The following is a 72,089-nucleotide window of genomic DNA, read 5'->3' on the forward strand; positions in this document are numbered from 1 at the left end:
TTAAGTACACTTCACAATAGGGGATCTGACTTGTAACTGCAAAAGGATTAAGAATATAAACAACAGCAAAACCTATTTATAGGCTGTGTGGAAACTGACCAGCTCACAATCAGAAATATGGTAACAACAGCTACAACTAAACAAGCATGGTCATCGTAGTATGAAATGTTTTTTTTTAGACCGAAAGGGATACTGTATGTTTATTTGGCTTGGCAAAAGTCCAGTTTTTAACTTGAAGGCAAGAAGAAGTGGAGCAGAGCAAGAGCCAGCAGGCCCGACAGCAGGCCTGGAGAGCGGGAGGTGCTGCTGTGCATCATGTGGAATGTGCGTGTGTGTGTGTGTGTGTGTGTGTGTGTGTGTGTGTGTGTGTGTGTGTGTGTGTGTGTGTGTGTGAGTGTGTGTGTGTGTGTGTGTGTGTGTGTGTGTGTGTGTGTGTGTGGAGAGGGGAGGGTTGCAGGGGGCAGGTGGACTCTGGTGCTGGGGGTTCTGGGCCCCTAGCAGGTGGATGTTCAGAGAATAGAAATTAAAAGAGGAGGGATTAAGGGGATGAAAGTAAGCTAAGGATTACTTGTCTCCTTTTCTCCACCAAAGATAGTATAGAAGCCAAGTGTCTGAATACCAAAACATCCATTTGTGTATTACCCAAGACTAAATGTTCTTTTTTTTTTCAAGCATACAGACATTTGGGAGACCGATGTCTTAAAACAGGAATTATATGTAATAAGATTATCCTTTATGCAGGTTAGCAGTGGTAAGAGAAAAGGTGGACTAATCTTTGCCATTTTTTTAATTTATAAGCATAAATTCCTATTTTAGGAATGCAAATATTTTTTCATAATCAATTTGTCAATAATAATCCAAAAATGTCGATGGAATCATTTGCTGGCTTTAGCTCCATACAGACATGAGTGTGTTATCGATCGTCTCATCTAATTCTTGGCAAAACAGCAAATAAGCGTATCACCAAATTGTCGAACTATCTTCCGTGAAACGATTAATATAAGAACATAATTGTTTCTCATTATTTTTCTGCCAATCAGTTAATGGGGCTCATTGTTTTAGCTTCACTTATTTGAAAATACTTTTATACTGAATACATGAGTTTTATATTGTGCGCAATTAAGAATGCTGTAAAAGTCATACCGTAACAATTTGTAACATCTTATAAAAGATCAGTTAACTCCAATAACAACTTAGCCCTCATTCCTCTAATTATTGTATGAGTTGACAGCACTCATTTGGAATACGTACAGGTCTTTAAGTTGTGCCTCTTCCCCCATTTTTCTGACAGAAAATCAATATGATCTGATCACAATTGCAATGAAAAGACTCCTCCACCCTCATGCCCCACCCGGTTAGTTTGTTTCTGTTGTTGTGTATTGGTGAACATGGCCTCTGCTGTAGGTCATGGCACACAACATTATTTATTCATGGCCGGGAACGATAGATGCGGTACAAGCTTCTCCTGAGTATTGTCCATCTGTTCGCTGGCCTACTGTACACACTAATGTAGTATGTGGGTCCTCAGGAGGCGTACTAATAGCCGTTCACGTGGTGTTAACGCTTCACACTATTTATCTGTGTAATAACACTGCCGTTGATTATAATTAGTGCCTCGTCGTTGAAATGTGATTTATCTGTCCCCGAAGAAGTGCAAGACAAACAGCGAGTAAAGTGTGACCTTACCGGTTTTATTTGATCACCACTGCGCTGACAGCAGTTCACCCTCTCACAAGACACCTCTAACATGGGAAAACCTCAGGTCTAATTGCTCCTATAAGACACTCTATAATCTGTCTCTGAGGACTGCTGTACACGTCATTTTACACAAAGCTGCAGATAATTTAATTTCCACCGAGGGAGCTTTCACTGTTAGCCTGTAATAGAAAAGGAAGATTGCTGCCAGATTTCCAACACAAGTGACTCTGTATCACTATGATCTTGACATTGAAGCACCACAACCAGTGTCTCTCTGATTGTTTTTCTTCTGAACGCAAAGGCTGTGCTTAAGTTGCTCAAATTTTCCCAAGGCATATTCATACATTTCTTGGATACATGTGATACTTTATCAATCCTTGTGCAGAACTCTGTGTTCTGAGCCATGATGAATTGTCTCACTATTCACAATATAGTTTTTAATTTTCCACAACATATATTAGGCCTTAAATTATCTACAACTTATATTAGGCATATTTTTAAAAATACTTTTAAATTGAGCCCACTGCAGATTCACAGTGATACATGTACATTATGTTGCTTCCATCTGTCACCAGATGCTGTATTTTATGTTGCAATGAGAGCTTTCTCCGAACATAAATTAGAAGAAAAAGGTGTGAGATTCAGCTGTCATAGGATGAAATGTAACAAGGTGGATCGAGTGCAGACAGTTTATATAATAATTTTCTTTGGTGGAAAGATAATACTCTGTTTCACAGTCTTGATGAGCAATGCATTAGCAGATTACTCTGCATAGATAGATAATAACATGCTTTATCTTGTACGGTATTAATGCACTGTAACATCTGATCATCTCTGGGGACTGGATCTGTGTGGTTCTGTTACCATCTTTACCTTAAAAAACACACACACACACAGCAGTTACAATAGACTGCAGTGTGGAGGGGTGTCTCACTTTGATCTTTAAATACCCTCTAACGTTAAGGCGCGCTCATTGGCTTTGATTTTACAACTGCCGGGCAAAATGCAGACGCTCCCTTGAATCTCCCCCTCTGTTTGCCTAGTTGTAGTACAGCAGAGAATGCGAGAACACCTATCCTCTCTTTTTATTTTTTTCTCTCCCTCCAACACCACCACCATCTGTCCCTTTCTTCCATTTCATGTGCTCACGCCGTCTCCACACCCCTCTCATAGCAACAGCACAGCGCCGCCGCCCCCCGCGCCTTGCAGTGGATTTTTCTTCCCCTGGATCTTCGCCTCGCACCAGGCAGACGGTCCCTTGGCCCTGACGGTTCAGTGTTCCCCCCTCCCCCACCAGCCGTGCTCCTGTTTCACTCAAAGATGGCGTCGGCTCTAGAACCCCTGGTCTGTGGCTGCATTTTTTGGCTTGTTGTTGTCTCCGTTTCGCACGGTTTTGGCACCTTCTCCTCGGCGGCTCGGCAAGAAATTCCGGTGAGTAGCAGCGGAAGCCGGATGGGGGAAACGCGAGATTTTTTTTACGCGGTCTGCTTTTCGCGAGCTTCCTTTCGGAAACCAGAACCGGACCAGCTCGGGCTTTCTGGGGAACCGCGAGAGGTAGAGGGGAGAGAGGGGTACGGAGGGGATGATGATCGCGGAGGCGGGTGGGGGGGGAGTACGGAGGGGGGAGCCGAGGCCTAGCTCCTCCGCTCCAGCGGCCTTGTCTTCTCCGCACCGCAGGCTGTAGCGTTACGTGGGAGGGCGGCTGGCGGAGGGAGGAAGTCGGCGAGGTGGGGAACGCTTGTGGAGACGCGTCTTAGCGGGCAGAGGCTCCTCGCCCGTACCAATGGCCGAGGAGGAGGCCGGAGGACACTGAGTGCTGCAGAATCTGCGCCTATGATGTCTTTATTTTTTGCACTTGCCCGCTAGCCGAGATGGCCGTCTGCAAGTTGCATTGTGCCTTTTTTTTTTTTTTTTTTTTTTTTTTTTTTTTTTTTTTTTAAATCAAGGCCCCGAATCTCACGTTATTATCTGAATGACATTCAAATTGAGATTATTCGTTGTGTTTGCTGCGGTGTGATGGTTAGTATTGTCTGAAATATCGGTCCAACAGGGAAACGTTGTCTTTTTTTTCAGCCGGAGCGCTGGCTAACTCCTCGTTTCATGCTGTTTACGTTTCGGGTTGGAGACTAACGTTGGGAACACCATCGTAACGTTAGCTAGTTCGGTGGCTAGTCCCTGATGTAGCTCGCTAAACAACAGCAGTTAGCGGGAAGGCTTATTGTCAGATGCTTATGGGTCTAACATCATGTCAGCGAGAGTAAACGGCACCGTGAGAAACAGTTTGTCAATGCGGCAGTGGATTAAGCTTCGGTTTTTAGCTAGCTCTTCAGCTAATGTTTGCTAACGGTCGGTGTTTTGACTGTATCGTGTTTACCATAGCAACCCAACTAAGTTAGCCAACGGTCAACTTGCTCGTGCAGATTTTAGGATGGTGTTGTTTACCCTTTGGTACCTCGTCATTTCTGTCATTATGACGCATTTGTGCCGTTTCGAGTGGCTGTGAGAAGTTATGGTCGTGACGTTATCTGTTTGTTGTCGATTTTGGTTTCCTTCTGGCTGTGATGAGATTGTAATTGTTGTTCACAGAAGTGATTAGCAAGCTCTCAGAAAGGGGGGAATTACCATGGAGGGGATTCCTCTTCCCCAATTTCCAGTTTATTAGCAGTGGCCAATCCTCATGGTACTTTCTATGGGCATGCATGGCTTTGTTTATATGTTCGTGTGAGGGAAAAGTGTGGTTTGTCACTGCTGTTTAGAAAGCAGCACCCTCTCTAAGGTTATCTGTATCTCATTCAAACGCACTGTCGTTTAAAAACATAACTTATAACCTTTAACCATATTTTTTCTCACATTGAAAGATGTTTTATGCAAACGTTTTGCTAACCTCTGTGTCTCTCTATTTTTTTGTTTTGTTTTTTATATATTCTCTGTAGGGTTTGTCAGCTACCAAAGTGTAATAGGCATGAAGGTGATCGGTCGCGACTGCTCCCTGGGTTGAGATACCTGTTCCGTCCCAGAGGTCAGAAGCCCGGGATGCTGGAAGAGTAAAGGACAGCGAGAGACGACAAGTAAAGACGAGGAAACGTGGAAGCTTGTTGGATCTGGTGGAATGTTATAATCTACAGAAAACATCATTACTGTATTGCCCTTCATCATTGAAGCACTAATTTCATGTCTTGGAGACCGTGATCATCTTTAACAACTCTCATTAAGAATTGGCTAGTTTGCCAGTAACAAGAAAACTGTTTGAGCAGGTTTTATTTTCTGTGAATTGGTGTTTTGGGACAGAGCAAGTGGGAAACACCTTTTTTTTTTTTTTTTTTTTTTTTTAAAAGCCCTTCTTATTGTTGTGATCTATTCTACATTGTGTGCTGTGGGAGTTTAAGTTGCTAATTCACCTGCTACTTCCTCCACTCCCACTGCTTCTCGTCAGGGACATTCACCTGACTAGGAGTGGGAGGGGGGTGGGCTGTATTTTACTAGGTGGAGAGTTGGCTCAGGGGGTTTGTGCTATGGTCAGCTGCTTATTACCGTGCTGCTCATACTCAGCTTCTGAGGGACTCTCAGTGCGACCCCAGGACAAGGGATAGTACGCAGGCAGAGGGCAAAGAGAAAGAGGAGGAGGAGGAGGGGGCGGCGGCGGCGGCGCTACGGCGCAGGCCAGGTGTTTCCTTGCCTTACAGTCCCTTTTTTGTGTGTGGTCAATGCGGTAAGGCCTTAGGACCCCTGCACCAACCCAGACCCTAGACATGGTGAAACTGGCCAACCCAATGTACACTCAATGGATCCTAGAGGCCATCAAGAAGGTGAAGAAGCAGAAGCAGCGACCATCAGAGGAGCGCATTTGCAATGCAGTGTCCATGTCCCATGGTCTGGATCGCAAAACCGTTCTGGAGCAGTTGGAACTCAGTGTCAAGGATGGTACCATCCTAAAGATCACAAACAAAGGTCTCAACTCCTACAAGGACCCTGAAAACCCAGGGCGCTTGGCTCTGCCCAAGGCCAAATGTAGTGGCAGCTCTGGAGGAAGTGGAGGAGGTGGTGGTGGCGGCAGCAGCAGCAGCAGCAGTGTCGGCGGAGGTAGTTCTAACTCCTATTCTGGGAAGAAACCGGGACTTGACTGGAACAAGTTGATCAAACGAGCACTGGAGGGGCTCCATGAGCCCGGTGGCTCCGGCTTAAAGAACATTGAGCGCTTTCTCAAGTGCCAGGCTGATGTGGCGGCCTACTTGTCAAGCAGCGGCACTATGGGGTCTAGTCTCTTCCACCAGCACCTGAGGGTGGCCCTGAAGAGGGCCGTGGCCCATGGACGTGTGGTCAAGCAGGGTCCACTGTTCCAGCTCATCAGCCGTAGCAGCTGCCTGGATGACGGGACCGGGACAGTGTCTCTGGGATCACTGCCACCAGTCCGGTTGTTGCCCCACGAGAAAGACAAGGTAATGTCTCTGCCCGTACATCTGTCACAAACAAAGAAACAAGGCATGCATTCACCTTAAATTTACACACATAGGCCGTAAATAACTGGGCATTATTGACCGTGGATTATTGGCTGGATATAATCGTTATCATTTGGATGTTGCTGATCACTGTTGACCGCAAAAGTTTTAGTATGTATGCATTACACATGTAAAAAGAGTAAAGCACTTTGTTGGCATCACATGTGTCTTATAAGAGCAGGAATATCCTGTCAAAACAACTGCTGCTCAATTAACATTTAGGTGCAACAGAAAGAAAGTGAGTGGGATCTGAGGGGGAAAAGAGAGAGAAAACCCCTCTCTTTTTGCAATCCACACAAAATGTATTTGACTTGCATAATAGCCGATGCACACAGAGCTATCAGCTGGCAATATCTGAGTTGGCACTACATTTTCTCTGCTTGTTCTAATTGGTCATGGCCCTACAGGGCTGTAATTTACTACAGCACAGTATGGTCTTTTACTCCGTGAGTGTTATTTGTGAGTTTTCATCCAGCATATGGCGTAGTGGTTTACACCAGATAGCACATTGCAAAGTTTTTTTAGAAGTGGCTGAGAAGGGTTGCGCAACATTTGTAAGATCAGACGTATGCTAGAGTGAGGATTGTTGCACAAACTGGAGTCTGCATCACTGTGTTGAAGACGTTACCAGTGTGTTTTAGAGAGAACGAGGGGTATCGGGTACATGTTGGAAAGACTTCATTGAACCAATTTGGTTACATTATCTGGGTGAATATGTGAGTGACAGAATCCCAGGTGTGTGTGCTGTGGCCCAGGCGAGCAATACTAGAGTGATACTGGGTGGGCGTCTGGTTGGGCCAATTCTTAGCAGAAGAGGAGGTCAGGGGAGAGAGTCACATGGCTCCCACCCTCCTGCAGGGAGTGTGGACCAGCTGCAGGGCTGCTCCTTGGCAGGAGATGGGTGGAAGAAAGAAAGGAAAAGAGGGAAGGGGAGGAACACAGACAAGGGAGCGAGAGATGGACTGTAGTCGTGCCAAAGGAAGAAGCCTGGATGACGCAAGCTACAGGCCTCCTTAACCAGAAGGGGAGAGAGCGGCAGAGAAATAGAGAGACAGAATAAGTTAGAGAAAGAGAGGGAGAGGCAGACTTGCAGGCGACAGAGGAGAGAGGGAACACACCCACTTTTGTAACCTGATCACAGAGAGCAGGCGGCTGCTAACCTCTGCTTCTAAGGGCCAGGGCAACACACACACACACACACACACACACACACACACACACACACACACACACACACAACTGCATGCAAAGACAGAAACACAATGGCAGACACCGTCATAAACACAAGCTGAGTGCATTCTGACGCAAGACAACAAACACACAACAGTTTGCTTTTTATAAATCCTCTACTTTAAATGCCCACCGAGGTGCAAACATCTAACAGCCAGCATGTCAATAAACCTGTTAGAACTACACACTACTTTGTGCCAGCCTTGTGGCCCTTCATTTGATCATATGTCACTCAGGTTATTAGACAGCCAGTGGATCAGGAGTACCTAAACACTGTTTTGGCTAGCTCCTGGCTTTATCTGGCCTCTGTGTGGTTGTGTGTTCAAGTCTGGGCAGCTACAGCAGCTCCTGGTATGGACACGCACACGCACACGCACACACACACACACACACACACACACACACACAGACACACAGACACAGTAGGATTAGCCTAGAGAGCAGGCTGGAGTCACATGGGGTCTGCCTAACACAGTGACCTGCTTGGCTGCAGATGGCTTAAGACAAACCGACATCAACCTGCTCTTTCTCTCTGACTCAGCTACTGATCGGCCCGCTCCTCTGCCTCACAGAACCAAATGAAAGCACAGACAAAGTAATGCTTGCCTCAGTGGGAAAACAACGTTTGTACATAAGTGAATTAGTTTTTCATGTAACTTCAGACTGCACCAGAAAGGCAGAGTGAATTTGTGCATGAGCAATCAAGCCCACCCTGTTGCATCAGTGAAACTGTTCACCGGTCAGAGATTATGCATTAAACGAGTAGACCTGATTGAGGAGGTTTTGTTGTTTTGTGAGTCTCATCTGCAGGCTAGATGGGGCATGGGGAAGCAGCTGCAGCAGTGAGGAAATTGACAATGGTGTCTGGCATTCACACAAGCCTGTTTACTCTTCTTCCCGGCTTCTGCTTGTGATGTTGCTTTCATATATCTCTCCAGAGAATGTAACCTTATTGCTGCTCAATCATGTGTGTTTTTGCGAGTGACTGTTGGTGTGTGTTATTGATGTATATGATAGCCTGTGCGAGTGGCATTTGCATCAAAGAGCTAGAAACTGTGTGTGCACGGAAGACGCAGTCGGTGTTGCATGATCACTCTCCTGCATTCTCCTACTCTTCCAGTTGTGCACCATTGCCCTGCCTGATTGCTGCACAATTATGATTTCCCAAGGAGAGGCGGGAGAGAGAGTGAGTAAAGGCAGGAGGGGGGAGGAAAATCAAAACAAATGGCTAAGCACTGGCTTTGACCCCATTTGTGGAGAGATTTGTGTACCCAAAACGCTGATGTTTGTGTCGGAGTGCTCCATTCAAACGGGATCTCAGACCCTATTTCTGGCTCCCCCTCTCACCCTGATCGGGTGCCATTGCCAGGTCATGAAGGGGGAGGTGAATCGGGGGCGAAGTCAACCAGGGGTCATGGATATATAGATGGCAAACCTCATTGCCTCCCTGAGCGCCCGTTAGCAGTATGAGGCTACGGCCATTAGATGGGATGGGCTTGACGCTGAGCTTTTGTGTGTGTGTGTGTATATCGGTGTGTGTGTGTGTGTGTGTGTGTGTGTGTGTGTGTATGATGTTCATCCTGTCATAATAGGCAAGAGCAATCTCCCTGCCCTGCGGTTGCCCCCTCCTCAACAGCTGGAGCGGGGTGAACCAGAGTTCTCGATCTTGATATGCAGTGTCACGGCGAGGACGTGTGAAAAAGGGGCTCGTGAACAACATCCACACACATTCACGTCTTCTGCTTGTATGCAATGTTGTGGTCCTGATGCTTTCCCTCCAAAATGTCCCACTGACCTTGTAACAGGCCAACTGGCAGCTAGTGATTGTTGAGTTGCTCCATTAAGAATCAAGTATTATGTACCCTGACAGATATATATTTATCCACTGTAATTCATTCCACTTTCCCAGTATTGGACCAACCCCCACCTGTCTGTCCAACATCACACACACACACACGTTCGCCCTGCTTGTGTTGGCTCAAGGTGAAGACATCACGTATCGTCACCAGGAGGATCGTGAATACAAAATGCCCTCAGACATCGATTATATGCCTTGCGTGCAACCTGCTTCTTCGTCTTTTTTCTTGCTCTTCCCTTCCCCCATTGCTGCTACATCATGTTGTGTAGTAACAGGAGATGGTTTTGTGTGTTCACTGGATGGATGGAAACATGCTCAGCGTTAGCATCACACCACAGGAATGCTGGGAAAATTACTAAATAGGAGGCCATGAAATTGTTTTCCATGACTAGTGTGAACTTAAAATTTCATATTTTTAACTGATCCATTTTTCAAGGAGGAGGTGGAGAAATTCGTTACTTTTTTGCCTCAATTTTCTTGTCAGGTATCTGTTGTTTCCATTTTGCCAGAGCCCTGGCCTCAGCTGACCCATGATTCGTGCCTAAAAATGAAAGAGCTTGTTCCTCTCTGATGGCACCAGCTCATGCTGCACAGCTACCACAGGCCCGGTTCTTGTTAGACAGTTGGCCTGACACACCAGCGGAGAAATGGAACAAAACCGTAGAGCATTCATCTAAAGGGTCCGTTCACGCAATTCACAATTAACATTCTTTTGTACTCTGCTGCCACCTAAAACAAAATCAGGGGTAATAGATTTGAATTTGTGGTGCGTCTGGACTACCAGTATGTCTTTTGTAATACAATTATGATAAAAAGAAATCTCCAGATTGAGGTCAGTTGATGTTGTGTTCAAATTTCGTTTTTGTTTGAAGGAGATGTATAGAATAGATATTAGAGCATTTACTGGTGGGGACAAAATGAGTTTGGAGCCTTGAAATCCTGAACTGATGGCACATACACTAAATGAGTTTAGGGTTGGCAGATTATGTTAATGTTTGCAATTTCAGCAATACAAATGATGATTTTCCTTAAAAGGAAACCAATGAGTTGTCCTGTCTTGGCCAATGAATCAATGTAATAATCAGGACATTACTCGATTTACTAAAATAATCAATAGCTGCAACCCCACAGTTCTGTGTCAAATACACGCTGGACATTGTGTTTATGCAGTGCCGATTCCTAACCAGTGTGTAGGCTTTTGTTTTCAGTGAAGGCGTTCAAATGTGCTCCTGTTGGTGAAAGGAGAACAACCAGGAACAGACGCTGCGAGCTGTAGTCGCGGCAGCGCCTGCGCCCAGGGGCAGCAGTTACCTCGCGCTCACCAGTGACTGTGATGTGAATGGCATTTGGCACGGGAAGTGTAGCTGTGTCTGTGTGAGGCCTTGCGTATGGCTAACCTCACCGCCCTACAAACGGAGTCAATGTGTTGAGCAGCTGTGGAGGTGACGGCTGGAGATCAGCCAGCGCCGCGCCGTTTGATGCAGTGATTTAGCTCTGTGCTCCCTGGCTAACCTCAACGTTAATGAAGGGTGATGCTTGGCTAAAGGGAGGGTGCGTTGGCACGACACATGGTCTTCCTCGGGCTGTTGTGGATTTCACGTGAAAATGTAGACCAGTTACATTCAAGTAATTTCCAAGCAGGTGGGGCTCCAGGGATTTCCCCTAACCGTCAACTGATATCACTTGAACGTCCATGTACACATGTTTGAATGAAAATGTGACACTGACTCGTGCTTAGTGTGTCCAATGATTGCAAGTGCAAATGTGTTTGTGTGTTGCCTCTGCTTGCACGGTGCGCTTTGTAACAGTGATCAATGAGTTTGTGTTGGAGGTGGGGGCGGCCATAAGGGAAGTGTGGTGGTGGGGGTTGCTGAGATTGGGCTCCCATGTTAATGAGATTCTTGACTTGAGACGAGACAAGGACAACAGCAACGCTTTTCCTTATTTCTCTTTTCTCCCATAGCCTTTTATCCTTTCTCCTCCTCCATTTCTCCCTCTCCTTTTCGTCCTTGCTCCATTGTTCTCTCCTTCCTGTCTCTCTCTCCTGTCCTCTGTCTTTGGACAACAAAAACCAATTTATGTAAAGGGGAAACTAGGCCATCACTAGATATTAGATATAGATACAGAACCAATTATCTCTCTTTACAACGTCTCAGACAATGCTACATGTTTTTTCTCAGGTATTGACTTTGACCGTTTGAAAACTAAAACTAGGCTAACACTGGAGCACACTGGATATGGAGTGTTTGACAACACTGTGCTCAAGTGATCCATAAAGCACGAGTGGGTGTGTCAGTTGGGTCAGACCAAGGTACCATCACCTGTCTGTTTGTGTGTAGGCGTGTATTTATAGAGGAACCTGTAACTTGTAAGACATGTTTGTTTGGCATTTCAAGTCCGCCCAGTAGATGCAGCTAGTAACAGCTACTAACAGTTGCCACAAGGCGTGTCTCTTTGGCGCCGAACAACGGTTTGTTCCTGAACGCTTCTTATGTTAGGGGGAAAAAAGAAGTGCATGCCAAAGCAGCAACACGCAGGCTTAAAATAGACACCAACACATCCACACATCTTAAGTCGAAAGTCGTCCGTGTCACTTAACAGTCGGTAGATGTGGGGAGATTTCTCGAGCGATGTTGTGGTGTAGGAGCAGTCCTGGCAGCAAATGCTGGCGGAGGTAGAAAAGGCTGAAACTGGGAGGAAAAACAGCTCTCGGGAGGAATTTGAGGATTGTGTTTCACTGTTCCAATATCCCTGTCATGGAGTGAGGATTAGCTTTTCAATTTTTAGTATCTGTCGGAGATTAATTTACAGTGGCAGCGTGTGTGTGTGTGTGTGTGTGTGCTCTCTCTGCTCGTGTTTACTCGAGCGCTCACATGCCGAGTGGGAGCAGTTGACCTCCTCCAGCGGGGAAAGGGTTAAGCATCAGAGCAATGATTGAGGTGTTGGTCGCACGCAGACTGCTCAGAGGACTGCTGCTGCAGATTTTTCTCTCTTTCTTAACACTTTCCATTTCCTTCACTCCCCTGCCCTCTGGATTCTTATTTTCGCTCCCACTCTGTCTTTTTTTTTTCACGCTCTCCTTTCTTCTATCTTGCTGCTGACTTCCATTTCTCTCCAGTGTTCTTGTTGGTTTGTTTTGCATCCAAATGAAGCTATTATCATCATGCATTCAGGTCATGATCAGGAGTTTTGGAATCTAACGTTATAACCCAGTACATGAACACAATCTCTTACACCTTTTTACCTGTGAGCATGTAAAATGGTTTCAGAAATAGAGAGCTAGTGCTTGTACATTTATCCTCACGTAAGACTCTATCTTCCTCTTTGCACTCTGCGCTTATCTGCCTTGCTCTTCACTGCTCATTCTTTACAGCTCTCCTCCCTCCCTTCACCTCTTTCTTCTTTTACTCCCTCCGCACCTTTTGTGTCTCTTGCTCGCTCTGTCCCTGTGGTGGAAGGTGGGTGGGTAGGGGGGTATCGGGTTTGTTGGAAGTAGCCTGAGTCAGAAGGAAATGAACCCAATAAATCAAGCTCTTGTCCCCGTCTCCTCACTGCCAGGACCTGCTGCCTACCCAGCGCTCTGCAGCCGTGTGCGTTTACACTGTTAGTAACTGTAGTAACACCATCTTCAGTGAATGTCAAGTTGTTGTTTCCCCATTGAAATGAATTATTGGACTGTCCCCTGTGAGCTGAAGCGCGTAGAATGATCTCAGATGTGTGCCTCCTGCAAAATGTTTCAGTGTTTTGAGTTCACAATGATATAAAACGTACAGATTAGAATTTTATCTTAGTTTGTATTCATCATGGTGAACAGCAACGCTCTTGAAAATAGACTTATTTTTATATTTTTCAATACATTTTGGCGGCTATTTTGTATGAGGGTATTTTGAGGAAAAGATGTATCTCCTAAAAATATACTTAATTTGTGTTTGTAGTTTGTGATTTCAGTATCTTTCTGCTAAGTGAATACTAACACATTTTCAATCGCTACGTATTTATTATGTAGTATCTTCAGTGTTTAAAATATTTGGCTTAATGGGCTTTTTTGTGGTTTATTGTCTATCAATTTGAAAAATTAGTAGGATAGTTATGTTGTTTTTTTTTACACTGATTTAACCGAAAAAGAGTTTTTTTTTTCGAAGTTGAAAGAAATCTCCACCTCAGTTTTAACTAGAGTTGTGAGTGCTGTGACACTGCTCATGTTCTGTCTAGTTTCATGAGGACTGGATTGAGATTAGGATTATCTTGTCCACTCCAGCATGTTTTTTTTTTAAGGCTTTGACTTAATGTGTGGCCATGTAGTTCTTTGCAGTTCTCACCTTTGCTGCAGCAACGTTACCCGCTACCTTCAGTGGCGCGCTGCAGAGAAGTATTGCCACAGCATGATGCGACCATGCAGTGCTTGTGCTGAGGCTTAGGAGTGTGGTATGCTCGCCAAATGGCTCCAGTTTGGTGTCATCAGATCAGAGAACCCTCTTCCACTTTGCCTTGCAGTCTCCCTCGTGCCAGCTGGCAAACAGCAGCCCAGATGTCATGCGAGTTGTTTTCAACAGTGCTGCTCTAACACAAAGCTGAGGATGTGGAAGCTGTTGGACAACAGATGTCGTATGCACAGTGTCTCCCATGTCAGCCATGGGGCCCTGTAGCTCCTGCCCAGTCTCCATCACTTGTGCTCTTCTCACACATACAGACAGCTCGCTCTCGGCAGGCTGTGCTTCTGTTACATTTTTCTCTGAACATACTGTACTTAAGCCATTTTCTTGTACTTTATAATATCATGAAAAGACTAAACATCAGGATACATATTATAGTTGCCACTATGTTCTCTTTTCAAATTTACAATCCAGTATAGAACCTCTGTTTGCTTTCGCCTGTGTGATCCTGCCCACTTCGATACCAAGGCTTGCCAGATATGAAACAAATTGGCATGCAAACAGCTGTCATGGAAGCTAGCAAACAAATAGGAGTTTATAAATGAGCCTATGTAAAGAAAACACATTTTACACCAGTTTAAAACTAGTTTAATCACTTGGACATCTCTCTTTGGTTCGTTAATATTTCGTGAATATTTAGGACACTTCAGGTGTTGCCCTACTCTAAATTGACTCAATTTAAGAATGTGAAGACTCTCCAATCTTGCGTTATGATGTGGCATCCAAATACAGTACTTGAGTGACGTTACTCACGGCCATACCTAGCTACAAGCTATTTATCTATTTTATCTAATAGAAATTAAATACCCACTTTAGAAAAATGTACCGGTATTCAATTTTGTGACTGGATCAATGAATATGTAAAAAATGCCAGCGTTTTAGTGAAACAATGCACCTAATGTTACCTAGCTAGCCTATAAATACAAAAATGATATCCGTTGGTTTCTCAATAGTAAACTACATTTGTGGCTGAAAATGCCTTGTGGTATAATCTGAGGTCGCAGTAAGCCACCACTTCCCCTCAGGGCCTCCAGCATCCATAAACTTTCACAGCGCTTCACCCCATGCCCCCCTCTCTTGTGTTAGTGCCTGCGAAGTGCACCTGCAGTAGTTCAGGGATATGATTTTTCAGCTTTATTGCACAGACGAGTCACATTTGAAGCCGTACAACATGTTAAGTCTTCCTGCCCTTTTTGTTTTACTGTACATAAACCTGGCTTCGGTTTTGTGCTTCTGTGCATATCAGATAATGTGTTGGTTCTGTGTCTTAGTACACACCTGCTGACATGGTTTGTGTTTTTGGGGACACACTGAAAGATTAATGCCGCACCAGAAATGATGTTGTATTTCAGAATAAGTGTTAAAATGGGACACATTGCACAGGAATTTAATTCCGCAGCCAGTACAACCATGGGAACTGAGATACAGCTTTTGATCAGACAACACAGGAGTCTGCGGGGACATTGACACACGGTGGCAGCCTCCAACTTGACATAAATTATACAAGCAAACTCATCAGTGCAGCTCTCGTGCTCTTCATTATCCTAAACACTTTGTTCACAGGACCACATGCTCTATGTTGTCGTTTTCAGTCCGCTGTTGGCTTGTTAATACACACTGCAGCAGTCATTCACTGTGGCAGGACACACGGCTACTTTGTTCATTTGTACAACTAAGCTGTTAAGTTGACTGACAGTCTCAACTTTCTCTCTCCTCCTCACCTTGTCTGTCCTTCTGCCAGCCGGTGGCAGAGCCAATCCCCATCTGCAGCTTCTGCTTAGGGACCAAGGAGCAGAATCGCGATAAGAGGCCGGAGGAGCTCATCTCCTGCGCCGACTGTGGCAATAGTGGTGAGTGCTGCTTTGTGACCAGAAAGACCCGAGATGTTAGCACCAGTTCAATCTATGACAGGTTAAATGTTCCTAGTTATGTGGTACGAACAACCACAGAAGAGGACCCATGAGTTTTCTGCAAAGTATAGATGTGATATAATTGTTTTGAATACATCTCAAATTCAGTGTTTTTTTTGGAGAGAAAAATGTTCTCCGTTTGAAAAGAAATATAAGCACACGTCTTTTAAAAGGATTACCATGTGTTTAGTTTTAGGAAGCTGTACACAACAATTCACAGACAGACTCATTTATCTCTGCCCATTTTTGGGTCCAGGATGTCATGCTTAAATTTGAGCAAGACAAACGCAACAATTGACAGATACTGGCAACGGTCTCCGGTTTCAGAGAAATTGGGATATGAATGTTATTTTCTGCAGCTTAGTGAAGGCAGAGGAGATATTGTGTTCCTCTTCTTTCCTCTGTGGGTTTCTGTCCCAGACAAGGCCATCTTGGTTGCTGCTCTTCAAACGGCAAAAGCACAGCTCTGACAGATTGTCATTTATGTTTGAACACTCTCTTTGCAGCCAGGTTTGATTCAGGGAGGCCTTTTCAATTCCAATAGGAATTTTTTCTTTCTTCTCCGACAATGATGCAAGTGGGTCATGTCTGTCAGTCAGCAGCGGCAAAAGAAAGTGTGTGACGTTGACGCACTTGTTTGTGTCTGCGTCTCTCTACCTGCAGGCCACCCGTCCTGTCTCAAGTTCTCCCCAGAGCTCACTGCGCGAGTCAAGGCTCTGTGGTGGCAGTGCATCGAATGCAAGACTTGCAGCAGCTGTCAGGATCAAGGGAAGAATGCGGTGAGTGGATGAGCGAATATGGCGGATTGGCTGCCTATCAGTGTCTTTGAACACTCGCTTCTCTGCTTGGGTGCCAGGATAGAGATGCTGATAGACATATCTGTGGTCCTGGGATTGAGCTATTTTAGTCGGCATCGGCATGATTTCACTCTTTTCTCTTACTTATCAAGTGAAGAATATGTGTTATTTAAATGTTTGCAGAGAGGTTTGACAGTGAAACAAAATGTACCACATACTACCAAGATGCACTGATAAAATGCATCTTTTGAAGACGGAGAATAAAAGGGAATCAAAGAAGTTGCTTAAACCAGTCATGGTGAATATTTTCAAGAAAAACTCACAGTAATTGAATACAAATTATATGATATGAGGATAATGCACTTTTGGGCATGAATATGTGGAAATATGCTCAAAATCTGCACTGGAGCTTCCAATAAATGTATCATCAAACAAAGTGCATCATATCCATCTTATTAGACATGACTGACACATATTTGCAAAAAATAAATATGCCCCAACATATTGTTCTAGCTTTCATGTTAGTTTAACATGTGCAATCGGTCAGAGAGACTCACTTTGTCTGAAACGCATCTCAAGGGTTAATCATCAATACTTGTGTGTGTTAACCGTACAGGACAACATGTTGTTCTGTGACTCCTGTGACCGGGGCTTCCACATGGAGTGCTGTGATCCTCCCCTCACGCGTATGCCAAAAGGTAAGCACAGGACTCCTTTCCTAAGTACTTTAAGTGCTTTAACTCATCACTTTACCTCTTCATTGTCCTCGTTGCAGCCTCCCATGAATTTAACTGACAGAATACCCAAAGCTCATACATTAACACTCTTTACGATCATTATAGTCGCACTAAATGATGTCTTGAGTTCTCATGAATCACCTAATGCTCCACCATTGAGTGCTAATGTATTCGATATGTCCTGGAGCATGTTGGTATCTGCACTGAAGCCCGCCTTGTCTAATCCACCTCAGGGTGTGTGAACCTGCGCTTTCACTCTTTCTCTCCAGGCATGTGGATTTGTCAAATCTGCCAACCCAGGAAAAAGGGAAAGAAGCTTTTACATGAAAAGGCAGCACAAATCAAACGGCGCTACAGCGCACCACTGGGGCGGCCCAAGAACAGGTAGAGAAATGCCTTCAGCTATTGCCGTCTTCTTCAATGTTAGCCAAGCGGAGAGCAAGATGTCACGTATCTGCTTCACCCGAGTGCTACCCTACCTACCCTACCCTCTAAAATGAGCTCACAGCTACTTTTTTCTTTTATTGCCACTTCTCGTGTAATTCATCATTATCTATATTTAAATATAGACTGTGTGTATGTATGTATGTATGTATGTGTATATATAGGTTTGTATGTATGTATGTATGTATGTATGTATATGTGTATATGTATGTGTATATGTATGTGTATGTGTGTGTGTATGTATATATATATATGTGTGTGTGTGTGTGTGTGTGTGTGTATATTTATTTATTTATTTGTCCAATAAGTACATGTGTCTCAAACAGACCGCTCTCTTTCTCCTCAGGCCCGGGCGGCCCTTTAAAAAGCTGGGCAGGCGTGGTCGGCGAAAGCGCTCCGCCTCAGCCAACTCATCCTCCAGCTCCTCCTGCGAGGGTTACCCTGGTGACGACCGGCTGCTTTTTTCGATGCGGGACGACGACGACATGTCGCAGGGCAGCCTGCGCTTCAACAACAAGACCAAGGGCCTCATCGACGCCCTCACAAAGTTCTTCACGCCGTCGCCTGAGGGCCGAAAGGCACGGCAGGAAGTAGTGGACTATTCACAGCAGTGCCGCATCCGAAAGAAAGCCAATCGCAAAGGAGAAGGAGACGATAGAGGTCAGGATTAGCTTCTCTACCATTGCATTATGACTTTCATTTCTTCTCTGGGTGATGCAAGATATTAGATTTGAACTGGTCCAGAGTACAATAAAACAAATCAATCAATCTCAGTATTATTATTTCCAAAAGGTACAAGATGGACGGCTTAGAATGTTATTGTAAACCGGACAAAATACATTTATAAAGTCCATGTCCTTGACATGAAAATCATAAAAATCTTTGTAATTTCAATACAAGCGATAAGGGATGTGAATGTACTTTATTGTGTTTAGTGTATAAGGCATAAAGCTAATTTTCAAATGTGCAGAAATGGAATTATTAATGTTTTCCACTCCACCCCTTTTTTTTACCAAAGACCCATTTTTGTCTTTTGTTAGGGGGGACAGGGGATCTTTAGTGGGAGATAGCAGGTCAAAAGGGTATGTCACATAGAAGTGCTATACATCATCTCAAAGCTGGGAACATGAAGATTAATTTGAGATGCATTTGAGGGGCGGGACTTTGTGATGGTTAATTTAAGCTCATTGGATCCTCAAGATTCTCAGTTTTCCAGTCATACCCAATCTATGCAATTCCAAGACCATTATGGACCCAAGTATTTAGAAACCACTGTTTCAACTACTGCATGCCGAACACAACATTGTTTGTGCCCCAAACTGCATGGGACTCGCATAAAGGCGTGTCTGTAAAAGGGAGACTTGTGGGGTACCCATGGTACTATTTTCATTCAGATATCTTGGGGTGAGAGGTTAAGAAACCCTTGTGATTATGGCCATGCCAGTTTTTACCTCACCAATTTTTGTCTCCCAAAAAAGCATTATTTAGCTTCCTTTCTAACGACAATGACATGGTTGGATTCTTAAAGTGTTATATTTTTATATGATACCAGTTCATTCACGCCAGCTCTAAAAGCTGAGCCTGCTACAGCCTTTGAAAGACGTTAAAGTTGACAGAGGATGCCGGCGTCCGCACGGAGTGGAAGATGTTAATGAAGCAACTGGGAAAACATAAAAACTAGGCTCTAAATTTCAACATCTTTAATAACTATCACAGCATACATTGGTAATAGTTGCACTTTAATGAGCCAGCAGCATCATGACATTAAACGTCAAACTGTAGCGTCTTTCCCCAATACTCTTATCAGACTCAATTAGGGGCCGTCAGCTCAATGGTTTGCTAACGAACAGACTCTGTACTACGGGCTAATGTTGTGCTGCATAGACGGTGCTTCAATTATTCTTCCAGTATTAAAATAATACAACCCGTACTTATTTGGAAATTGTAGTCCGATGGTAAAATGGTGTAGCATTGTTTTTTTTTTTGTTTTTTTTCTGCCTCCAAAAATTGTAGCTAATGCATCAAAAGAAACTGCTTTGTAATATGAAGTGGCCTCCTGCAGTTCTCTTTCCACTGAACTTTCCGAGTGCAGCTCAGTAGAAGAGAATACATGTGACGGAGCAGATGCATTAGCAGCATTTACATCGCTGCTTCAATTTTTCACTGGCACCAACGTCTGTGTTTTCACCCACTTTCAAGTTTTGGTTGTACACTGGATACGCAGGTTTATACAACCTGTATGAGTTTTATGACAAATCCCGTGAGATGATTCAAAACCAGTTTACATTACATGTGTATAAAAAGCCACATCAACCAGAACAGTAGGTTTATCATTGAAAACGTATATGCATCTGTGGAGATATGGCTTTAATACAGCCACCTATGATGTATTTTACTGTATGTTACAAACATGCACAGTGTATTTTCATCATCACTGGTTAACCTGGAAGCCTAAACGAAGTGGGACAAAGTTTTTGAGCAACTCCAGTTGCACTTTTTAGTAAAAGTGTAGTAACGAAAGAGCAATGTAGGACCTGCATGTTGGTCTTTAGCCCAATTCCTGATGTTAAATTAGCAAAAATCCCCCCTATTTAAGAATGAGTTGTTTAGAAACTGTTTACCATGTAAAGACGCCTTAATGTCTGCCCGCTGTGACTGGAGCACCGTTTGTACAAATCAATCAGCACACGTCTTGGCACTCCGTCCTGCAAGCTTCTCAATACGTGTTCATTAATGTCAACTCTGTGTTTTCTATCCCCAGACAATCAGGAAGGCAGCGACTGGCGAGATGAAGATGAGAAACTGCCCGGTCACGAGAACCTGACAGAAAAAGACATTGAGTTGTTCAGACACATCCAGGAGCTTGCACTGCAGGTACACAGACAGAGACGCAATGTTAAATGTCTTTAAAAGTTGAATGATCAGAGGCGGGACAAAAGGTAAGGAGGACCTGAAGAGGGGCCGGCCACGTTGTAGAGTGAGACAGCATGAGCAGGGGAACCTGGGAGAGCTCAATGAGGCTATGACTGAGGCTGTCAGGCTGGTTATGAGCCGTGGTATTATGATGAGTCGCGGTGGGGGAGCTGGATGTCAATGGTGACAAGACTGCTGTCAGAAAGAGCAGAGTTAACAACGCCCAGGTCGTAAAACATGAAGTCACTGGCTGAGGCATGTCGGATGTAGGCCGGTTTGTGGGTGGAAAGGTTGGTCAGCTGTATTGATTAATTGTTTTAATACATTGATTTACCATGGAACTCTTTCCAGATTCAGCAGGCATATTAATAATAATAATTAATAATATTGCTCATGATATTCCCATGTTTGAACGGGTAGGGCTGCTTGGTGGAACCACACCCTGCAGGCACAACGTGATTGAGTGGGTGAGGCCTCTGCCATGTCTCATGTCAGGCACATAGAGACAGTGTTGGTGTCAAAGAACAGCTGATGTTTGATGGAGTGAATCTTGAGCGAATCTTGAGCTCTAATGGCTAGGTTAGCCTCGCCAGTGTAGTTACAGAGAGGAAATGTAAATTAGTCACATTAACACCCCTTTGCATGCAGCACAGCAGTGGATTGACCAGAGAGTGGGTGTTTGGCCAGTGTCAGGGGAGTCGTATTAAAACACCATTCCACTGGAATATTCACTGCAGTGTTTGATGCAGGCAGGCAGAGTGGTAAGCCCTAATGATGTGTGAAAAGGGCCGTGGAGTAAAATACATTACCATCATAAACGACAGGCAGAGATGTGCAAACTGTGTCAGCAGCTCCACTTAAAGCTCCACTGTCACGCTAGCAAGTAGCCTGTTATCTCTGAGAATCACAAAGTAATAAGAAGACTTCATCGATTTATATTCAAGCTGCGTTACTCATGACCGTGTCCTGCCTTCCTCTCACGCCTTAGTGTAAGATCCTAATACAGGAGGCCCCGGTGTGTAATCCATCTACTTCCCCTTTGATCCCTCCAGCAGTAAAGTTGACCTTCCATGTCTCTCCCTCCCTCTCTTTCTTCTTCTTTGTTGCTCACCAAAACAGAAAGTCGGGGTGACGGGTCCACCAGATCCTCAGATGCGCTGTCCGTCAGTCATCGAATTCGGCAAGTTTGAAATCCAGACGTGGTATTCATCTCCCTACCCCCAGGAGTACAGCAGGTAAGCTAATTACCCTAATGAAGCACAACAGCATAATGCATTTAGCTCACAATCCTGTGTGTAGGCATAGCAATTACCACCGGCGTAATGGAGCTCAATTATAAGGTTGTTTACAGTGCCACCTACTTTGGCAGGTAACCAGCCAGAGCCAGTGAGGCAATATGATTCTGATTTGCTTTATTCATTTTCTTAATGCATGTAACTGTTGAATGAAATATGTTCTGCTATTTTCACAAAATCTGTTGTTCACGTCCTATTGGTTCGACGTATGTCTCAGGCATTGCAGTTTTATTCTTATTTCAAAACAAGAGCTGTTTTCATCTCTGATTAATCTGGCAATTATTTTCTCAAATGTCAAAGAAATTAATAAAAAATGTCCATCACAATATCCCAAATTGGCTTATCCATATTGCTTATTTTGTCTGACCAACCAAAGATATTCAATTAACTATCAGAAGAAAAAGAAAACCAGCAACGGTTGTTTATACATTTTCTGTTGATCAATTACTTTTTAATCAGAGACTATTCATTCATTTCAGTTCGAGCTGAAAAAAAAAACAACATTTTTTTACACCCATTCCTCATGTTTCCTTTTTCCACTGTTTTCCCTATTTCCCTTTCCAGGCTGCCCAAGCTCTACTTGTGTGAGTTCTGCCTGCGCTACATGAAGAGTCGCAGCATCCTCTACCAGCACATGAAGAAGTGTAACTGGTTCCACCCGCCTGCTAACGAGATCTACAGGAAGGAGGATGTCTCTGTTTATGAGGTGAGGAACTGTTCAGACTGAATGATGGTTGACAGTTGATGAACAGAACGACCTGAAGAATGTGTGAATATGGAAGACACTGTAACAGAGAGAGACTGTTGAACCTGCATAGCTCAGCACCGTGAAAGCAACATCTTTTACCGATGCAGCCTTTCTTCTGCACCTTGTATACTAACTCGAACCCTGGTACTCAATTGTCCTGTATAGTCATAGTACAGACCAACGAATCCTTTCTCAAAAAGGTATTCAATGCTTTCCATAGACTTATTTTTTTTACCGAGACCCACTCATTTTTATTAAGACTGCAAAATCCGTGATTACAACTTCATGAATATACAGCATGTTGCTCCATCTAATTCCTAATGGTCATAGATTGACCTCCCTGCCTACCATAGAGCACTATTCTTATGTTTATGTCATATGGGGAAGTAACCGTGATGATTAGAAGAATTTATAATCACCCACGCACAATTCAGCTCTTCTGGGTCTCGTAGTGCAGCAGAAGATTAATTCAGTGGTTTGTTGTCTGCAGGCCATGGCCACTGCAGCTCCTGTTTCCCTGCTCTGCAGTCCATCCCTGCTCGGAGGAGAGCAGATATAACTGGCGAGCTGCCAAACTGAGCACCCTCTTTCTTTTTCTCTTTGCAACTCCTTGTTTCTCGCCTCCACCCTCTATCAGTCAGGGTCTCCAGAGACACGGCTGAGATCATTGCCTGACACTAACTTCTACTTCATTCACCTTCACTTTGTTCCACAGTTCTCTAACAGCAGCTTACGGATCTACTTCTGGACAGCAGTGTGTCCGGCAATGAATGGCAGTCTTTTAGGAAACAGTCATTGTGTTGTACTGATGTGTTTCTTCTCTAATCCCACAACAGGTTGATGGGAATGTGAGCACAATCTACTGTCAGAACCTGTGTCTGCTGGCCAAGCTGTTCCTGGACCACAAGACCCTCTACTATGATGTGGAGCCCTTCCTTTTCTACGTCCTGACCCAGAACGACAGCAAAGGTTGCCACCTTGTTGGCTACTTCTCCAAGGTAAAGCCATGCTTCCAACCACAGCTTTTGTTGAATTTCAGTGCCTTTTACCCACAGCCTCTCAGTAAAATAATTTTCAAGAAGTACAAACCTCTATATATTACAACAACCCCTGCAGAACTAAATTATGGAGATAAATATATTCAAATGAAATTGAAATGCTCTGGCATCACCCCACACAGGTGCATTGATACAAACATACAAATGCTCAAATGTGTCCCAGATAAACACTGGGTGCTGTGAGCTCCATTGCCCCTCTGTAGCGTCTGCAGGTGCTCCCATTAACATGCCGCCTCGCTGCCAAAACACAGCAGTTAGTGAGCGGACGCAGCACCATCAACACCCTGCTATGCACCCACACAGGTCGGCTCTGATGTAGTTTCCATTTTATAGATATATTTATTTTTCTAATGGTCGAATATGTCTGCTTCTTTCCCTTTTCTTCAGGAGAAGCACTGTCAACAGAAATACAACGTGTCATGCATCATGATTCTTCCACAGTACCAGCGCAGGGGCTATGGGCGCTTTCTCATCGACTTCAGTAAGGGCTCCAACTCCAAACCAAAACATACACAAAGTGACAACATCAATAACCAGGACATGTATTTGTTGATGGCCAAAATGAACACATTGAATAATAGACAAATACTGTGGTGTACGTCCTTTTTGGCTCAAGATGTCCTTGCTTCCGCTCTCCTTCTAGGCTACTTATTGTCCAAGCGCGAGGGCCAGCCAGGATCTCCAGAGAAACCTCTGTCCGACCTTGGTCGACTATCCTACATGGCCTATTGGCGCAGTGTGGTGCTGGAGTGCCTCCATGACGTCCGCGATCGGCAGATCACCATACGACAACTAAGCAAGCTGACCGGGATCTGCCCGCAGGACATCACCACCACCCTGCACAGTCTCAGCATGCTGGATCAGCGAGGAGACAGGTCAGAGACGGGACTGCGACACATTCAGAAATTAGTCAGGTTACACCTAGCATGTAAACAAAGCAAGCCTTTAAAGTAGACTTTAGTGAGATCATTGTTCTTCAATTCAAGTTCTTAATTACAATGCAATGAAATGCTGGATCTCGGCCTAAGCAACCAACACTTCTTCCTGAGGTGGCCCACTTTGACTGTAATGCTCTGTAGGGAACATTGACCTGCTGCCAAGCCATTTGACCCTTTCTGATATTCAGCTAAATTTCAGCAACAGTAGAATTGAAAGGGAAGCATGATGGTCAGTTGATTGAATACTCAGCAAAGTTTACTCCAGTGATTAATGTATTGTCAGTATTAACTTACAGAGGACAAAGTCAGTGGCAGTACCAGAAAATCATTTGGCAAAATGTCACCAAACGGCAAAATTTTTAAGCTTTGGTTTAAAACACAAACATGAAGCCTCGTTATAATAATCTTAAAATCAATAATCTTGTAAATCAGTCCATCTGCACATATATACACAACACTGTGTGGGCGTCGCAAGCTAACAAACACATAGGTGTGACTGCACACAGACATACACTGACATACACAACCAGATTCTCAGAATTTCTCCACGGTTGCGTGTAAAAATAAAAAAAAGTGCTTGCAGAGTTCTAACGCGCTTATTTCTTTTTGCCGTGGGTTTGTCAGGCTGGTCCTGGTGCGTAGGGAGAAGCTCGTGTCCAACCACATGACTCGTCTCAAGGCCCGGCCGCGGCAGCTGGACGTCGACCCCGAGTGTCTCCGCTGGACTCCCGTCATCGTGACCAACACGGTGGTCTCCGATGGCGATGACGACGACGATGACGACGAGGAGGAGGATGAACCAGAGGAACACAAACGCGAGGAGGTAAATGCGTTGAATTTGTGTTTGCTTGAAGTAGAACAACCGATTGATGTCGAAGTTATTGTACATGCTTATTGATTGATTAATTAATTATTGATTTTATTTCACTTTATCTGTTAATAGATCAAACCAAGTCACAAGGTCCCACCAATGTCCTGGCACATGCGCCAAGGAAAGAAGAGGGATGAGGAGGAGGACGAGGATGAGGAAGAAGAGGAAAGAAAGTGCTTCCTGGGGTTTCCCATTAGCCAAAGCTCTCCAACGCCCGCCCACATTCGCTGTCCGCCCTCGGTCCCAGAGCCACCACGCCCCCCGCCCCCAACAAATGGAGAACGCAGACCACGGGGCCGCCCACCCAAAAACTGGCCTTGGGGCAAGGTGAAAGACAGCGCACGGGTGGGACGGCCACCGAAGATCCGCCCAGTGGAGGACGAGGATGAAGAAGACGAGGACAGAACAAAGGGAGGAAAAACCACAGGCTCTGCCACCGGCCCCCCCTCTCTTTTCTCCCTGGACAGACAAGCAGAATCCACAGCCTTTCACTCACTGGACATGGCCAGACACCCCTCCATAACTCCCACACGAAGAGGGCGCCCCCCAAGGAAAAAGAGAGGCCCTAAACCCAGATCGATGGAAGGGCCTGGGGAAGGGCTGGCACAAGTTCCTATGGTTTCCAGGTTGAATGAGTCTCTTCTTGTCAGGAAGAGCTGCTTCAGTGAAAGCAGTGAAGAGGAGGATGACGATGATGAAGATGATGAGAGGAGGGCATGCTCTCCACCCATCCTCACAAAGCCTGCCCTGGGGCTCAAATGCAAGGTAAGAAACCGTGAAGGCTAAGATTGATTCATTGTCTAATTTCTGGAGTTCGCAAAATCTAAAATAAATTAGCATTCAGTTGTATTGAGAACTGGATTCCTTCCCATGTCTTTTACAATATTCTTCTTGATCTGAGTTAGTCTGAGTCAGGAGCACCTAATAACTTGTCCTGTTTCTACCTAGAAGCCACTGAGGAAGCGTCGCTTTCGTCAGCGCAGCCACCCTCACAGCAGCGTGGTGACAGAGACGATCTCTGAAACCACAGAGGTGTTGGATGAGCCTTTTGTCGACTCAGACTCAGAGAGGCCTATGCCCAGGCTGGAGGAGGAGACGCCACTGGGCCACCCCCTGCACCGCTACCCACCAGCCCGCTCTGTCATGAGGTTGTCTGACCCAGCACCGAAAAGGGGCCGGCACTCCAATCTCACAGATTCAGAGGAAGACGGTGAGCTGCTTTGAAGCCAATCTTGGCAGGATTCAGTGATGATTGGTTTGTTCATGGACAGACTATTTGTGCAGCTTTATCTAACACTGGCTTATCTTCTTGCCCCCTTTCAGAGCTAACACCTATGCTGAAGCCTGTGGCCGCTCTGCCAGCAACTCCATCAGAGACCGTAGCGGCCAACCCCGAGGTCCCAGTCAAGAAGAAGAAAGGCTGGCCCAAGGGAAAGAGCCGCAAACCATTGCACTGGAAGAAACGAGGACCTGGAAAACCACCTGGTAATGGAGCAGCCGCAGATGGCCAGGCCCAAAGTGGGGATCCGCCACCCCCCAAAATCAAGATGAAGCCTGGCCGCAAGCCCCGGAGTTGGTACCTGCAGCGGGCCCAGGAGGAGGCTGAGAGGCAGGAGCAGGAAAGACTAAGGCAGTTGGAGCAGCAGCTGGACAAGGATCCCCAGCTGCTCCAGGCAGATGAACGCATCAGCAAGCGTGGCTGCAGAACCAACATCGACAGAGACACCAAACAGAAAGACTCTGATGAAGAAGATGACTATCACCCTAAACCTGTTGAGCAGAAGGTGCCCAAGCGGCCGAGAGGAAGACCGCCCAAGAACCGCGCCCTCCACCCGCCACCACAGCCTGCCCCCAAACCACCCCCCACCTCTGAGCCAGAGGAAGAAGAGGAGGAGGAGGAAGAGGAGGAGGCTGAAAAAACCTGGGAGGAAGATAAATCCAGCCGTTCACCGTCCCGTACCCTGCTGTCCCCTTTGTCCTCGTCTTCCACCTCAGGGCCCCGGGCCCCACAGTCCCGGCCTCAGGACGCAGATATGGGTGACAGGGAAGAGGACGATGACGATGAGGAGAGGGAGGAAGAGGAATGTGGCAGCACGGGCAGCGGTGGCGGAAGTATCAACAGGCGAGCGGCAGTTACACCAGGAAGCAGGCGCAGTGAAGACCATGATGCAGATGATGAAGGTGACGGACACTTGGAGGACAAGAGCAACAACGGCAGTAAGAAAAGAAAAAGCCAGGACTCTGAAGATGATGATGATGACGACGAAGACGAGGAAGACGAGGAGGAGGAGCCTGCCTCCCGTGCAAGCTCTCCTCCGGTGAAAGAAGAACCCCAAGGCGGAGAGGCTTTTTTAGACACCGAGAACAGCGTGGCGCGAGATTATGTCAGCAAGCAGGAGGAGGAAGAAGAGGAGGAGGAGGAGGCTGAGGAAGAGGTGGTGCAGGAGGCCAAGTGTCGGCCCTCTTCAGCTGACCCGCAGCAGGAGGAGAGGCGGCGCAGAGAGCAGGAGGAGTCCGCTGCAGCAGCTGCGGCAGTGGAAACTGTTACAGCCATGTCTGTTCCCTCCGAGCCCATGGAGCTCCAGTCTCTACACCCGGACGACAAAGACGTCACGCTGTTGATGGAACCCCAGCACACCCATCCACACTCCCACCCTCACCAGCACTCCGACTTTAAAGAGGAGCTGGGCCACCATCACCCACACCACCCCCATCACCACTCCAATGAGCTGGACCTGGAGACGATGCAGGCCGTCCAGTCCCTGACGCAGGGCGAAGCCCAGGACGAAGAGACTGAACCCCAGCCACACCACGGGGCCTACCAGGACTGCGAGGAAACCCTAGCTGCCTGCCGGACCCTGCAGAGTTACACGGGGGAGGCCGAGGACGAGGCTCTTGCCTTGGTGGAGGACTGCGGGGCCTCCCAACACAGCAGCCCCCTTCCCAACCCCCCAGTTCCGCCCCTACCCAGTCAATCTGTGCGCTCGGTGAACAGTCCGGGGTTGCCCTCGGGCATCATGGACACAACACCAGCAGGGCAAAGGGGAGGGACGCCTGGCCCTACTGGAGCAGGGGGAAGCGGTGGAGGCGCTGGAGGGGGGTACACCCAGATCACGCCGGAACATCCCAGTTCTCTTTCCGCCCCCTCCCAGCAGAACATGGAGACGTCACCAATGATGGACGTACCGTCTGTGCCGGACCACTCGCAGCAGGTTGTGGACAGCGGCTTCAGTGACCTCGGCAGCATAGAGAGCACGACAGAGAACTACGACAACCCCAGCAGCTACGACTCCACCATGGGCGGAGGGGGTAACGGAACGGGTAATGGAGGGAACGGAGGGGGAATGTCAGCTGCCGTAGTTGCGGGAGCTACCACATCGTCATCGTCAGCCTCCTCTTCTTCAAACTCGGCCACCCCGTCCTCCCAGTCTAACAGCTGCTCCTTTGTGCCAGCCTCCAGCCTCGCGTCCTCGGCGGCAACAGGAGGGTCGCAATTAGGGATGGGCAGCTGTAGCCTCATCCAGCAAACAGGGCCAGGGCCCAACAGCGGACCAGGTGCCAGTAATGTAGGCAGTGCTGTACCCCAGCCACCCCGACCCCCGTCTAGCACACCCAATTGTGGCATTAAGTCTCCTCAGAGCTGTGGCGTGATCGAGAGGCCTCCCAGCACCAACCAGCAGCAGCAGCAGTCCCAAAAAAAGGGTCCTCAGCAGCAACAAGCGCCCAACCCTCAACCTCCACCGTCAGCGCAGCAGCAACAACAACAGCAGCAGCAGCAGCAGCAACAGCAGCAGCAGCAGCAGCAGGCCCTGTCCCAGTGTAGCATGGGCAATGGCTTCGCCTCCACGCCCATGATAATGGAGATCCCAGAGAGTGGAGGCGGAGGAGGGGGCCGCTCCCTGTACGAGCGCATGGGCCAGGACTTTGGCACGGGGGGCTACCCTCAGCCCTCAGCCACCTTCAGCCTGGCCAAACTCCAACAGCTCACCAACACCATCATGGACCCCCATGCCATGCCCTACTCTCATTCAGCCTCTGTCACCTCCTACGCCACCAGCGTTTCTCTCTCCAACCCCGGGCTGGCCCCTTCACCCCAGGGCCAGCCCACTATGACCCCGCCTCCGAACCTTAGCTCTGGCTCCATGAACCTGGGCTCCCTGCAGCTACAATGCAACATGCCCACCACCAACATCGGTCTGGGACCCCCGCCGCACACACAGCGGCTACAGGGCCAGATGGCTACAGTCAAAGGACATATTTCCATCCGGTCCAAAGCCACTCAGCAGCTGGCCCCGGCCCCGCACCAGCAGCAGCTCTATGGCCGCAGCTCGGGGGCCGTGGCCATGCAGGGCACGCCGCGCACCTTGGCCGTGCAGCGCGGTATGATGCCAAACCTAATGCCCACGCCAGCACCGTACAATTCCATGAACATGCCCCTCAATGCCATGTCTGCCGGTTACAGAATGCCCCAACCCATGATGAACAGTGGTTATCATGGCAATCCCCCTTACATGAATCAGCCAGCTCAGTACCCCATGCAGATGCAGATGGGGATGATGGGGGGGCAGGGTTACCCGCAGCAGCCTATGCAGCCCAATCACCATGGCAACATGATGTACACTGGCCCCTCCCATCACAGCTATGCTGGTGTCCCGAAACAGTCACCTTACATGAGCAGATGAGCAGCCAAGAACTGAGAAAGGAGACATGAGGCCAGAGCTGATACTCGCTGTACTCTAAATGTCCATTACTCCAGTTCACCCTCTCCGGTGCTGCGGCAGGCGCCAGGCAGAGTAGGGGATTGGAGACGGAGAGGCTCTTTGGGTGTCCTGTTTTTCTGTGTTGTCATTTTGTCCCTTTATTTTGTTGAAAATTTGGGCTCGTTTCCCCTCCCCACCCAGCTGGTTGTGTATGGGAACAAGTGTGGCTCCGGGTCGGGGGTGTGTACATGGACCTCTGCCGTGCCATGCTGCTTCCGGCCAGGCCTACGCAGTCCTCTGTCATGGGACTTCACACGGGCCCGGGAGGCGCCTTCTCCTCATGATGCACACGGGGAGAGGAGGGGACCAGAATGACGAGAAAGACGCACAGAGAAGGACAATACAGGAGTACCTCGCTTTGTCAGACTGCGAATGAAAAACAGTGGTTACCTGAATATATCCAACCATGCACACAATCTTTTAATTGATATAGGAAGCCTTACCTTGAAAAAAAGAGACAATGAAATTGTAGGCGGACTCTTGTTTTTGTTAAACATAATGTTAAATCTTATTTTTGTTGTTGTTTTTGTTGATTGTTTTTTTTAAATACTCGTGTGCAGTCCGACCTCTTATATGCTTTGGTCTTTATATGTGTGGCATTCTGAAATGGTGATAACACCTGCTCGCTCTCTCAGAAATACACAAACACCTAGTTCCAGAGAAGCGTAGGAGCGGGGCCTCGAGCTGTTTCCAGAGTCTCTGTCTTCCCGGAGGGACCTTGTACCAAAAACAGCAAAGACACAGAAGAGACGAGCGCGTTGCTGTCTATTAAATGTCCATAAATGAAACGAGTAGCATTATTTTCCAGTTTGCCGCCACTCTGAAAACGTTTCGATGTAAATATTCTGGTACTTCCCAAACACAAGCGCACACACCTACAAACACACACAGACGCTGGCTAGCTATCGCCAAATGGTGGCTAGCTCAGGAAAGTCCAACATTAAGCTGTTCTTGTCCACACTCCACTGACAGACGGTGTACTATGTCAGCCTTTTTTTTGTATTATTTAATTTTTTTTTATAGCAGTTTAGGGAATGCAGAACAAACAGTGCCATTTCCATTGAACTGCTTTTAAGGAAAGTCGGTTAACTATATCTGACCTCTCTTACTTAAGTGTTAGTGGCCGAACGAGGTCCAGGAGTCTGCTTTTGAATGGTGTATTCTGTTAAAACTGTATTTCCTCCTTTTCCTTTCTGCAAAATTCTGCACTTCCATTGGCTAGAAATATGGCAGTAGACAATTAGCCTTTAAAAAAGGCGTGCCTAAATGCCTGATCTAGTGCATGGTTTGGCCCTCACACAGAGGCACACTCATATAAAGCAGGGTCGAAGGTGAGAAAGTGTTCGAGGTTCTGTTGGTTGTGGCGTTCAACTGGCAGGTGTGAAACGGTTGACCTTGTTGCTCCATGTACCAGTATTCAAAGTCAAAAGAGGAGTTTTCATTTTCTTACAGACCTGACATTGCATACTTTATTTGTGTGTATTGTTCTGTTCTGTTCTTATGTTTGTTTTCTTTCTGAATTTTATCAGACTGGGCAGCTTTCTTTTATGACACAAGCTGACTCTTTTTGACTTTAGACAAACCTATTGTAGAGAAAATGTTTTTTCTATAATATAAAAGGAAACTCTGACATTGATATTGGTACTGTCATTTTTTTCACTTCTGTTTCAGGAAAAAAAACAATACATATTTTTTAGCTCGCCTCTTGGGTAATAATTACTAAGAAATTCAAAATTTAAAAAAATTACCACTCACTTTTAGTGACTTTAAGATGCCTTTTAACCTCTCCATTCCATCTCATCTCTAGAGTTTTTCTATCTTTGTGTAGTTATATTAATGCTATTTTAAACAAAAAGGACTACAAATATCTAAAGGTCACTTGGCATTCTTTTCTTTTTTTACTTGTGTGTGTATAGGATGACTTCCTTACATTAAGAGGCATGTAAAAAGGAGCTCAGTATATTTCTGTCTGTTTATATCGCTTCCCTTTTTGTATCCTTTGTAATTGTACATGTTGCGTTGTATGCTAAGAGAGCGCAAAATAAAGAGAGGAGTGACAGCTGGGCACACAGTGATGGTTGGATTGCGCTCAGCGGCTTCAACTCTCTACTCTGTCCCTGTATGTATTTCCATTTATTGTTTTTTTTTGTTTTTTTTTCTTTCTTTCTTAGCAAGTACTTTCAAAGAACTCTGTACATTTTAACATAAAATGAAAATAAATTATGTCGAGCCGTTCATGTTTTCCTTGAGCTTTTTAAGTTTCATCTGAGTCGGTTCGACAATTCAACCGTCACCTCAGGCCACTACTTCCAGATATACTCAAAAAATGCTTTGATTATTATAATATACTTTTAATATTTATAATTTTACAAGTTGTGACAACCTTGCATACATCAGATAAGTTAGTGGTGTCACTACTGCAAAACAAAGCGACGAGGGCTTTATTCCAAATGGTGCACAGCTACTTAAATGCTCTGGAGTATATATTATATATTTTATATATATATATATATACACACACACACACACACACACACACACACACACACACTGCTGATCTCTGATTGGTATACAGAAGTATGTGACATCACATTTTTCCCTACAGAGCTATGTCCACTTCAAACCAGTGAGAAGAGGAAGGTCAAAACACAAATACAGATATCTTGCGGCAATTAACCAACACGGTTCCATCTTTAGCGGGAAGTCGTGTTTTCATGGAGGACCTCGTTTCTCATGTGAAGAAGCTGACTGAGGGAGAAAACAAATTGTCATTAAATGCTGCTATTTCAATATTCTTTTTAAAAGTTTTAATTTAACTTGATTCTTCTAAGTATAATTCATAAAGAATGCTGTTGTCACATCTCATTTAAAGATAAATGGTTTAACTCTGCTCCATACCACCATTAATTAATTGACCCATTTTACTCCATTGTTGGTGAACATGTATCGTGATTTTTTTAGATGGTTATGGAATTGCTTTGAGCACTTGTGTCCACTAGATGTCTCCAAAGAGTGTGAGCCTGGCCTGGTTAAATGAGAGCGTGAGCTCCCAGCCTGCTTAAATCTTCAAAATAACTAAAATACACAGACTGCCTCCTGTAATTTTGCTTTGGTGTGAACAGTACGGTCTCACTTCCAAAGTAATATCTCTGAACACACCGGAGTCACATTTGTCAGATCGATGTAACGTAAAAGCTCAATTATCAAGTCGCTGATGTCGGCACAGTTGTCACACTGTACCAATATACTGAAGGGTTGCCAAGTGTAGCTAACTGTTTTATTCTCAACATATATCTTTAGAACTGAACGTCGGTCACTGATTGACTAACATATTTCCATTTTGGACAATAATGACTTTTCATTTGCCTCGTTCTGCTGAATGATTGAGATCACTAAACTGTATTTAAAGATTGGATCAATGTCGGTGTAGCCATTGAGTGACATTGTGACCTTTGCCTGGTGGATTGGTTTGCTGCTTCTTGGTAAAGGCTGAAATACACCAGAAGAGAAAGCAACTCAAAGTACTCGCTTCATCAAGAGGTTCTTTATGATCACATCAGATGGACATGCCTGTGAGCTTACAAAGCAGACCTTTAATATCTTAGCCTAGTATTTGTCCTCCGATGTCTGTGCCCTTCAGTTTCACTAACATTTACTGTAAGGTTTTGACTTATTGACACTGAGGGTGCGTTGTTTGCATGTATATTTATACTTTGACTTCAGGGCGTGAGCTGCACTTGGAAAGAAGGACGGAACTGCAGGCTGTGAACTGTCAGACATGTGAAAGACATTGTATTCATCGGTGTGTTCATCCCTCCATGTGTTCTGTTTGTGAAGCTCTACTTAATGCTCTTTTGCTGCTTTTGAATCCTATCAGGCGACACATTGTTGAAGGCCGAAGCTGCCAATTGTTACGCACGACATACAGTACATACATTACATATATTCAATATACTGTGCAGAAGATGACCTTAAGGAGCCATGGCTTTGTGCAGTATGTTTGGAATATTGTAATACTTTTTCAACAGAGAAAACTTTTAGAACTTGAATAGAAAACAAGACCCATGTTTCATCCATATATTGCTTCTTTATGTGTTGTCCAAATAAGGCTCTGGTCTTTACACGACAATTACAAAAGTAATCAACAAGAAAGATGCTGAGTATATGTTTTGCTATTTAATTATATCCTTGTTTCGGGGGGACATATCCTCCTGGGAACTGAGGGGAAATAGTGTCTTCCAAATTCATATTTTTGTGATTTCCTTCCTTATTTAGAGTTAAAAAAAAACATCTTATAATTTAGACTTTTTTGAAAATTATTTGTATTTTAATTTTACAGCATGTCCACTATAGCGGACGACAGGACAATTTTCGTGTGAAAAGACAGCCAAATATAGAAGATAAAAAACTAACAAATGATGGCTGTAGAGTGATATTAAACCTACATACATTTTTATCAATGTACTTGAAAAAGTACTGAATTGGACTCCAGTCTGCACAGGTTGTAGAGCCATCTTGACAGTATGGAAGCCCAGGTAGCACAGGTGTGAATCTATTATCTAAAACAACACCATTAAATGAAAGCTAATAACAGGAATGATAATTAAACCTCAGACAAATCTATTTGGATTAAATGCAGTCAGGTCGTAGTGCATCATTGGGATAACACATCGGCCTACGTGCTGCTCCTGGCCCACGGAGGACCACGTCTCTTCTTCTTCTTCTTCTTCTTCTTCTTCTTCACCTTCTTCTTCTTCTTCTTCTTCTTCTTCTTCTTCTTCTTCACCTTCTTCTTCTTCTTCATCTTCTTCTTCTTCTTCACCTTCTTCTTCTTCTTCTTCACCTTCTTCTTCTTCTTCACCTTCTTCTTCTTCTTCATCTTCTTCTTCTTCTTCACCTTCTTCTTCTTCACCTTCTTCTTCTTCTTCTTCACCTTCTTCTTCTTCTTCTTCTTCACCTTCTTCTTCTTCACCTTCTTCTTCTTCTTCTTCTTCTTCACCTTCTTCTTCTTCTTCTTCACCTTCTTCTTCTTCACCTTCTTCTTCTTCTTCTTCACCTTCTTCTTCTTCACCTTCTTCTTCTTCTTCTTCTTCTTCACCTTCTTCTTCTTCTTCTTCACCTTCTTCTTCTTCATCTTCTTCTTCTTCTTCACCTTCTTCTTCATCTTCTTCTTCACCATCTTCATCTTCTTCTTCACCTTCTTCTTCTTCACCTTCTTCTTCTTCACCTTCTTCTTCTTCTTCACCATCAGCAATATTTCGATATATAATTACATTTAAATGTGTTTAAATAGAGAGCAACGCCTCAAGATGAAATCTGATACTGGAAACAAAATGTCAGACCAGCTCCATCTCATGGCCAATCAGCGGGCAGTTTGACTGGTGTTTACTGTCGCTCTCCCTCCACGGTCCAATCACAGTCAAGTCACGAGCCACTAACTTCCGTAGTGTTGACCTATTACACTACTAAGTAGGCGGGATTTAATAGCCTGCCCGGATTCTGATTGGTTGGCAGCACCGTGTCTTTCCTCACATGAAGACTGCGCCTCCTAACGGGAAGCAACGACGGCTGCTTAATCTCTCGTTGGAAAAAAGGGCGAAAGGCGAGACGAAAACGTTAATATTTGTCTCCGGTAAGACCTTTTAAATGTATCGATTGGCTCGAGTAGCAAGTGACACGTTCTCAGTCTAAACAGCATAGTTGCTTCAAAGTATTGTCATCCCCTGTACCGGGTGACGGGGCTTTTCGTCTGTCATGAGACTGAGGGGAGGTACTGATGTAGCATCCTGTGTGCAGACGGAGGCCTTGAATTGCTCTGCAACAGAGGCAGCTAGCTAGTTACTCGTGTATTTAAATGTATTATCGTATTAATACATGCATGTAGCTGAAATAGACTCAGGTTTTTGTGGCGCTGAGTTTTATCCGGTCCGAACTTGATCGCTTTGACAAATATTTAATGAATATTCCGGTGTCATATTTCCCAGCGAGCTTAAGTTGACGCGAACTAAAGGAGACTTCTCTAATTGGGACTGTGTCAAGTTGAACTTAATACGCACCTCTTTTTATTTTTATTTTTAAATGACATTTTTATATCAGTTTTGAATTGACCCATTACACTTAACATTACACTATTGGAATGATGAGCCATTCACTCTCGTGTTGCTCTGTGAGAGTCAGTGACATTATATAATTATATCATAGCTCTTTATAAATGTTTAAATAATTTCTTGAGGGCTGTGATTTTAATGTGCAGTGTGGATTTACGCACTTTACTAAATAATATTCCAAGAAATAAGGAAACAAAATCTTCTTGCTTTTTAACACATAAATAAACTGTTCTGTAGCTACAGTGTATCTACACAGTATGTAGCTTAATATCTACATGGTATGTGTATACGTTGTATCTACACAGTATGTGTATACATTGTATCTACATAGTATGTGTATACATTGTATCTACACAGTATGTGTATACATTGTATCTACATAGTATGTGTATACATTGAGCACACAGACCCATTTGATGATCTGCTACTGAAGCCTATCCATTGTATATCCACCATGACGAGTGTCATGTGAGGGGAGGGTGGGCTGTCTTTTCAATAGTGGGATGGACCTATTATTTGTATTCATTTCATTATATTATTACATCATACTGTACGTTTTTAAAATTGTCACACTTCATTCAAACATTGTTGTTCGAAGACTCATTATAAAATGCTCATTTACGTCTCCCTGAAATGACAAAATTACTGCATACAAATTACAGGTGGCCCGATAGTGGAATGTTAAAGTTGCGTTTGATATACAAGAGATAAATACATTAAGGGTCAGATATGACAAGAATACCACTGCAGTTCACCGGGTTTTAGCCCACATTTTCTAACCCTATTGGCAGAATAATGCGTTGAAGGTTTTCTCATGAAGTGGAGAAATGCAAAAAAAATGTAATGATCTAATTAGTAAATATAAAAAATAATGATTTCATCAAATTGTGCAAAATAAAGATAATAGGTCTTCATCCCAGAATACATTTTGTCATCTTAAAGCAGGAAAAGCACAGGTTGTAAAGGATAAAACTGAATTGGATGAAGCTGCTTCTGTTTCAGGGTCTTAGTACGATGCATGCACCGTCACTGCTCACTGGGACACTTAAATTAAACAGAGCTGTCATTAATGTTGTTGGTAATACCTGTACTTTTCCTACAATGAGAGTCAAAATATCTGCTTTTATGAAGCTTATAAAGATATAAGACTTGTTTGTCAGACATTATGAGCTACTTCTTTGCTCTGATTATTTGTGAGTCCTTTTGACTTATTTTAATGATCATGTTCATCAAATAGTCAGAATATAATGTTATTTGGTTTAAACATTTCTTGGCACAAGTTAACTTCATTATCAACCTAACATTCAATATTTTGTATTGAAATGACTAAACAGTATTAGAACAGTGGAGCGATGCACTATGTATAAACCAGTGACATCATACTAGCTCTGCTTTACTTGCAGCTCACAAGAGCAGAGGACACAGTTAATTCTGTTGGCTTTTCAATTTTTTTTTTCAAATTCATCTCAACCGTGTCTCATTTGAAATGCTTTGGTTTTCTGTCTTCGTCGTTAGCCTCTCAGCCTCCAGCCAAAATGATCCACAGCCTTTTCCTCGTTAACGCCTCCGGAGACATTTTCCTGGAGAAGCACTGGAAGAGCGTGGTCAGCCGCTCCGTGTGTGACTACTTCTTTGAGGCGCAGGAACGCGCCACTGAGCCGGAGAACGTCCCACCGGTGATACCCACACCGCATCACTACCTTATCAGTGTGCTCAGGCATCGCATCTACTTTGTCGCAGTCATCCAGAGTGAGGTGCCGCCGCTGTTCGTCATCGAGTTTCTGCACAGAGTCGTTGACACGTTCCAGGTTCGGGCTCCCGTGCATTGTTCAGTCCCCTTTTAGTGGTTAGTTGAGTTAAATAATTAATATCTGATTTGAAATCCTCCCTGTGTTTTTGTTCTCAGGACTATTTTGGAGTGTGTACAGAGGCTGCTATTAAGGACAATGTGGTAGTGGTCTATGAACTACTGGAGGAGATGCTGGACAATGGCTTTCCGCTGGCCACAGAGTCCAACATCCTAAAAGAGCTCATAAAGCCTCCCACCATCCTCCGCACGATGGTCAACACCATTACAGGTACAATGCATGTTAAAGCTAACCACAGGGCCGGGACAACTCAAACTGAGCTGTACCCTTTAAACATTTAGTAGTCCTCTAAATCGTCAGAGCATTAGGTCAAATAATGATAGTGTTGTTTGATATAATGTGTCCCAATGTGTGCTGGACAAATTAGTCCAGCTAACTGGAGTTTAAAACATAATGCGTGTCATTAATAACATGTATACACACATATAATTGTCTTAATGTATGTAATCAACTGGGGAAGTGTCATGGTGATATCTATTAGTCACTTTCTTTTACCCAATTCACATGTAGTGTCTTGCAAAATGTATGTAATTGTATGATGCATATCTTTAAAGACCCATTTTTCTGAATTACCAAAATAACACTGTAGCCCAGCATCAGCCATCAGTGTGCATTATGGCAGAACTATTGCAACAACATGTGTGTGAGAATGAATGGGCTCTGTGTAAAAGTACTTATTTAACATTTGCTTTATGTCTGTTTTTTAGGCAGCACCAATGTTGGTGAACAGCTCCCGACAGGCCAGCTGTCAGTGGTGCCATGGCGACGCACCGGAGTCAAATACACCAACAATGAGGCCTATTTCGACGTGGTGGAGGAGATTGATGCTATCATCGATAAATCAGGTATTGCTCTGAACATGCTGCTGGTCAAACAATATCATTGCTTCATTATTTAGCCACTTGGTTATGTCTAATTTAATAAGTTTACTTTATTTTTTTTGCAATAAAAAAAATCTTTTAATTTCCATATTGAACAATAGCATAGCATATCAGCAGCTTTCCGCAACAATGAATAGTGTCTGCATTACATAGATTTAGTTGTTAATTTATGTTTTTTGCTCTCTGGACATTTCTTATATCAACTCCAACCCTCCTCCTCAGGCTCCACTATTACAGCAGAAATTCAGGGAGTTATTGATGCCTGTGTGAAACTGACCGGCATGCCTGACCTCACTCTCTCTTTTATGGTGAGTTCCAAGCTTCTTGTGTAATTTCCAATGAATGCATCCAATTTTGGATGATTTAATTTCCTAAAACTCTTTTTATGTCCTCAGTGGATCCACATCACCAGACTCTCATACACACGTTTACATTTTGTGAATACATACATCATTGCAACTCAAATCTAGAGAGTACCTCATGTATTGCCGAAAATAAGTTTCACAGATTTCAAGACTCCACACATTTTTTTCTTCTATAAAACTATTAAAATCATTTTTACTTAGAAAAGGAATGACTTCTCACAAGAAGAATTGTTGAAAGAAATGCAAAAGCCATCCAAAGCAATGTGATGTTCCAAACCATCCTCTGCCCCTCTCTCCCAGAATCCTCGGCTGCTGGATGATGTCAGCTTCCACCCGTGTGTTCGGTTCAAGCGCTGGGAAGCTGAGCGGATCCTCTCCTTCATACCCCCTGATGGAAACTTCCGGTTGCTCTCCTACCACGTCAGCTCTCAGAAGTCAGTCTTTTTTCATTCAGGATCATTTAAAGTTTCTTAATGGCAAAGACACATGAAGTTGAATCACTCCTCAGTTTATTATCTGTGTTTTTTTCAATAGTTGCCAAAATATGGTATTTGTTTAGTCTCAGTGTACTAATATTATAATATTAAATACATTAAAATAAAACAGAAGCATCCCAAAATATAGGCAACAACTTTGATTCCACTCGTATGACTGTTGTTTGTTGGCCTGCGTCTACTTCAGCCTGGTGGCGATCCCCGTGTATGTCAAGCACAACATCTCCTTCCGAGAGGGAAGCTCCCAAGGACGTTTTGACTTGACTCTGGGACCCAAACAGACCATGGGCAAGTCCGTGGAGGCGGTCCTAGTCAGCAGCCAGCTGCCCCGGGGTGTCCTGAACGCCAACCTCAACTCCTCCCAGGGAACACACACCTTTGATCCAGTCACAAAGGTACCTAAACATGGTGTTTTATATGCCTGAAAGAAGGAAGAAGGGAAGTGTGCATGGACAGGAATGTGTCTAAGTTTCTAAAAGCCTTAAATCATACTATTTTACACCAATCCTCTCCAGATTCAACAATGCCACCATTTAATTGTATGTGTGGTAGTAATCACATATTAGCATCTAAATGTTTTGTTCTTTGGCTAGATGTTGACATGGGATGTTGGCAAGATCAACCCACAGAAGCTTCCCAGTCTCAAAGGCACCATGAGCCTGCAGGCCGGAGCCTCCAAACCTGACGAGAACCCCTCCATCAACATCCAGCTCAAGATCCAACAGATGGCCATTTCAGGTACACTCACACATTTAGGTCTTCCCATCATCACCACTCATAGTCACTAGTTTTGCACGATATACCTGTGTGTGTGTGTATATATAGTATTACTATTTAACGTAGTAATACTATGGAATTACGGGATCTATCACGCTCAGAGTTTACAACCTCAACCACCCGGTAAGGCAGTATTTGTTATATTTTCACGAGTTGTTAATGCAATGGGACAACCCAAACCGTTTTGACGTGCATCGTCTTACTTAGATTTAAACATCTCTAAACTCAAGACTCATGAAAGGGAAAAGTAATTACTCCAGGAGGTGAGGAAATCCTTGCAAATGTTCCGTTGCTCATTAAGACTGAGGAGTCTTGCGCTTCCACAACTCCACCCTCTCATCTAAATACGGTCACTTCTGGTTCCAAAAAAACAAGACTTTTTAAGCTTTTTTTTTTTTTCTCTTCAGAAAGTTTTTGGGTGACTTCAGGGAGACCACGTCCATATGTTATACGGTCTAGTTTTATCCTCTATTATTCCATCACTTTACCTGATGTTTTTGTTTTTTTGCGGTGGTATTGTTTCAGTGTCGTAGATATTTAGATCGTATTAAAGTCATAATATAGGTATCGCCACAACACCTATCCTTAACACAGTTGTAATTGCATCATTCAAAGAATTCCTTAACTTCTTTCAGAAATAGTTTGCCATTTATTAGATTATCTGTGAAACAACACCTACATTACATTGGAAAATATTTGACCTAAACGCCAACACATGAGAGAAGCTTTCATCACATGACCCGCTCAGCTGACAACCACCTGACTGCACAGTGACACAATGCACACTAGATGGTGCCCAATGCATTAATACATCAGAAAGTGCTCTATAGGCTGATTTTTGATACACATAAGTACTCATTGTGTTCATTGTTGTTAACTTGATGTATTCAAATATATTTATATATGATTATCTTTAATAATTAATATTCAGCTATAGAGTGATGTGGCTTAGTTAATAATAATAATAATTACCGGACAGTACAGGATATAAGGTAACATTCTTTGATGAAAATGTATACAAAATAAACATGGCAATATGGCCAGGATGTATTTAGTTAAGTATATTGTTTTCTATGCTTTTTAAAAATTACAATTAGTACTCTATTTTGGAAGTTCAACCTCAGCTCCTAAAAAGTATATAATAAACCGTATAGCCAAAAAAAAAGACTATCCTCATAGAAAGCCACTAAAACCACAATGTTTGATCCCACGGTCATTACAGCATGAAATCATGCATAATTTGTAAACTTGTAGTTTTTACTATTCTCCACCAGACTGAGCCATTTTCTCATCCATGTTATTTTCCTGGTTACCACTAGGGTTATTGCTGCTGTATTGTGGAGCACTGCAGTGTTTGATGCAATGCATCAAAATCAATGTTGTTGCTAATAATTGAGGTATAAAAAATGCTTTGCATTTAGTATACATCACATAATTATATTCATGCGTTTGTCTTAAAAAAAAAACAACATTTAATATGTAAATATTTAAAGGGTTAATATTCTGAAGTGGAAGTGGAAAAATATTAGTAATATTAATATTTTTCATAGCATTTTTAGGGATAGGACATTTATGTCCTCCAAGGTATCAAGTGAGTCTGTAAATGCAGAAAAAATATGAATGCCACAAAATGAATGTTGTTGCTCATCGTTGACATATCTCAGACCGTGAACCAAAACATCTGCCCTAGTAATTAATATACAGAAAATAATGAATTGTATTTCTCCATAATCACAGTGGCATTACGTAAACAAACGTTAATACATTTAAAGGGTTAAAATTAGCTCAAGAATGTATATTTAATAGTTAGAATAAGGACTGAAGTTTTGTCCTCTAAGAACATCAGAGCAACTTTTTTTAGGTAAAGGATTCTGGAGAACAGTTGTTAGTATAAAACGATCATCTTTTTAAAATGTCACCAGGTATATCTTTAAATCGGATGCCTTGCGCTGTAATACTGATCTGAGTTGTGTAGTTGTTGTAGCTTAAATACATAAATATTAATAAAGTCTCCCTGGAAGGTCCATAAATCTCAAACATTCAAGTCAGATTTGTTTTGGCGTTTGCTCTTGTCCAGTAACGAGTAAGATGCACATCAGGCAGTTTGTATTGTGAAATGTAAATGGCGGGAAAAAACAGTATTTATTGTCCTTCAACAGGGCTGAAGGTGAATCGACTGGACATGTATGGTGAGAAGTACAAACCTTTTAAAGGCATCAAATACATGACGAAGGCTGGCAAGTTCCAGGTGCGGACATAAAGACTACTGCTCCGTGACCTCTGGACCAAACCACCACGAGACTGAGGGGGGATGTGACGGGAGTTGGTACATTCCCTGTGTATATGCATTTCAGGATTTAACAAAAAGGAGGCTCCATGTAGCAGTTAAGAATGGACCGCTGCACACGGAAACCTCTGTCAGTAAAAGCGTCAAGAGAGTTTGAACCTCAGGCCAAACCAAACTCGCCTCAATTTAGATTTGCAGTCCTCATTTAAATCTTGAGCCCAAATCAAACCCAAGCAGTTACAGGAGGCGTTTTTTGACGGTTTGTGTTAATATAGGTGTCATCAAGTTCAAACAGGCCAAAATCTGATGCTGTACTACTCCAGCTGTAGGTATCCTCCACCTCTGTATTTCTATGTGTCTATGGCATGTTTGTCTGGAAAGATGTCTGCTTGTGACTGTTTTCACACTCCAAAACAAGATCTATTGGATATTGGACCAATACTATATCAAAATACAGCTTCTCCTTTAATAAATTGAAATTGTGTGATTCCACACAGAATGGCACTCAAAGGACCACAGTAAGATAAAACAATAGCGTTGTCTTGCAGGACATTAGACTGAGGGAGGCAACTAGTGGGAGTTGATTTGATGGATATGCTGTTACAGCCTAGACTGTAAATGACAAGCTATATAAATCAGTATCATATTATAAATATAAAAAAAATAATTAAAGCAAAAATGACCTCCTTTCTTTCACAAAACGTATTGTTAAATTTAATAGAACATGGTCCTGCGGTACTTTTATTTGAACCTTATTAAAGAGTCCTCATTGCAACCTCCCAATGAAAACTGATATCACTGTATTTCATTTCATACTTCCTCTCCTGTTCTGATTTCATATCCAGCATTCGTCTGTTTTCTGTTTTCTTTCCTGTTTGCTCTGTTCTTGCGCTCCTCTTCTCCTGGTTTCGATGCTTTGATCATTTCGTCTGCAGCACTGGAGTCCGCACACTGGAACCGTCCTCTATCGTGCACTTTAACATCTGCTGGTACTAACATTTCCTTTTAATGCAAGTGGGATGGATGCAGAGTGACTGAAGCTGTTTTAGCTATTTATTACTATGAAGGTTTCTGGGAGAATTTCAGGTACATGTTCACCTGTTTTATTCTGCTTTAATTATTATTTATTAATCAAAACAAAGTGTCCATTTGCTAAAGTAATGTCTGTCATTAAATTCTTCTTAAAGCTTTAACTCCACAGAGGGTTGTCATTTAACCATATTATGACCAAACGGTATTGTTTTTTGTTCTCAACATATAACAACGTTAAATATGTTTAATCCTGTCAATGTGGTGCGTGACACGATGGTCCAAATGATCCAACAATGATTTTCTCAGTGCATCAATTGAAAACATCTCAAAATACACAGAATATATTCAACTGTGTGTTATGGTATAGGGGCCAGGTACCTCAGAAGAAATGTTGACGGTTTGTGTTTCCAGCATTTTGTTTGTTTGTTTGTCAAACGGCCTCCAATGGAGCGTCACATTGGTGAAAAATAAAGATTTGATGTGTGATAACTGAGTGAAAACCATAATTATTGAATGTGTAAGATACTGTGAAGTTGGTGGTGCCGGTCCAAATGATGTCTCTTCATTTCATTTTCTCAAAATTTTTACGACATTTTTAATGAATAATAATAATGAATAATAGCAATTTAATGTGTATTTTTTTGTTTTGTATTTGTGCATAGACTAATGTGTTTTGAGCTTATTGTAATGTGTTATTACTTTCTGTAAATGTCTGTGGAGTCATCGTGAGTTGAACAAAGAACTACAAATGGATGCAAAGCGGGCTGCAAACCTCCGATAACCTTGTGCTTTGGGGACCCCCATCTGAGAGTCATGATTTAATGCGGCGTCAGGAAACTGTTGTGCCGCCATAATTACGATACAAAGTGAAACCACAATTGTTGTTTCTGTTCCGTTTTGACTCTAAACTTTATATACAGGACTTACAACTCTCCATTATATGAATATAAAAGAACATATGTTTCAGCTATGATGGGGGCTCCAACAGAACGATATACAAACCTGTTGTTAGATTAGTGATGTCTTTTGACTATAGCCTGTCACTAATGAATAATAATCAGTGTTTTGAGCCGTCTGGTTTCTGTATCTTGTTCTTCATTGTATTATGTACACAGGCATGAACCACGTCTTCATCCAAACCGCCATCCTCTTCACTTCCACAGTCCGACATAACTGCCTTTCTGCAGCCGAGAGTACGGGCTCATGAGGCCGACCCTTACTTGTGTTGTGATGAAAGGCAGCAGAGATAGCTGAACTCTGTCAGCCGGGGGTCACTGCTGCCCTCCTTCTGAAGAGAGCAGCAACCCAAATGTGTGCAGGAGTGAGCCGGGGGTTTGAACCTAAAGATCCTCATTCCCTTCATGACGTCACAACATCTGGTTCAGACCCCACGCAGGAATCTTGATTATAACTCACTCGTAAACAATCCAGCTGCCAATTTAAAAATGCCAATACAGCATCAGCTTGAAATAATTCTGTGACCACAAGAAATACAAAATACAAATACCATAATTTACTGATGACTTGAACCCCTCCAAAAGATACTCTCTCTCTCTCTATATCTCTATCTCTCTCTTTCTCTCTCTCTCTCTCGCTCTCTCTCAATTCAAATTCAAATAGCTTTAGTGAAATTAATTTAAAAAAGGAGACGATATTGCCAAAGCATTAAGATAGCAACATTACAGTAAATGAGTTTAAAATAAAAGAAAACAGTTGTGTTTCTTTTGGCCCAAAAAATGATTGTGTGCCTGCATATTTGTGTGTGTTGGTCGTTCACTGTCCCTCAGTTAGGATACCCCTCTCTCTCTCTCTCTCTCTCTCTCTCTCTCTCTCTCTCTCTCTCTCACCCCCTCCCCTGCAGCCCCCACCCCCGGCTCCATTGACCAGACATCGCGGCTTTAAGTCAGTTATGTCATTATGGTCGAACTTTTTTTACCCCGTCGTCTCCACTTTGGCGCATGAGTGGAAATTTGTTTTTGTTTTTTGCAGGCGCATGTCTTTTTAGCCCTCAATTTATGCTGTTATGCCGTTTAGGTACTTTAGTTCGATTTGTATAATTTCTTTTCATTTTGCAAAGCGGTTTGAAGGCTGCAGCGAAGAGGAATATCGAGGCGTTTAAAGAGCGCGCTGTGGTACGTTGTCTCTTTCCCTTGTGACCATTATGCATGCGTTTCCAGCGCAGACATTGAGTCGCTTTTTGTATTTGTTTGCACAACTTTGAGTAACAAAAGTTTCTGAGCTGCATTATGTTGCCATTTGGCCTTTAGACTGTAAATTAAGTAAATATATATATATATACACACGAGGACTTTTCTTGGTGGCCATATAAGATAACCACCGATAGTTCGAGGTTGTCACGTGGATGTAAATCGAAGTGTGTATTCACAGCTAGTTAAAGTGCTGTTTTTGTCACCTAAAGCAATCATCCCCGTGTCCTCGCGCACAGCCCTGATGTGTTTTGTGTATCTTGCTGTAATGAGGGGTATCTTAATGTAAATCTAAGGACGCCTGATTGCTTTTGATCGGGTGGGCTGGCCGGGCTTCGCCTAGTGGTGTTAATAAGTTCCCCCCATGGGTAAACCACGTGGGCCTACAGTACAAGTCACAACAGTGGCAGAGCGGGAGCTCGTTTACAGTACAGGCGGTTGCCACGTGACGTGCGCATGCTGCTGCCAGCCAATGAGAACTTTAACTAAATGAGGTTTAGTTCGGCAATTAACGTTAGCCAAGTGGGAAGAGAAAACTAGGAAACATGTTTGAGTGTCAAGACATTTGTGTCTTCCTTGGTGACATTAGTGATTCACCTGACTTTACTTCATCTGTGTGACATCTTTACTGCAAAATACTTCAAATAAACTAGCTTAAGTTAGGTGACACGTACACGTAACAATTAAGTGAGACAAAAGTGCTTTTCTGCTAACGCTACATGTGCCTTAACGTTAGCCTACTAGCAAAGAAGCAAACAAGCTAATGTTAAAAGTTTAAATATGAATTATGTGGTGCAACACTTTTTGTTTCATCCCAGCATTTTGGGGAGATGCAGTTTTGCTGATTTCCAGAAAGCAAAGCAACCACAAACATTAGCAACAGTTAGTTCTACTGCAAAATAAACCCATTTGTGATTTTCCCTTCTTGAAAGGCTCTGCCAGAGCTACATTTGTAAAGGGTTCATATTCTTTTTTAATCCATATTAATGCAGCCCATGGTGCAATATTAAAGTAAATGATAGTAGCCTTCATATTCTATAGTGGAGTTTGCCTTCTGCGTTGCTGATAACATAAACATAAATCATCTTTAGTGTAGGCTGGGAAACCATGGCAGTAGTGAAGAAACATGAGGGTTTTCTCAGCACAATTCACTTTATTGACGGTTGACTGGAGCGTGTGACCATAAGACAAAGGGGACTGTCCCTGGCATCGACTTATAACCCCCCCTCTTTCATTCAGGGAGACATAAGCCTCCCGTCCATGTGGGGTCTGCCATTAAAACACTATCTTCTCAAACTGCTCACGTCGGCCGGTGTGGCTTTGAGCCAACTGCATGCACAGCACTGACAGCTGTGTTTGGAAACCAGACAGTATCCAGACAGCAATCAGGGGCGTCACACTGAACTCTAAGGCAAAGCATCTAGTATTATCAAGCGCTACACAGCCAGTTATACCAACCATTTAAGTACATGCAGGGCTGTGAAGTGACATACGACAAGATAATAGTTGGTCTATCTGATAAAGGATCAATGTTATTCAGTAAACTATTAGTCCATCGTGTGAGTTTTCAAAGTGGACAAAGATATCCATATTCAACCAACCCTAGAAACCAACCAAATGTATATGATAGGTATAATCTAAATGAGCAAATATTGTAGAAGTCTGCCATTAATGACGGATATCTACACTCTCTTCCACGGACATACAAGCTGTGGTGCACGGTCCCACCGGGAAGTGGCACAGAACCCCTTGAGAGATCTCCTCGCAAGATAAGTAGTGATGCAATCTTGATGCCATATGACTCTCAGTGGTTGGCTTTGGCCAGGTTTGTTTGTGGAAAAATGGATACCAAGAGGAAAACACGATTGGCATTGCTTCTCACTTCGCAGGTTCTCTTCATTCCCTCAGTCAGCAATATGAAGAAGTTTAGCAGTTGGTCATTTTTGCCAAATTGTTTAATAACGTAGTAAGGAGACGTGTATTCTATTTTATGTCGAATTTTATATTTATTGTGGGGTACACTCACACTAAATGCACTCCGAAAAATTATGTAGAAAATAAATATCTATGAATACTTTTTTTTTTGCATTTTAGCATTGATTAAAACATTTTAGTTGATTCCCTTTGTCTTTACAGACTGTGCAGACACCGCCATGACTCCCCAGGCTCCAGCTATGCTACCCAGACTGTGGTGGATCGTTTACCATCCCAAAGGGTAGCTGGGAAAGATGTTCTCCAAACTGCAAGTTACAACCAGGATTCTCCAGTGCCACCCGGGGGACCAAGAACACTATATATTAATGTTCTGGAGGGCTCTGACTAAAAGACAAGACACAGCTCACGTTTTTGGTAACAGCCCACAGAGTCAAATGGATCAGGGTCTTCTCCAGCTGTTTTTAATATCTAGATAGACAAAGTCAATAGCACAGACTAAGTGTCTACCTCAGTTATCTACCTGCCAAACTTAGTTTTTAAGACCAGACAAACTTGCAGCAAATGCAGTCAAATGTCCGTTGTATATTTGGATAGTGTTGAGATTTAGCTCCACTTTTTTTTATTTGTGTTTTTAAATCTCGCTAATTTTTACTTTATCCATGGATGCGGAGGAGGCTCAGTCTCTCCGCTTGCAAAGGAAATCCTCAGAGAAGACGTCTCCTCTCAGCAAATATATTGAGACTGAACACCAGCAAGCGGGGCTCTTTTCTCTGCCCCCTTTCAATGACTCCCTGAGCACCGCTGCTGACCTCCAGAAAAAAAGGAGGAAAAAATGTGGGGACTGCACTCCCTGCCTCCGCAAAGAGAACTGTGGGAGCTGCCCAAACTGTCTGAACCGCAAGACGGGCAAGCAGATCTGCAAGCTGCGCAAATGTGATCAGCTGAAGAGGAGACGGGATGAGTGGGAGGTGAGCGTGGTGCTGATACGTTTATCGTACAATCATATTACATGTGTTGTTGATGGGAGTGATATATTGGTGTTAATATATCAGAAGCATTAAGTACTTGTGATTCAAGGTGTTTTTGGAGTCACATGGCCCATGCTGTCTCAGAGACACACCGGAGGTTTTCTTCTCAGTAGAAGCACGTTCTGCTTTTAGTCCGCTGGTTGTGGTCGTAGTGCCAGAAAACTAGAGGGGAGCAGGGAGTGTATTCATTCCTTTCACCCACCTGCTGCAGTTCTTTCATTACGGATAATTACAGATGTCACAAACATCTAGTTTGAGATGTCCTTTCAGAAAGATAGCACAAAGCTTTGTCACTGCTGGTGATACTAATTGCATTCCTTATCTGTCAAGTCTCGACCTGTTTGTCCTCAGGCTGGGTTTAGCGGACTTGTCAGTAGCACGTGCCATTTATGCAAAGTGTGTATATATAGCATTTACTCAAATGGCAAATCACTTGTACTTGGAGTTGGAGTCCTAAACTCTAATTTCTATTTTTACTTTTACAGTTTCATGTTTTACTCTCCTCAGCTTCTGCATGTGAACATTAACTACTGTTTACCAAAGGGCCAAAATGGATGGAAGAGATTTGCCAACTAAAATATACTCATCGAGTGCACTATAGTATACTATACTATACTATACAATGATGCCACATGACTAATTAATGACATTATTACTGCTAAAACAAATAGTATATTAGAAGATCAAATTATAAAGCATGGCGACTGTTAAAAGGTACTTTGACAGAGAATTGTCAAACATTCACAGGTTGAATGTAGTCTATTGCAAACACTCACAGTTTACTGAACATTAAACACTGTGAAGCATTGTGGAAGTGCTTTTTTGTTGTTGATGGGATTGCCAAAGAGAAACACTTATGTTGTGAATTGAATGATGTTTATTTTAGAGCTGAAAGGACTTATCAATTAATCAATTTATCAATTGTGAAAAAAACCGACTTAAACAATCCATTTATAATTTTTTAAGCAAAAAAGCTAAACATTCTCAAGTGCTAGCTTCTCCAGTGATGGCGTTCTACTTTTCTCTATTTTAAATACATAGTAAACTGAGTATCTTTGGCTTTAAGACTGTGAATTGTGATTGTAGAAAAATGTATATGTTTCACTATTTTCTGGCATTTTATAGATCAAACGAAAAATCGTCAGATCATGAAAATAGTCTTTTAGTTACCTCACCTTTATCTTGGTTTATCTTGGTCTTGTTTGAGTGCTGCCACTAATCTATGTGTATATTCGGAAGGTGCTTGAGTTTACACATTCTCCAGCCTATGAGGATGTCCCAAACAGAGTTGCAGCTGTATTATGAAGCCCCTAGTGAGGCTGTTCCCACACACTTTATTGTATTTAAAGTAGAGATCTAAAACCAGAGGGGCACCCACTTTACCTCATACAGCTCCCTAAAATGTGATTAATGGAGTATTTGCTTGTTGTGCATGTGTGCTGAGGATACAGATGTGTAACCTTCTAAACGTGGTTATAGATCCAACTTAAATATTGCCCTCAAGATAAAGCAGTGGAAAAGTTGTAGTCTGTTTGGACAGACCGTGAGTGCACAGTGTTTGTGTGTTTTGCGTGGCTGAGAGACCGTGAGGGCTTCCAAACGGCAGCAGTGGAGAATTCCTGCAGTTGCCTGGGCTTTGTCCTTTGACCTCTGAGGCTTTGAATGAGGGTGGGGGTTAACCTTAGGCCGGTTTTGTATTTGTGTGTGTGGGTGTGTGAAGATAGAGGAAGAGTGCTTTTTTTTTGAAAGTGTGCACTTATGTGTTAATGGAAGTGCACGTGTGTGTGTGTGTGTGTGGGGGGGGGGATTGGGTGTTTGTATGTGCATCAGCGTCTTAAAAGCGGGGGATGTGCTGTGAAGTCCAGGAGGAGGACAGGAAGATGCAGTATTGGAGGAGGAGAAGCAGGAAAAGCCAGACTTGCTTCTAAAGCATGACCAAGAACGCTTACTGCTCCTCCGAGGGCGGTCAGCCAGCAAAACAAGCACATGGCCAATGTTTCGGTTCCCAACATTCCCATACTCACCAACTTGTATCGCAGGACATTACGACTAAACGGTATTCGATCTTTCTTTGTAAAGCCAAGAACTAAAAAGGGTAGGAGCTCTTATATGATATTTATAGGGGTTGTGAGAGTTTATTTGAGGGGCAATACTATTAACAATTTTTATGAAATGAAACACATATGCCATAACAATTGTAACCATTTCCAAAGCACAGCAATTTCAATGCTAAAATAGTTTTTAATTGTCTGACTAGCAAAGAAGAAGATTTATATGCGCCGGAAACACGTATTGACCGCGACAACACTGCAATAAAATGCTGCTTCATTTGAAAGATAATCATATTTTCATTTTTTGCATTTGTGTGTGGAATCTTTTCAAAAAGGTGAATCAATTCATAATAAGAGCTTCTCATATCCAAGTAGTATTGATCAAGTAAACACGAGGTACAGAATATAGTCAGGAAGCTGCATCTGGTCCATTAGTGTTAGGAGTGTAGCATCAGCAGGGTCAGTGTTGGTGATAAAAGACCAGTAACTGACCGACTTGCCATTGTGTTCAATTAGCAAAATCATAACTTGTTGTGAAGTGGTTTGTTGTTTTTTAACGCCTTCCCTCCTGCTTAGTGTGCCCAGAAGTGAAGATCAGAGATGTAGATGACTTTGCAGAGAGGGACATGACATGTTGGTGTTGAAGAGTAGGGCTAAAGTGTAGAGGAAAGAGAGGCCCACAGTTTGTCTAGCTACCAACAGGAAATCAGCGTTTCCAACAGCGTTGTTGAGGCCTGTTTCTTAAGTGCCAGTAACCACACGTGGGGGTCTCTTGCAAAATGTGAATAGTTTATCGTAACACAATTTCAGTATTAAATTAACAAACACTAATTGTATTTGTTGTTTATGGGACAAAAAGTTGGGCCACCGTCACTATTTGGTGGCCGAGGCTCTCTTGTTGTTGAGTGGTAATAGAAGTTTACAGCCTCCATATTTCAAAATCCCCGACCTCTGAGGGAACTCTACCCCTATTCAACCAAACCGTTTCCCCTCAATTTAATTCTCAAACCAGCATCTATCTACACAGCCCCTCATAGCCATTCTAGGGATGCTGGGATATTTGTTTCTGCTGTTTCAAGCTTTAGGGCAAACCCACTCAAACTCAGTTTAACCATCTTTTGAATTTGCCAAATAGTCTGACTACAGTGCACAACGCCTATTCAACGGATTGGCACAAAGGTTTGTACAGACATTCATGGGGCCCAGAGGACGAATCCTACAGACTTTGGTGTTCCTCTGACTGTTCCTGTAGCGCTAGTGATGTTCACACGTTTGGTTTTGAGTGAAATATCTTCAAAACTATTGGATGGTTTGCCATGAAATTTAGTACAGACATTGACAGGATGATTTGTGTATTTATTGATCCCCTGACTTTTAATCATGCGCCAAGGAACTGATTATCTTTCGTTGCAGTCATCACATGTTGCTCTGTCAGATAAATAACCTATATGTAACATGGGCAAAAAGGCATTTTACCTAATTCTTTGTCAGTATGTTTCACTAGATCTGTTTCGTCATACAGTCATATTTCTTATTGATCATAGATTCCAAAAATCAATGAAGGTAGGCAGTGAAGCAAAGGTTAGAATTGGACCTAGTTATTTGGATACATAATGGAGCTTCTCCCAGACCACAGCCAGGCCAACCCTCCTTGTGGCCTCCCCTTGCCACTGACACTGTACTGGTATTTGATTAGTTATTGTTACAGAACTATCTATCGTCAGCGTCATTCCAAAATACCAAATCTGTCCGACAAAGATTTGTAATCCTGTGAGTGTCCCTCCCAGTGGCGGATTTAGCAAATTGGGGGCCCAAGGCGAAGGTATGTATGGGCCCCCCCCATCCGATCTTTAAAAGAGAACGAAAAAAGATTGTACCGACTGAATGGTGGATAGGCAGGTAAAGCTAGTCTACAGGGAAGTAAAGGTTGGAGAGGAGAACAAAAAACCTTCCCCTTTAAACCCTGCATACACTTCTTTACTCCAAAAAGAAGATGGAAAGCAGAGAACACACAAAGTGTAGCACTACACAAACTAATAGTCACGATGGAACCGAACGAAGAATAAAGTTTCAGATAACACCTGTCTTTGCCAAAATGCCAGGAAAACCAGCACTGTTTATTGTGTGTGTGTGTGTGTGTGTGTGTGTGTGTGTGTGTGTGTGTGTGTGTGTGTGTGTGTGTGTGTGTGTGTGTGTGTGTGTGTGTGTGAGTGAGTGAGTGAGTGAGAGAGAGAGAGAGAGAGAGAGATTGTTCTCCACATCACACGCTTCTGACACAGAGTCCTACTTGTTGACATTTTCTCACAGGTCTTCACACCAACATGATGCGTAGATGTAGGAGCTTTTTTCTCCCCCATGTTTCTCTTCCTCCGTATGCCTGTTTTTACTTTTTCTCTCCCTTGTCTTTCTTTCTCTTCCTCTCCTCCTTTTTTCTGTTCTTCTCCTGTTCTTCTTTATGACTGTGTTAGAGTGCTGAGTGTTCCATCTGCTTTTGTCTCTGTCCCTTACTCTCTTCCTCCCTCTCTTCCTCCCTCTCTTCCTCCTCATGCATTTTTTTGTCTTTCTCATCATGTCATCATACCAATCTTACTCTGCGAGCCTTGGCCTCAGCACATTTTCTAACTATGGAGTCTGTATCAACAGTTTCCACTATCTCATGTTCGATGGAAATGACAACCAGGGATGACAGTCTATCTTGGGACATAGATGAGCGCAGATATGTTTTTAGTCGTTTCAGTGTAGAGAAACTTCCCTCACCTGATGCAACTGTAACAGGAAGAGTAAGCATGAGCCACAGGGCTATGCTTAGATTTGGATAAAGATCTAAGAGATTCTCTTTGTATATGTAGTTAAGAACTTCCAATGGTGATGAGATGTGTGGGGGAAAAGACTTAACATCACCTGTCATTTTTAGGCCCCCTGCATCCACATCCTCCATTGCCTTGTCAAACCTGTTGCAGCATTCATCTAGATTGCCTGTCTGTACGGTGCTTTTCATTATATCAGTGGAGTAGAGAAATCCATACAACTTAAAAAAGTTCTCCATGTATGAGAATCTCTCCCTAGTCGTGACCAGGGTAGTATCAACAAGGTGTAAGAAGAACTCTCTTCTGAAATGTTCCTCTGCAGTTGAAGTAGTCTCCTCTGTGCCCTCATAGTCAAACTGCCTTTTTGTTTTTTTCTGCCGAACGGACTAGTCCACCGTTACGGACTAGTCCATTTCATTGTGAAAGTAGAAAGTAGGGGTGTAGGGACATGACAGATAACCATGAACTGGACATTTTAACTACTACTTCAACGTTTCAGCGTATTTCTTAAGAATATTAATACAATTGACCATGCTTTTGAAGCGTTCATGATGATAAGGGGCTTTTTCTTTTCTTTTTTTCTTTTTGAGGTTGGTTGGGGGCCCCCCTACTACGACCACTGGTAGGGGGCCCCAAGCAGCCGCCTACCTATGCCTCTATGTTAAGACCGCCTCTGGTCCCTCCATCAAACCATCCGTTAACATCCCTCCCCCACAGATCTCTGCTCTCTGACCTGTATGCATGTAGCAGCTGAGTCCCTTATTGCCTGGCAACCATATCCTCCATCTTCTCCCATGAACACTGCTCACTGTTGTGAATATAAGCAGCAACTTAACCTCTGGCTGTTAGAAATATACACAACTTATCCACTTCAGTTCAACAGACTGAATTTAACCATGAAATATTTGCTTTACATTCACATCTACTTTTCTTTCTTAATAAACAGGTTGAGATTCCAGGCAGAGGATATGAGTTTTCTGTCAAGGTTCAGCAAACACGTCTGTAATTATTCATGTGAATGAAATGGAGGGGTGGGGTTACCACAACGATGTGCAGTGCAGTATAAAGAGCACGGAAGGCTAGCTTAATCCATACAATTAATGAGACTAAATAGTTGCCCCAGCACCCTCTTCCTCTGTCCATCCTCCTGAACCTGAATGCACATTTCTACAACACGCCATCAGAACGGCTACAGTGAGCTCCTCCCTGGTGTCATATGTAGTGAGTGTTTGTGTGTGGGGTTGGTTAGTTTGCAGCTCTGGGGAGACTCTTGTTGAATATCAGTATGAGTAGTATTTGTGAATGAAATGAGGTTGAACAGGTAATAATAGTTGGTTAGATAGGCTTTGCGTCTGTGAGTGAATATGCTCTGTGAGTGATTGCAAAGTGTCCATTGAAGTTGTGAACGTCTGGATGAGGAGGAAAGGGTCGATTGAATGAGCGATGTGCTCGATTATGTTTCTTCCTCCTGATTTTGCATTTTGCGGTTTCTCTATACTCGTAGCGTTACTGCTGCCTTTGCTGAAACGTTTACGGAGGCTTCAATGTCCATACGACTACCACTTCCAGTCCTACGACTGCCCCGGCCACCTGTAACGAAGCACATAGCAGCCGAGCGGCCGCTCGTGCTCACCGGCTTACCCTAAACACGCCTCTGCTCGCACATAAACACACACACTCGCACACATTCATACACACACGTGCCCCATCTGACGTCAGCAGAGGGGATTTCCCGAGCCATACGAGAGCGTCAGACACACACCACAAATGCTGTGTCACTGTGTGGCTGCCTCGCCTCACCGCGCCACACTTCAGCTCCCGCTCTCTTTTCGATCCTCTCTCTCTGATTCTGTGCCTCTCGCTGTCTGTCCATTTCGCCTCCATCCGCGGTGTCTTGGCCAGCCCGCAGGAACTTTCGTTGACTTTTCGTTCCTGTCTTGCGGCGGTTACTAATTCAGCTGCCTTATGCACCCGGGCAAGTCTTTGCTGCTTTTTTCAATCTAAATCTTAATTAGTTTTTTAAAACTTCGCCTTTCAGAAAAGCTGTTAATTTACAAATTTGAAGAAAAATGAGAAATACATCTAAACAGCGGTACCTGGTTGGCAGTTTGGACAAAATCATTTCTCTCTGGCTTTCGTGGTTATGCTCAGCACTGAAGCGCTGATGTCTGGTTTGAAAAGGTAGCTGCAGATCTCGACCACTCAGGATGTAAACATTATGAACCAAAGCATGCTCGGCATTTCATTCTGGCAGCTTAGATTTAGTTTTTGCACGTGCTTTGGAGATCACTGATTTCTACACAGAAACATGATTACAGCTGATGATTTGTGATCTTTTCTGACAACATGACATCTTTTTGGCACTTGCGTAGCTGTAATGTGTATTCCTCTTTTGCACAGTATCAGTGGGACTGTGCTCATTTTCGGTGTCTTCCCTTACTTTGAGTCAGTGTGTTGGGCTTTGCTGTGTAATTGTGCAGTGTGTGTGTGTGTGTGTGTGTGTGTGTGTGTGTGTGAGTGCGCGCGCGCATGTGCAGTCCAGTCCAGTCCAGTTATTGCAGGCAGCCCTGACACAGATGGTGCTCTGTGATACCACATACCAGAGGCATTGTTTAGGGAAGGCGAGTTCGAGGAGATAATTGACAGGCATAGAGCACCCATCCCCCCAACGCACATGCACCTCCCGTCCACCTTCACTACGTCCCTTTATGTCAGCCTTTCTTTTATGGTGCTGCACACACACACACACACACACACACACACACACACACACACACACACACACACACACACACACACACACACACACACACACACACATACACACACATAGACCCTTTCTCTTTTTATTTTAACCTCCTCTTTTTACTAGCTCCAATTTCTCTTCTACCTATGTCCCCCTCTCTCTCTCTCTCTCTCTCTCTCTCTCTCTCTCTCTCTCTCTCTCTCTCTCTCTTTCTCTTTCCCCCCCTCGCCACCGTCCTTCTATTTCACCCTAGCAGCAGAGCCCAGGCCGGCGTCTGATTGGTGGACGGACTGCCTTTGTGTGCTATCTCTAGCGTGACGTATCTGTGTGTGTGTGTTTGTGTGTACATTTGTACATGAGTGTATTTGTTTGAAGAAAGAGAGGGGGAGTAGGTGGATTACGGTGCATTTACATCATGTATGCAGAAGGACGAAAGAAAAAGAACTGAACGAGTGGGAGAGGAAGGAGTGATAGCGATCACTGAGAAGAAAAAATCCCTTGCGTGTGTGTGTGTGTGTGTGTGTGTGTGTGTGAGCGTGTGTGCGGTAGACCTATTGGCATACTCGCAGGAGAGAGGGAGGGGGGTAGAGCAAGAGAGCAAGCGACACAGGGAGAGAGAGAGAATGAGAGAGAGAGAGAGAACGTGCGTACGAGGGCTCATGTAAAACCAGATTAAAAACACAAGATGGCTTCCTGAATGGGCAGCTGGAACACAGACGAGAGAGAGAGACCGAGAAAGAAGAGTGGAGAGGTAGAGAGAGAGAAAGAGAGTGCGAGAAGAAAGGGATAGAGGTGAGGACAAGAGGAAGCCTGAGTCTTCTGATGGGGATTCGGCGAGCGGACGGAGGAGTACAAACCAAGGCAGCTCAGAGGCTTAGAGGGTAAATATTCATCACTCCAGACTATTTTAGGATTGATAGGTGGGTGGGTTGGGGGAGTGGAGGGGGGGAGATTAGGTTGGCGGGACTGGGGAACAGCTCGAGACAAAACACATCATTTAACATTGAGACATCCAGGGCCATGTAGACAAGGGGGACATGCTGTGCCAAATAAGAGGATGCTATTGTTTTATATAGTCAGCCGTGCTTTGATGAACCATTTCCATCCATTGCATCTTACTCTCTGCTAACACATTCACTGACACTTGTGCATGTTTTGCCAATTTACCCTTTAAAAAACTGGGTTATGCAGCTTTGTCTATTGCATATATTAGGAAGGCTGCGCCAGATCGGTATACAGCCATTACATAATTCTATAATTGAAATTGAATCTGGCTTTGCTGTCTCTCATTCTCTGTCCCAGCAGTAGAGGGAAGTGCCGGCTCACTGGTTGAACACAAATTAAAGGAAAAGCATTTGTGTGCATGGCTGCTGTTTGATGGTTGTTGAGGATGACAGGAATGATGAGGATATTGTGTGTGAAAAGGCATACAAAGGGTGGTCCTACTGTCCTTTATGACAAGTCTTTTTGAAAAGGCCCTTGTCGCATTATTCTATTGATTGTTATTCACCCCCTCCCATCTCTCTCTGTCTCCTTCCCTCTCCCCCGTCTCTTGTTCTGTTGAATGGCTATACAGGTGGAATATTTTGAAGACAACCAACGAGGCTGCTTGGGAAACCCTGAACTGGCAGCTGAGGTAAGAAAGGGCATTGGGTTTGTGACTGTTTTGTTGTGCGTATGTGTCACATCATCTCTGCCATCTATGTGTAATCTCTGTAAACATTGCTTTGATTCTCAGCTGTAGGATCCTCAGTCAAGTGAAGCTCTTATGAGGTGTAATTGAGGCGGTTGATCAACGACCAGGTCCACGACTCTTTCTGTCTGTACGTGCATTTTTATAACACCTCAATGCGCTGTTGCATTTGTTATGTGTATGTATTTGTGTGAATAGGTTTAAGCGTCAATACCTATTTCACAGAAAAGGCTGTGATTGTCACCGCTGTGTCGCTAGGTTGTCACTACTTGCTGCTCTCTCCGGCGAACACACAAGCTCATTATATTAGCCCTGATACCATCGCGGAGTGGAATAAAGGTGTAATAGACGTCTTTAGGCATCTGCCTTCCCCTCCGAGTTGCCCTGCTCGGAAGCTGGCGATATCAAACTTCGGCTTTATTTTCAAGCCGTAGTGAGCTGAGTGCCACAGAGAGGAAGTGGCGGCATCCTCAGTTTAAAGCGCCCCACGCTGCCCGCTGATTGGTGCCAGAGCCAAGCATGTGTAGATACAAGCGACCAGGGAGAGGCGGAGGGAGGAGGAGGAGGAAGCCTTCGCGCAGGGGGGCCGTCCTTCTTCTCCTAGGTTCTGGAGTCAAATGAGGTAAAGGGAGTAAAAGTTAGTAGGTCACGCATGCGTACGTGTTTGATTGTCGGGCATAGTAACCTGTGGCATGTGGCCGCTGAGAGCTGCTGTTCTAGAGCTTGCCGAGTCAGGGCACGCTTGTGTATTTATGTGAAAAGGAAGTTTGAGCGGCGAGGCTTCATAGAGAAACGATTTATTGAGCACCAAATAAGCTGTTGTCTGAGTTATAACAATGGTGTGATGTCCTCTTCACGTAGATGAAAGAAGGCTCTGATTTGACTTGCCAGCACAAACACGGCAAAACCTTTCAGAGTTGTAAATCTAGACATGTGGAAGTGTCAAGATATGACTCAAGGACATTAATGCCAGCAGATACATGCAGCTGTGTCTCTACAGTGATGAAATATTCGTTAGTTAATCAGTTTCAAATGTCATGAATGGGTTCAGCTCAGTGACACACTCTGACTTACCTCTAAGCCTGCTCTAATCCCCATCCATGTGTAGACAGTCTCTTTATCTGCAAGAGACATATGACCATCTGGGAAGTTGAAGGGAAAAAACTGCCTCAACTGTCCATTCGTGGGAAAAGCTGTAGTTTGCGTCTATCTTGTAGAGACGGGCGCTATTCTTGACAATTTTCACAAGTCGTCATAGCATCAGCTCAAAGATGTTGGTTAAACATGGTTAAAAGCCAGCATGTATGTTCAGTTCTGCTGTTCAGGAAGCAGAAGTAAGAGTTTACCACAACAGGTTACAAGACAGACAGACTGCACTCGCGTGATTGTTTTTTCCACGCCCGTGCACAGGATTTCCTCTCTCGACATGAGGTGAACTTCTCACGGTACATGGTGGGAAAGAGTCAAAAGCAGAGCAGAAACCGTGCGCGGCAGCAGATGGAGCGTTTGTTAATCGTATGTTTCGGCTCGCATGGAATCCCCAGCCGCATTCGCAAAGGGTTAACACTGACCTAGTTTCCGTGGCAACACTAGATGTCTGATGACATCATTGCTTTAATTTTAACTCAAGTCCGGCTTCCAAGGTTGGTCACATGACCAACGAGCGGCCACCACATGTCTGTAAGTGTGTGTATTTGTGTGGCTTGGTATGTAGTACAGACTCAGGAAGTGGAGAGTTTGACATCACCTGTTCCATTCAGCGTTGGCTTTCGATGTATTTACTGCTCTGTAAGGTTTCCACTCCGTCAGTACAGAACGGCAGCTTTGTTTCCCATGTGCCTTGACACGGAAATAGTGATCTAATGGCTGATTAAAATGTGAGTAAACCGTGACATATAGTCAACAATTATTTCAGTGTTCAAGATGCACAGATCTTCCTTTTGATCTTAGTCATGTGGTCATGATGTTGCTTTCGTCTTGACGGTAACTCAAATTGTGTTAGATGTTGAAAGACGCATCTTATTTTCCTATAATACTCATTGTTTAAAGATACTGGATTCTAATTAAAGTTTTTTTTGTGATCAAAAATATAAACAAAGACGGTAAAAAGTCTTCTAAAGTGTATTCAGTGACCTAATATAACACTTCTATATCTGTACAGAATTTCCCAGACGCCTGATAGTACTGATTATATGTGCTAAATTCAATGTGAACAGTTGTCTTCAGTCTGAAAGATGACTGACTACATTTAACCTCAGCTGCACCCTGCATGCAAACCAGCTCTTCTATCTTCGTGTGGAATTGTCGCCTTCTTTAATGGTTGTAAAATAACAATTTGATCAAAGACACCCCAAGGACTTGAAAACATCACATCGTGTAAAACCTCATGGGAGATCACGTGACACTATACTGTAAATCGTCACCAACAATCGCCTGACTTGCATGCACTCATTAATATATAGGAACGTGCCAGGCTCTGCACTCTTGTGAGGTTTCATCTCAAATTAATGACAATTAGCAGATGTTTGACTCTGCACTGTCTTATACTTATATAGGCTTATACCCCTGCACGTGCCCATGAACTTGACTGGACTGAATCCTAGACTGAGTCCTAGACTGAGGCAATACCCTGCATGGGATGCCGAGTTGTGGATGGTGGCTTGTTGGCATCGGTGGAGGTATCTGTGTTTGATGTCGTTGGGAGGTTGTCGGCCGCCGGGTGCCGCAGTTAATAAAAAATGAATGGAAAGTAAAGGGGGAGGATCCCTCAGCTGTTGCTCGAGCTCTTTAACTCTCACCTCTCTGGTGGCTGCTCTGCTGCTCCCACTGGGCACCCACTTCATACGCTTCCGAATCCCACTGCTGCCTGACGCTGCCAGGTTTTATGTAACACAGCGCCACAGCTGTGACAGAGTTTTCATCATAGACTATTGGAACACGCACACGAAAATATTGATTTATGAAACAGCAGAAGTATATTCATGTGAATTCAGTGGCGGTATTCCAAAAAGGTGGAGGATTGGACTGATGATAATGTAAGACGAGGCATGCAACTCGTAGTAGCTCAGAAATGCATGGCATGTACTCACTCCGCTCTCAAAAACCTCCCGTTAAATGGACAAAACCTCATCCAGCCATCATCCTTTAGCAGCCCGCCTTTCACTTGGATGATTAAAGATACATTTTGATTTTCAGGTAAATCAGGGTGATTTAGTGTATGTACAGCTGTACATGATTTCATAGTACACAGTTAAGTACTGGCCCTTTAAGCTCGGCTGACTTGAACATATGGGAAGCTAATCTTAGCCCAGGTCCTGAGAGAGACAAGGCTGGCAACCAGCCACCGCACAGAGCTGAGGAAGGTTGCTCTTGCTTTCTCTCTCAAATCTGAGCAATTTCTGATTCAAACCCCATAAAAATGTCTCCAAAAAGTCATCACATAATCATTGAAGCTGTTATGCGTTTTACTTGAAATGCACAACACAAAAATGCTCTAGTATTCCAGTCCTGTTAATGATTACATCATTGTCCCATTAGATTTGACTGCTCAGCTCTTTTTCATGACTTGGCACACGTTAGCTTGGTAGTAGCAAACAATGTGCTTTTATTGTTTTTTTTAACCTTTTTTTACTCACTTGTATTTATAATTCATGCCCTGCCTGTCTGTTCTCCACTCTCTTTGTCTCAGACCCAAAGTCATACTATATTTATTGATTACATTCTTCTCCTTCTTTTCATACCGCTAAACTCAAGCACAAAGAGCAGCCTGAAAACAGCGCCCCCTCCTCTTCCTCTTCCTCTTCCTCGTTATATTTTAGAGGCTCCACCCACTCCAACAACCCCCCCATCACCACCTTTCTTTTTTCTCTCTCCTCCCTCCCACACCACTCCTCCCTTTCTCTTTGTGAGGAGTGCTGAAGAACGGTAGGGGGGGGGTAGGCTTTCCCCAGCTGGGCTATTCGTGCCGAGTTGCACGTGCCGAAAGTCAGGAGGTATGACTCGGACTGGATACCTTACACTCGGCACTACGGTCTAAATCCAAACACACCCTAAACGTATCGCCGTCCTGCCTGGAAGCATGTCCGGGTATGAGGGTGGAGGGAGGAGATGGAGGGGGGCAGATGTCAATGAAAGCAAAGACAAAGACCGAGAAACAGCCAAACAGAGAGCTGCAAGGTTGAAATAGCCAGGTGATGCCGGAAATATGTCAACAGTCTGCTACTCATTATAGACTGACGGATGGTAAGAGACAGTACATTCATATATATATTTGTTATATATTCATCTATATATTTGCTATATATTCATCTGCTTAAAGCTGCACCTTCTTAAAGGGGATATGCAATCACCTTTTTATTTTATCCAATACAACAAAGACAATGGTTTCCTAATACAAATACAAAACTTGGTGTTAATAATAATAAACTTAACATGAAAATATGATTTTCCAATAAGATATTAATCTTATTTGTTTGACCAGGCTGAAACACTTTGGGTTGCTTCTGCTCCGTTAAATATGACGTGCTAAGTGCGGCTCTGCAGCCTCTTGTCCTGCCCACCAATAAACCCAGCGACCCTCAGTGAACAATCCAATACTGTATGCATACTAGCATGCATATGTGCACAGAGAAAAGCATTGCCTCTGCATTTGCTGCCTGTGTGTGCATTGTTTAGTGTCTTTGTGTATTTGTGAAGAGAAACAGGCAAGTGTGTGTTAAATGAAATATAAAACGACAGAGAGCAAAAAGAGAGGAGGAAACAGAGAGAGAGTCATAAAGTGTGTCAGATCAGATGACCTTGATGCCATTGGACTGCAGGGCATTATGGTGTGGGGATGGGGCTGCGTGGAAGTAGATGAGAGCAGTAGGTGGAGTCAGCTGACAGGAGGAGAGGGGAGGAGGGGAAAGGACCCTTGTGTCATGACCGTGATGCTGATGTGAGTTGTTTAATGGCTTTTTTTTTGTTTTACCTTAAATGGCCCAAATTATCCCACTGATGAGAGGTGATGAAGGTGCAGCAATAGTGAAACCACATTAAAAAAAACAAGACAATCACCTATAGTACCCTTGAAACAGAACAAGTTGTTATTTGTTGCCATTTGTATGTTTCACACAAACAGACCTCCCACTACCGATGTGCTGGTAATATTTTTAAAAAGCTTGTTTCGGTGTGTGAGGGTTTTATGTCAGGACTTTGTTGAGAAGAAAAGAAAAAGATGACTCAGACTTAGTCATATGCAAGCCAACTCAACACACACTACTGAGGATGGACTTTTGTTGTCAGTCATCCCTCCTACAACCAAGACCTTTCCTCTGTGCTGCTGAGAAACAGCGTGAGAGACAAAGAAGTGAGAGATGGAGAGAGAGAGAGGGAGAAATGGAGAGAAAAAGAGAGCGACGAGGGCGTGAAACCGCTCACTTGGACAATAATTTGACTTGATTGTGAGATGAAGGGATCGATGTGAGAATTGGAGTCTCTGTCGTACTTTCCTGCTCTCTCTCAATGCCCGGTTATCGCAGGTCTACCGTAAGTGTGCAACATACTTGTTCATGTTTCGCTAAAAAGTTAAGATACTTCAACTGTTATTGTAATTTTTAGTTGAGCTCTTAGTGTTATACAAAGTGAACAGTCAACTAGAACAGAAGTTAAAAAAAGGACATGGTTATAATGTAATCCAGTTAAAATGTAATCTGTCACGTTGCTCTGTTATCTAAATGAGAAGTAACACATTGTGCTCAGGAGGGGATTTCAGGACAGCTCTCTTGGGGAAATGGCCTTCTCTCTATCATTGTTGTTTATCTAGATTATCCAGTAAACTTCTATTCTTTTGTCCAACTGCCAAACACGGTTGAGGTAAACACCAGAAATGTTGAGAATGTTCTCCCTCCGATGACACCTGCTTTGTGCTGCTGGCTTTGAGTCATTTTGAATCAAGAATATTGTACTGTAATTTAGTTTTATGGACCTATATATAGTGTTTCCAGCGTGTTGTTTAGCACCTGCCACACGTGTCGAGGAGGTTCCCACTATGTTGGTTGTTCGGCCAAATCATACTTTTAGTCAGCTTGTGTACGTTGTTGATGTCACGTTTTATAGTGCAAGGTAATGTATTTTGTTGAAGTACGGCACTCTCCTCTAGGTCACATGTTCAGCTTGTGTTTCTGTTTAGTTATCTGGATGTTCGTTTAAAAATGTTGACAGTGTTATAGCCATGTGGCGTCATTCATTTACAGAACAGTTAATGTTAGATTTAGTTGGCCGTTAGCTTTGAGAAATGATTTATCGGAGCAAGTGTTGAAGAGCTGGAAAAACTTGTAATACGCGTTCGAGGACTGAAATGCTCCGTTGTGTTCAGCAGTTCTTTTAAATGAGGAACCGTGCGCATAGGGGAGCATGTGATTCATGGGTTAAGTCGAGTCTTGAGCTTGAAATGCTGTGTCATTGCAGCCGGGGGAGTGAGCGAGCACGAGGGAGCCGGGCGAATGAAAGAGCATGTGTTGGAGTGTCCGTTGGTGTGTGTGGTTGGTGATAGTAGAGGGTGGGCACATGTGATGACACATGTGCCCACCCAGTGGTGGAAGCAAGCATCCTGGTGGTGAAACCCTGATGATGATGACGATGACGATGACGATGCAGCTACGTCATCGCCACATGTGTTTCCTACCTCTCTTGCTCATTGCTCTCCCTCTCGCTCATTGGCACCCCTTGGTCATGTGACCCAATGCTCTACTTCTCCTCTCCTTCCCTTAGACAGCTTAGGCTGCGCTGTGTTTCTCTTTTGGATTGGCGCTCATCTGCGTGTGTGTATATCCGAATATGTGGTAACTGAGAGACAGACAGTGTACAATTTTGCAGGGCCAGAGAGCAGGGTGGGTCAGAAAGTGTTGGAACGGAAATGCAATAAGCTCTGCTAAAAGGAGAAAAGGCTCTGGAAACAAAACCGAGAGGCAAATTGAGAGACGGAGGCGAGAGGCACTTTGAGAAAGCCGGAGAAAATGAGAGATCACGAGAAACAGGGAAAGGCTGCTGAAGTTGATCCAACCATAGCGCAGTGTAGCCAGTACATGCTCAGTAATATAAGAGAAAAAATACTACGCAGGAGCCGACAACGATCTGCATGGGGAAGACGGCCATGTTTCCCCCCACCCTCTCCTGCTCCTCCTGGTTAGATCTGCTCCAAAACTCCAGCAATGTTCGAGAGAAGAGAGGAGACGCCACAAGGCCGGTCAGCCAGCGAGTGGCCGAGAGGAAACATCCAGCGATCATGACAACGTTGATGATGATAATGATGCCGAGGCGGAACAATGGTGAGGAGAGAATAACAAGAGGACGTTATCTGGTCGACAGGAGAGGACAGAAGTCTTGCGTCCTCAGCGAACTGTTCTGGGTTGATTACTTGTGCTAGCTGTCTTCGTTTGGCAACAACCCGCCGTTCCTCTTGCTGTTTATGCCCTCTTCTTCTTCATCATCATCTTCGCTCCCTTTACAGAATCCGTCACATAATAACCGAGCGACTATGTTTCCTCCTCAAACGTCCTCCCCTTGTTGTCTTCCCTCTCCTCAGTGTCTTCTTCCATTCCGCTCTCCTCATTCTGCTACTCCTTCTTGCTGATGTCGAAGTATCATCCGCTGTTCCCTCTGCGTTGCCCGGCGTATTCGTCTCGCTCTTTTACCTTTTGTTCCTCCATTTATCTCCTTCCCTCGTGTAGGTGAGGGAGCTGACATTATAGAGTGTTTCAGAATGATTGTATATCAAGCGAACATCAGCTTCCTTCAGTCAAAAACCTTCCACCTCTGTATCCTTTGCATCTTGGAGGAAGGGCCAGCAAGACCGCCAGCTCTTAATCTGCCAACCTTTTCTCTTTCTTGTGCGCATCGCCTTGCTTGTGAATCTATTATCAGCCACAGGTAAAAGATTGAAGATTTTTGTTTCAAGCGGCGACCAATGTGATCGTGGCTGGGGAAGAAAATGGAGATCGAAGAACCATTATCGGTAGCTTCTCCTTTGGCCCAGGGCTGAGTCGAATCTAGATGCTCAAACATGGAACAAAATCTGTCAGGAAAACCAGATACAGTTCGCAGAAGGCATAAACAAGCATAAACATAACGTTGCTTTTCTTTGCTCCTTTTCCTGTCGACGCCGTTGTAAGTTGAGATTGTGTATTCGCTTAGCAGCCTTCGATTCGCATCTGCACTCGGAAGCAGAGAAGCTCTGTCATAGCCGAAATTGCCAGCACTAGGCTTTTGTGGATAAACAAAACACACAACATAGCCTCATACTGTATATATAGCATCACCAAATGCAGTAGAGCAAGGAGTGCTGAAGGGCGTGGATAGAGACAGAGAGGTTTTCTCATTGGTAAGAGCTCTGCTGCACCGTGCTGTTTCCTAGGCTGCCGCTACAAGCGACTATCCCCCACAGCTCTCTCTGTTTCTGCTCACTGCACACTCCTCCATTCCATCGTACGTGCCCGCTGTGGCTCAGATAATGGCCTCTCGCTCTACACACACTGAAGAGAGAGAGAGCAGAGGAGATGGAGGGAGAGGCTGCGCGAGAGGGAGGGGAATGGAGGGAGGGAGGGAGAGAGAGCGAGGGGAAGGTGGGGGCTGCGAAGAGAAGCCGACTGCATGTGTAGCCGAGAGAAAGAAAGAGGATATTGAAAAAGGGAAGGGAGGAGCAGACAGAGATAATGAGAAAGGAAAAAGGAGAGAACAGAAAGCGTCAGCCATAAGAAGAGGCAAGAGAGAAATGAGAAACGTGTGTGCTGTGCTGGGGGGAAGTGTGTTGTTTGTGTGTGGCTGGCTGTGTGTGCGCGTGTGAATGCATGCATGTGTATTTCGCTGCTCGCTCTTCCTGTGCGCCGCACAGACTGGATGAAATAAAAAGGAATACAACCCAACAAGTCCCGATTGCTTTTGGGCTGCTGTGCCGGCAAAGCAAGTCTCATGCTCCTCTCTGTCTCCTCTTCTGCTTTCTGCTCCCCGACCGGCAGCTCTGTCTGGACGTCTAAGACGACGTGAGTATACGTCGCTTGTCCTCAGGCTCTCAGCCGGCTTCATATTGTCAGGGTCTCTGCTTCATGTTCCTGCTCGGCACGGCAGCAAAGGAAGGGGTGGGGGAAGAAGGAGGAGGGCGAGGGGGAGAGGGGGCGGGGGGGTGTTGTGTATCTGGGATTTAGGTTCAGCTGTCTACTCACAAACTGAACTTAACCCCCTCTCCACCACTATTATCTATACAGGCTTTGTTTTTGCCATGTAGTTTTTCTTTTTTTGGCAACGTCAGTGTTAAACAGCCCCTGCTGGGCTCTCTCGCACAGAAATGTAAAGGCTTATCGTGTTTAAAGGGCTCTGAATCTCAAATGTCTGGTCTACCAGGTTCTGCAAGATCTAATCCGGTTGGCTGTGTTCATGTTATCGGTTACACTTTTTTGGGTGTGTGTATGTCAAGCATGTGAAGAGAGAGAGAGAAGACAGATAAACTTCTGGCAAGAGAGTGAGCTTTGTCACAGTGTTAATATTTGTCAAAACACGTGGTCTGTACAGTGCGAGGTACACACATCGGTGTAAAGCGCTGCAGGTGTGAGCGCGGCATTTCCACCCTGGACCGGCACGTACACTCACCAAAAAAAGTAAATCAAGATTCATCAAAGCTCAGATCATGTGAGGATTCCAAAAACTCTTATTTTGCGTGCAATGCGGTATGGTATTTGTAATCTGCACCAGCAAAGTGGAGCAAAGGTTTGTTCTTAGTGTGCAGCTTGAGGTTCTTTAAACCCACGTGACTTGTGTCAATGACAGTGTTTTGTATGTAACTGTGAGAAAAAGAGAAAAAGAGGAAAAGAGAGTGGCAATGTGACTGATGTACGTGATTGTGGGATGTTGGGTTGTGCAGTGTTGCAGTCACTCGGTTTCAACACACTGCAGCGCTCATAACTGCCGTGCCCCCCTTCCTCTTTCCCGTCTGATGCCACTGATAGTGCAGACATGGGGCCTCTCACGTATTGCATGCCGGCTGTTCACCGCCACCCCCACCCCTCTCCAACCCCACACCATCTCTTACCAATACCACCGCCACCCCCTGGGACCTCCGACAGACACCCGGCGCAGAGAGTAGATTCAAAAGACCCGAGCATACTGCCTGTCCAGTAATTAGCCACTTCAAAGGCTCATTTCAATAATATTCAAATGATGGGGAAGCTGGACGTCAGGCTCACTTCTACTGTCAAACACTGATAGATCTACAAACAGAAGCCATGTTCTTTCTTTTCTTTTTTTAAAGTCTGAATCAGGAAGTAGCTCACATCTATGTTTGGTTGAGAGACTTTCAGCTCGCCTGAGGTTAGTTTGTGTGTGTAAGGAATTATTTATATCATCATTGCTTTGTCTTAGTCACAGTTTTCTTCTGTGAGGTCAAATGTGTCCTTGCGGTCACAATTGTGAAGCCTATAAATGTCCTTTACAGTTCAGGCTAATATTGTGGGTATACTGTCATTGTACACACACAGATTGAAGACTTTGACACTAGAAAGGCTATTAATGCTTCTACCTCAAAATGTATTCATACAGTGAGTCTGCTATTGTTTTCATCTCACAAGGGCTATTAGATATGTTGGAATACACTGTTTAGTCACAACATGAACTCTGTCAATGATTTATGTGGCTGCCCTTGAATTATCTTTGTTTGCTGTGCCTCTCTAGACTTGTTTGATTATAATCTACGAGGAGCTAACCTGGGCTGAATACCGTTTACAAGTAACATCTTAGCATTCAAGTGAATAAGACAATAGTTGGCTTTAACATGTCAAGAAAATTCAGATTAGTAGACAAATGTAGAAACTACTTTTTAATTGTCGACACTTTTTTTACTTAATTGTGGTGAAACTCCAGCCCCCGGTGCTTCAAGATGACTTGAAATTGAATGCTTTGAGAATGTAATTTAACATAAATCCAGGTGATGCAGTTTTCAGTGTAATGTGTGGTAACCGTCCCAATTCTGACTTAGAGAGGAAGTGAGATATGTGGCTGCATGTATCAGCTCCTGATAAGTGTTACCAACTGTCTGAGAAAGTCTTTAAATCTACCGAAATGACAGAAAGCATGAGAGAAACAATCCCTCCCTTATTTGTGACTCTTGAAGAAATACTTCTACATTTCCCGTTACGCTGTATGCTGGGATGCAATGACCGAAGCTAAAAACAATGAGCATCTGTTATCTTAAATACAGATAGTTACCTTTCAAGCCAAAGTTAGATTCAGCGATAGAGCAGATGGTCATATCAGGAGCAGGCCGTCCGACAAAGATTTGTTTGCAAGCATCATTTGAAAAACAAAAGTGTATTTCAGGCCAAACACGCTGTTCATGGGCCAAACTCCTCAAATTGAACTCCTCTTTCACCATCAAAAAAATAAACAGCTCTTTGCATCCCACCTGTGCAAGGTGATTTGAGACAAATGACCACCTGATAGACCGACACATTGCCATTACTTATAGCATGCACTGTTTCTAGAATCAGTTCTACAAAATAGTGCAAAACTTGAGTCTACATTAATTAATTATTACATTAATTACTACTTTATTTGGCAATTCTGTCCGCATTCACCAACTCTTTCAGCGATTTAATTCCTTTCACCTAGAAACACTCCTTTATTAGCAGTAAGTCATGTGTACATTTTGAGGGTTTGTTTAAATACTTGTGTTGTTCGTCAAATGTTGTGTATCTCAAGGCAACGGTGGGGGTTTGCTGAGAAAGTTTGACAGAGTCATGTGAGTAGAGCCACCAAACCAGAAAAACATACTGTTGCAACAAACAACTGTAATGTTCAAATGCTAATTCATTTTCAAAAAACTGGTACAGTGCAGTATATGCTCAGTTTGCTTTGTATCTTAGATGTTGTCTATTATGAATTATCTTAGCATAACATACAAGTCTTCAGATATTCAGGTCATTTTATGTTTGCCATTTAAGGTCTTGTTTTGGTTGAAAATGTCTTGGGTTTGGGATAATCTCACCAGTGAATAAGTTGTACTGCACACTTTTGGCTACTTAGTTGAGCTGCAGTTTTCAGCAACAATACTTTTTTAGCACTTAATGAATATCTGGTTTTGCCGATGAAAGATAATCACACTATATTATAAGCATTTTGTAATCAGATGCATTATTTCTTTACTAAAATATCTCGATTTGTTTCACTTTTTAATTGCGGCTCTTGAAAAATAATATCAACTGAGTAAAATGTAAAAAGATTCTCTGTTGATTGAGTAGGTTTGCAGATATTAGTCAATTCTGAATATAAACAGTTCTTGGAAGTGGATTTCCTCTGATCTCACCTAAAGTTTGTGTATTGTATTTAGTGTTCTTCACTCCTCAGTGTGTGTTTAATGCCCCATCCCTGACATACACAAGGTCTCCCAACAAGAAGGGTGACTAGTTTTAACTCTAACCGCCTGCTTTGCATCGCCCAACTGATCTGGAGCACAGTGTCCAGTTATAAACAACAGTGAAACTATGTTACATGACCTGTGACTTGCTTGACAAAACACTTGCCTGTTATGAAAACACTCTCCTGAAGCAATAGTTAATGCAGTTTTCCTCAGCCCTACTGACCTGGCCCTGCAGTAATGTATGTATGGTATGTGTGAGGGAGGAAGGAAACCCTGGATAAGAGCTGGAAGAAGGGAATGGAGTCTGTTTTTACTTTGATGATTGTTATTTATCAATCTGTCAAGTTATCTTGGAATTCAGATTTAAAGAAATATATTTACTGTGATTATTTAACAAATGTCTGGTGATTTTCAAAATCAAGCCTATTGCACAGTGTCTAATGTTATTTTACATATCGGTGCACGATTTATTAGATTCTTATAATCTAGCTAACATCGCTCCATGTTTGTCTTTCAGACTGTTCGCGAAGTCACTTCAGTGGATGGCCCCAGAAGTGGAGGCCAGATGGAAATTGGGTCACATGACCGCCTCCAGGAAGGCGCGCTGAGCCTGGAACTGGCCAATGGGGTGAATCGCTACCCTAATGATGATTCGACATCTACTGAAACAGAGCAGCAGAGGGCAGGAAGCGTGCCTCCAAGGCAGAGCTGGTTGTCAGTACATGGCAAGGTCAGTGACACCCAACAACAGCAACCATGTTGGAACAGCAGCAGCGGTACAAACCCTGGTGAACCTGTCCACCATGCAGACATGGAGGATGCCCACAATCTGGTGGCTTTTTCTGCGATTGCTGGCTCCTTGCCTCCTTCTTCCTCCTCTTCCTGCCTCATGCAGCCTAACACAGCCCAGCTGTATCAGAAGTTCACCAAGGAGATGGGTGTTGAGGGGGTACAGGCCAAACTCTCTGCAGGAGCTCCTGAGGGAAGCTGCCAAACTCCAGAAGACCTGAACACTCTACAGTCGGCACTGAGCCAAGCCAAACATGGAAACAAGCCCCCTAACTGCAACTGCGATGGGCCTGACTGTCCAGACTACCTTGAGTGGCTGGAGAAGAAGGTCAAGTTGGCAGCCAATGAGGATCAAGGTGCTTGCAAGATGGCTGACGCTCCCTCTCACTTACAGCCTCACCTACAGCAAACCCATTTGCAGCCCCCTCGTCAGCCCTACACCCAGATGAATGGT

The 72,089-nt window shown here is 43.9% G+C and overlaps 3 protein-coding genes across 3 annotated transcripts in view; all 3 read left to right on the forward strand.

The window, feature by feature from the left end:
* Positions 1–5,447: 5,447 nt before the first annotated feature.
* kat6a (K(lysine) acetyltransferase 6A) lies at positions 5,448–30,400 on the forward strand (the record flags this gene model as incomplete). The annotated part of the gene is made up of 16 exons (XM_079222428.1): positions 5,448–6,134; positions 15,457–15,565; positions 16,289–16,404; positions 17,039–17,120; positions 17,429–17,543; positions 17,950–18,263; positions 20,365–20,477; positions 21,636–21,751; positions 22,376–22,517; positions 23,396–23,557; positions 24,005–24,098; positions 24,261–24,492; positions 25,180–25,378; positions 25,499–26,191; positions 26,375–26,636; positions 26,750–30,400. The coding sequence occupies 16 exons, from the start codon at positions 5,448–5,450 to the stop codon at positions 30,106–30,108; spliced, it is 6,795 nt and encodes a 2,264-aa protein (XP_079078554.1). The 3' UTR covers positions 30,109–30,400.
* Positions 30,401–35,793: 5,393 nt separating this feature from the next.
* Positions 35,794–43,141, forward strand: ap3m2 (adaptor related protein complex 3 subunit mu 2). Its single transcript, XM_079222990.1, has 9 exons — positions 35,794–35,818; positions 37,809–38,101; positions 38,200–38,371; positions 38,869–39,006; positions 39,265–39,350; positions 39,708–39,841; positions 40,089–40,296; positions 40,495–40,639; positions 42,838–43,141. Exons 2-9 carry the CDS (start codon positions 37,829–37,831, stop codon positions 42,936–42,938), a joined length of 1,257 nt encoding a protein of 418 aa, XP_079079116.1. The 5' UTR covers positions 35,794–35,818; positions 37,809–37,828; the 3' UTR covers positions 42,939–43,141.
* A 20,825-nt stretch (positions 43,142–63,966) lies between these two features.
* The window catches only part of tet3 (tet methylcytosine dioxygenase 3), a gene marked incomplete at both ends in the record, with an annotated part of 21,003 nt that continues 12,880 nt past the window's right edge, over positions 63,967–72,089 (forward strand). The window contains 2 exons of the mRNA XM_079222712.1: positions 63,967–63,990; positions 71,364–72,089. The exon at positions 71,364–72,089 is cut by the window's right edge and continues 2,194 nt beyond it. Of these exons, the coding sequence (XP_079078838.1) occupies positions 63,967–63,990; positions 71,364–72,089 (750 nt within the window). The remainder of the gene's footprint in view (positions 63,991–71,363) is intronic.

Source organism: Taurulus bubalis (assembly GCF_910589615.1).
Source record: "Taurulus bubalis genome assembly, chromosome: 8".
Taxonomy (NCBI): domain Eukaryota; kingdom Metazoa; phylum Chordata; class Actinopteri; order Perciformes; family Cottidae; genus Taurulus; species Taurulus bubalis.

Coding starts and splice junctions, on each gene's coding strand:
- ap3m2 (XM_079222990.1), top strand. CDS start 37,829: ATGATCCACAGCCTTTTCCTCGTTAACGCCTCCGGAGACATTTTCCTG. Junction 38,102..38,199: donor GAGTCGTTGACACGTTCCAG/GTTCGGGCTCCC, acceptor TTTTGTTCTCAG/GACTATTTTGGAGTGTGTAC. Junction 39,842..40,088: donor TACCACGTCAGCTCTCAGAA/GTCAGTCTTTTT, acceptor CGTCTACTTCAG/CCTGGTGGCGATCCCCGTGT.